Source organism: Manacus candei, unplaced genomic scaffold (assembly GCF_025592945.1).
Source record: "Manacus candei isolate 608988 ecotype Guabito, Panama unplaced genomic scaffold, ASM2559294v1 h1tg000113l, whole genome shotgun sequence".
Classification (NCBI taxonomy): Eukaryota; Metazoa; Chordata; class Aves; order Passeriformes; family Pipridae; genus Manacus; species Manacus candei.
The window spans coordinates 499,279-570,925 of NW_026138161.1; the positions used below are offsets into that span (position 1 = coordinate 499,279).

The window sequence follows — 71,647 nt, forward strand, 5'->3', positions numbered from 1 at the left end:
CGAGAACGAGGAGGGAAAGGACGCGCTGGGGCGCGCGCGCGCGCGCGCTCCCGTCTCTCCTCATCCCCCCCCCCCCCCCCCACCTTCCCTCTTCCCTCCCCTGCGGCGCGCGCGCCTGCGCAGAGGGGCGGAGGCGGCGGCGGCAGCGGCGGCGCAGCGCGAGAGCGTCCGTGTGTCCGTCCGTGTGTCCGTCCGTCCGTCCGTCCGCGGCCGGCGCTCCGCGGGGGCGCTGCGCGGGTGGGCGCGGGGGCAGCTCGGGCCGGGGGGGGACGGGGGACCCGAGGACGGAGGGGGGGGGCCGGCGGCGGCGGCGGCGGTGGGGGCGAGATGAGCGCTGGGCTCCCCCTGGGCACAGAGCCGCCCTGTGAATGAGCTGAGGCGAGGCCGCCAGCCGGGTGCCCCCCTCCTCCTCCTCCTCCTCCTCCTTCTCCTCCTCCTCCTCCTTGTCCCCGTCCTTCACCGCCGGGAGCGGGAGCGCGGCCCTGCCCGCGGAGCCGGCGCAGACCCCGCGGCCGGGGCGGTGAGTGTTCGCTGCGCCGTGAGGGGGCGGCGGGGCCCGTAAACAACCGGGGGTGGCTGCGCGGGGGCGGGGGGGCGGCGTGAGGAGCCCGGCGCCATCCCCGGCGGCACAGCCGGGATGGAATCGGAATGGGAACGGGGATGGGGGGGCGATCCCGCTGGGATAACGCCGCTGCCGGGACCCCCCCGAGCAGCCCCTGCATTGCAGCGCCTACTGAGGGGCTGAGGGCGGGGGTGTCCCCGCAGCCCCCCCCGGGCACCGGGAGAGGAGGGCGAGCAGCGTGGGCTGGGCCTGGCTCAGGTAGAAAACCAGCAGCTTTCCCTTTCTCCCTGCCCCCCCTTCTTCCCTCGCCCGGAGTTCATTAAATAAAAGGCTATAAACAGCCTGCTCTCTCCCATCGCCACCCAAACGCTCGGGGCACGGCACTGGGGAAGGAGATTAAAAAAAAAAAAAAAAACCACCACGCATCTATTTATAAAGCACCCCACCCTGGCGAGGGTCGGAGCATCAAGCGCTCCCCGAATAGTGACACAGTGATGCAGCGGGGCGGCTTCCCCTCGCCAACGCCTTTCGGGCGTTTTAAAGTTCGGGAGAGATTTCGGTGCCTTTGAAAACAATGTCGTTGAGCAAAGGTTGCGCTGTGACGGTCTGTGATCTGTCACGGCCTGCGTGGTAAAAGTCCGTGGAACCGAGCGCTCCCCCCACCCCCCCGCATGAGAAAGTTGTGCTGGGTTAATTGGGCTTGCGTGTGAAATGCCAGAGGTTCTGAGCATACGTCTGAAGCTTTTTGTTACATTAGATTGTGTGCTAGTGGCTGTGATACAGCTTTAAGACCGGCTGGAGGTTAATAGTTTTTCACGGGAATTGATTTTGCAGGCGTCTGTTCGATACGTATTTGTATTTATTTAGTACGATTAAAATATTTCAGCGTTGCCCATGTGGATGGCAAAATTTTCGTTGTGGCAAAACTAATGTTTAAGTCTACAGTAATACTTGGGAAGAACTAGATTTTTTTTTAGAGCTGTACCTTCTGTCAAATGAGAAAGTGCTGTTCATTGAGGGCCTGTCTAGTAACCTTAAGGTTTAAGGTCCTGTATGTCATCCAAAGGAATTTTTTGGTTTGTTTTTTTTTTAAGCAGAAGGTGATTTTAGACCACCGAGAGCAGTAGCTAGAAGGAAGGTAGGTGATACATTTTCCTTAGACTGGGATGTTTAGCATCAGAGTAAACAGAATGAATTTATAAAGTAGGAGTTCTAAGTCTTGTGATTCTAGGAAATGACTTCCCAAATGTGAGCCCGTGTAGCACTTTGCTGAGCTGTTCCAGTGGTTAGGTGACTGAAGCAGGATTTGTGAAGCACCAGTGCAATTAAGGCTGGTTGGCTGCTGTTACTCAGGACCCTGTGTGAGTTGCCAAATGACCAAGAATTGTGCAATTTCTGCCCGCATTTCTTCTGTGATACCTTCCCTTCTGTTACTATTCATAGTTTTTTTTATGAATGACATCAGAGACACAGGATGGGGGAAGAAACATGGCTCAGGGAAGTTTTACACTTTACCTGTCCAATCACAGTATCAATCACAAGGAAGGTGTTGAAGGACAGCAGTTTTGGTAGGTGTTACCAGCATTTTTCCCTGGGGTAGGGACAGCTGCTCCTAAAGTTTTCTCTTCCAGGCATTTCTGGGTCTACCTTTTGTGTATCAGATGGGCTAAGAGTAAGAAGACTTGCTGATGCATCATGCCAGTTATTAATGTTTTTCTCATAGAGATCTCTGATAAAAGCCTCAGGTAAATGTGGGGAGAGCTGCTCTGTCCTCTCTAACTGTTTGGCACAGCCGTGTTTTTGTCGTATAAAGGCAAGGCCTAGCTCTGGTTTACAGGTTTATTCCTCTGGTTGGTGGTTGTCTGGCAAATCTCTCCCCTTGAGGTACAGTAGAAAACTATTCCTGTGTTCCAAGTATTTCCTAAACTGTCTATAGGTAAGCTTAAGTTACTTTTGTTGAAACAGAGGAGGAGAGATGGAAATGCCAAATGACTGGTGAAGTTTGCAGGTCTAAACAAGCACAACTCAGGGCAATTTGAATTAAAGCAGAATACTAAATTTTTTTTTTTCTATAAAATCGAGCTAGTTGCTTCTTATCTGGAGTGCAGCTTATGTGGTGGAGTTGAGTCATTCTTGCTGAGACAGCATTTTGAGTACTGTCGTTAAAATGCTTAGAAATTTAACTCTGTCACAGTATAATTTGCAAACTTATGTAACTGGTATGTTTTTGAATGCAGCTGTCAATAAGAGATCTTATTGCACTTTTCCTTTTTAGTGAAACTATGGAACGCAAAGCAGCTTCTTTCACAAGATGACCTAAATATAAGAGTCATTTAAGAACAGCATATTTCTTACAAAAATATTGACGTTGCTATTGACTTAATTTTTAAGTGTTCAGGTCTGTTCTGATGTAAAAAATACTTACATAATTGGCTAAGCAGAACTGCATTGCAATCAAGTGATGGAATGATGCAGGTTGTGTTATTAAATAAGCAAGTTTTGGAATGGAAAGTACTGTAAAATAATTGCATTCGTTTTGTCTCTGCAAACCAGAGGCGTTTTTAAGACTTGACTGGTAGCAGTGTTTGAAGTCAAGACAGTAGTGGCTCATCATAGGTAAACCTGAGCCAAACAGCATTTATTCTTGCTACTGCATGTGACCTTTCATGATTTTTGCTCCTCTTTTCTCATAAATCATACTTGACTTTTACTTTAAAAAAAAATCGACTTATTATCTTTTTCTGAATGATGCAACTTGTAGTCTCATTTGGTTTTTTGAAAATTAAGCTCCTTTTGGATACTACTTTGTTGCTGAATTCTCCCTGATCTCTGTAGTTTTAGTCACATGATCCAAGTTTCAGTTTAAAACACTAGGATAAGAAATAAACCTCTGTAAAATTTCACATGCTTAACTCTAGTGCTCTTCATTGAATGAATGGCAAAGTACCAAGTATGTGTGTACAATTTGTAATCCCTGAAAAAATGCCGGTGTTCCTAGGATATTTAGAAGGTCCAGGGAATGCAGGTAAATTTACATTTTATGGCATTTTAGATACATTCCATTAGCCAGAGGCTAAAAAATAACGTTTAAGGAGAATTCATGACGTGATGTGGGTCACAGTGGAGGTGACATTATCTACTTGTAGCTTCGTAATGTCGCTGTCTGTGAAGGAACAATTCAGCATTTATTAAGATTTAATATTGCCAGAGTAAATCATTTGACTCTTAAGACGAGGAAGAATGTTTAGACCAAGAAAATTGTAATCAGGGCAGGAGGAGAAAGCAAATGTGATACCTTGGGAGTGAGCAGGCTGATTTTTGTTCCTGAGTAGAGGTAGTAACCACTGAGCATTACCTGGTGTTAAACCACAAATTCAAGTTACAGATTTCTGTCAAGTCTCTATCGTATTTATTTGTCTATTTCTGTTTGTGTTTAAACACATACACTGGTAAAATTCACTGATGGATATTTCAGCTTGCTGCTGGAGTCTACAAAAGTGTGTTTACAAATATGTGAAACAGTCACTCAGATTTTTTTTAACAGCTCTTCTCAAAAAGTGTTTCGATGTGACTAAAACAGCAGAATAAAAACTTCCTTCATGGGCACATCCAGTGAAGTACACTTCTACTGTTTAGAGTGTAAACTTTGTATCAGGATATATGTATCTATATCAAAGGAGCATTTAAGAGTGATACAAAGGAAAAAGCCAAACTGGGTAACCATGTTTCAGTATTGAAATGTGGAGAAAAGCAGTTTACACGTAGGGGAAAAAGTACATTATCCTCTTTGTTGCTAAACAGATTAGTTCTCAGTTCAGGTAAGACTATTTTAGTGGGTAAAAAGCTCTCTAAAGTCTTCGAAGATAATAGTTTACAAACCCAACAAACTCAAATGTAACATGGCTTGTGTTTTGATAGCTGCAGTTTAAATCAAAGCATTTCAGTGTGCTTGTGCTGATACTCCACATGCAACTGAATTATGTGGGACTACTCAGATGTCTGATGTTGCTCTCATGCTTAAATGCCTTGCTGGACTGTGACCTAGAGGATGAAATGTGTTCTCATGTTTGGGCCTCAGCTGTAACTTGAAGGGTTTTCTGTCTCTGTGTGTGCAGTTCATTTTAACTGCCAGCTGTACTTGTGCTCTGCAATTTCAATGGTGGCCTGTATTCCTGACCATGTATCAGAGCAATTTGTCCATAATGTTCTGTGGTATTTTTTACTTAGAAATTTTTTACTCTAAAATGGCAATGGCCACGAGAAATGTAAACTGTGCCCACGCCCTTTGTGTTTGGAGATGAGCTCAAGGAATTCTCAGCTGTTAAGTAAAACCCAGTCTTTGAAAGGGGTGCAGGATGTGGAAAACTGTGGGCAGGTAAGCACTTAGCATTAAATTGTAGGAAAATTTAGTGAAGAAAGAATCAGTTTCTGTCAGTCAGTAATTTTCTGGTTTCCCCAGTCAATTCTAGTGAGTATTTGGACAGACCCTTCTTAAGAATATTGTACTGCTTCTCTCTGAAGCTGCAGAGTGAGACCTGTGAGCTTGGGCAGTCTGGAAATTAGCATTGCTTATATTTTGAAGAACAAGTGAATTGACAATGACCTCATTCAGTGATCAGAGTGTTAAGAGCTGTGATGAACTGAGCAGAGCACCTTTACTGCCTTGTTCATCAGGGGCAAATCATCTCTGCACTGACAGAAGTGAACTTGGTAATCACTGTTCCCCTCAGAGGAAAACCTGTCCTAAAAGGTTCTGTCTGCATAAAAGGCTAAAACAATAGGGGTTTTTTGTTTTATCTTGGTATGTCATTTTTATATTTTTATGCAGTCTTGGGGAGAAAATCTACTTTATTGCAGCAGTCATCCTCTAACTTTGTTCTTTAATGAACAAAGGAATGCTGGGGACGTGAGGGCAAAAGAGCTTTATAAATCAAAGCTCTGTATATGTACAAATGAACAAATTCCAGCTTTTCCTAAGCTTTGAGGATTTGACTTCCAGGTCTTAATGTGCTCCTGGCATAGTTTTGATGTCATTTCCTTGCAAGCAGAGCCAGGTTACAGCTGTACACTTTGCAACATTTCCTATTTTATTGCCATTTTATTCCCTTGTGTAGTCATCAGGTTTTAAGTCTCTCCTGTAGCTGCTTTTCCTGTAGCCTCACCAGAACGGTGTTAATATTGCTGAGATCAGAACCCCACTAATATTTTCGTGTAAAGTGAAAGCACTGGGAAATTGATTGTGTATTATTTCATAATATTGAGTGCTTGACTAAACAGGAAATTTTGGGGCCTTCACACAAACATCATCTTCCAATCATTGGGCACATACTTACTGGTGGTATTTTCTCTAAATAGTTTATTTTATTCCCAGGCACTATGTGTATAAACTTTGGTTTTTTTCACTTGGGTCTCATTCTTCCATATTGATAAATAAATGGCTCATCAGACAAATCACAAACAGGTGGTTGAAGTTAGGAAGATCTGAAGTTTGAAAGCTTTAAATAATTATTTTTTAAAGGGAACAGTGACCTTGGTGAGAAACTGGAGGCACAGGGAGGAAAAATTAAAGAGCAGGTTGTGGGATGAGTCCATGTGTTCAGTTTTCTTGAAGTATATGGGACTGTATTAACTTAATTTTCAAAACATTTGTGGTGAGGTTATCAGTGAATCAGTATGGCAGGAGGATGGAGGGGGTTTATAAGAATCTGTACACATTACTACAGACAACAATACCGGCTGTAAAAAACGTGGCAGTTTCCTGAACTGAAAGTGACTGTGAGTAATTTTTGTTTCCATATTTCAGGAATAGCTCAGTTAATGCAATTGCTGTGTTGTTGTTTTTTAAATTGTAGTTATTCAAGCCTCCCTTTGTTTTTTGCGTCTCAGCGAATAATCCCATTGGGACCTTTTTCCATGGAGCATCCTTTTCCTGGTTATTTTAACACTTCAGCTAAAACACAAATTGGCAGCAGCTTGACTTCAGTCACATTGGAACCTCCTGAGCAGTTCTGGCTATTCCAATAAGCCATCCTGGTCTTGAGGCTTTTCAACAAATATCTTCACTTTCCTCTTTTGGGATAGTGGCAGGACAGGCTCTGACTCCAATTCTGTCTTGATTTTTCTAAATAGGTTTAGCTGAACTTGATAAAAAAAGGAAATGCTTTTTGGTTGGTTGGGTTTGTTTTTTTCTTTCTGACACAGAAATAGTAGTGGAATGATGTGATTCTTCCACTAAATAAAGCATTCCTCTATGAATCTTAAACTTTTTTTTTTTTAAATGGCAGGAATTTTGTGATTGGTAGTACAGTGAACAAAGATGCTGAGACTGTAAATGAGAGATCAAAAAAAGAAATTTAAAGAATAGGAGTGTTTTAGCTATTGTTTGAAGCTTTTGGTATGGTCAGGTCTGTTAAATTCTTGGACTTTAGGTGGCTTGTACTCAAGTAAGAATTTTCAATTAGGCCTACAGTGTCCAGGAGTGGGGTAATGATCTGTCATGATGAGAGATGACAGTGGCAGAGCACTCGTGGTATTACAAATACTGGAAAAAATTGTAAATCAGCTTTCATGACTTACTGTAGCTCCATTCTTCTGGGTTGCCTTTTTCTGTTTCCTTTTCACCCGTGTTTTCTTTGTGGTGAAACTGTTGCTGTGCGTGGTTCTGTTGGAATGCCTGCGTAGCCCTGACATGAGCAGTTTGGTTGGAACCCTTAAAATTTATTTCTTTGCCTTACTCTTTCAAAAAATTTGGATCTTACTGCATCTCATTGATATATAAAATGAAGCAAGGCCTTTCTTTCTCCTGACTTCTGTCTACAGAGACTGCAGCTTCCTTGGATCTTCCAGTTCTTTTTTGCAGTTGCTTCAATGGGGCTTTGAATTTTGGCTGGAGTCTACAGGAGTGTCTGTCCTATTAACAAAGTGGCTGTCTAGGCTTACTGTCTAAAATGGGTGTCTTTTGTTTATCTTCCTACACTTTTAAGTAAGAAATCTTGGGAAAATGAAGTATAACCAGAAAGGTGCTGAACTAACCACCAGCATGGGCATGTTTTTTGCTTATTAATGCTTTCAAGCAAGGACCTTGGTGTTTTCATTCTCATACTGTTCAGACAGCAGCATATGAATTTATGCAGAGTTACCTCATTGATTTTCATAGTACTTGTTCGTGCTATTTTGGTTGTCTACATAGTTTTTCATGGTGATTGGGCTGCTCATACTCTGGTACTGCTGCTTAGAGTGTTTTTTTTCTTTATGCTTTCCCACTTGTAATTTATAGTATGAATATTTAGAAAGAAGGAAAAATACTCCCTTAATCGTGTTCTGAGGGTGCCAGTCATGTTAGGATCCTGATGAGTGACTGCTGCTTGTGGATGCAGGTTGTAACTCCTCTCAGAATCAATGTAGTGATTTTCTGTTTTCATTCCCAGCAGTGGTCTCAGTGATTCTGGAAAGAAATTATTTTCTTCAGTAACTGACCATATTGCAAAATTAACTCCATAAAGAAATCTTGAAAATACATCACTGTCTTCCAAATTTCTACAGGAACAATTTGTTATAGGCGAATTATCTTTTTCAATGTCCAGGGCTTCCTTTTTCAGAAATCAGATTACGCATCTCTCCACTGGAGAGAGTTTGAACCTCAGCCAAAACACATTCATATTGAGAAGCTTCTGGTTTAACCTTGGAACAGGTTTAGTTGTATACAGGAAGGGTAGGTAGGAGCAGAAAATGATGTTTTAAGAAGAAGCTGAAACATGTTGTTGGAGGGAGGGTGTTAACTCAGGAATGGTTACCTTCTGTGTTCCAGAAGGCTTTAATAATCCTCTCCTAAATCCTACCTGCCCTGCCATACACACCACGTGGGCTAAAATATTTTGCTGCTTAGTACAGGGAGGCATTTGGAAAGGCTGTCAGCTCCTAGGAAGGAGAAGGGATTTTGAGCAGAAGAGAAGTTATGTTTAAAAAAAAAAAAAAAAGAACTTGCAAAACAACCCAGCTTGGTGAAATGGCAGTGCCTTGGACCAGCTATTAAATGGTCAGAGCTCGGAGGTGTTTGTAGCAGAGGTGCAGGGATTTAGTGTTTTCTGCTGTGCTGGGAAGTTGTAATTGCAGTCACTGTTGCATTTTAATTACCAGGAGAGAGGGAGGGTAAGTTGAGAAAGTTTGGAGCAGTTCATACTTTCCCTCATACATGCAAAGTCATTAACTTGCTTACTCTGGGTTGGTTTTTTTTTTCCTGCCCTGTCTTTCACTTGCATCCATGTGTAGATGTTCTTGCGTGTCCAAAGGCCTGTCTCTGAGAGTTTTGATATTTCTCTTTACTTTCTTTAAACTAATGTTTCCAGCTGTCTGCCTTTTCCTGTTCCCTTTGTCTGCCACATGCCACAGCTCCTACATCTCTCCTAAACCAAGAAATTGTTGATGTTATTAGAAGCATGGGTAGTTTCTTATGTTCTTCCCTTTGCAGTTGTCTTACTGCAGTGTAACACAGGCTACAGTTGAATCCCTAAGAAGCAAATGTTCTGGTGAGGAAATTCTGTGTTAGTCCATGTTTACTCAAATAGCCCTGCTTCTGTATTTAATTTTTTTTTTACATCTTTTTCACAGAAAATTCACGTCTCCTAGTTGACCATTTATTCCTGTATTTGAAAGTACACATTCAGAAACATCAGCTGTAATTTTTTAGTATTTTACTGATGTTTTGAGCTGTAAGTGCCAGAACTCAGTCATATAGCCTCCAATAGTTTTTAAATAGTTTCATTGGCAAGAAGCTTTTTCATGACTTCATTCAGCCCATGACTGTGGTGTAATTATGTCTCCTCATCTGCGTGTTCTGCTTTATTTTAGTCATTCTTCCGATCCCTGGGATGATCTCTGACATGTTGTTTGTTAAAATTAATTGATTTGGGGCATCCAGTACATTCTGTCAGTTTTTCATTCAACAGGCTCTAACTCCTGAAAATGTTTCCACGTTTGCACAATTCCATGCTGTCTGGCTACTGCATCCAGCCTGCTTTAGGCAGAGGGGAAAATTCTGTGGATCAGGCTGGAGTTGAAGTTGAACAAATGCCCTTTTTCTATTCAGTAGCAGTCTGTATAATTTGGTGACTTGCTCTGTGTCCTGCAGTTCAAGTAAAGGTTGTAATCTTTCTTTATGGTGCTCATTACAACACACGGGTTGTAATGTCACTGAGAGAATTGTTCCAGGAAATTGGAGTATGGGGGTATTTCTCAGCTTAGTTAGAACAAGTGCCTGTGACTTCAGTGTGGTTCATATAAGCAGCTTATCCTAGTGGAGGGAATACAAGTTGCACATTGTTTTAAGAGGATTATTAATTTACATATTGTTGAAGTACAAGTTTCAGATGGGGGTGGTTAGTTTTCTTGGACGAAACGATCAAATCCTTGTCCAAATTCCTTGGAAAAATAAATTGTATTTTTATAGAGGTATGTGGAGTTACATTAACTGTCCTTTGTGAACAATGTAGGACTTACCTTCACTTGAACCTTCAAGCAAATCAATAAGCAAATACCAAAACAGTAAAATTTATTTTCCAGTGTATCAGAATGGGCATTATGGTTGTGCTGCCTGGATAGCACAATTTGAGGAACAAATGAAGGGGCAAAGAGATTTCATGCATTCCAGTGATGTATCTGTGGTTGTCCCTGGTTGTCCATGGTCTGGTATACTAATTACTCTCCTTTTCTTTGCCACTCTGTTCTCCAGTTGTGTCTATTTTCAAGGAGTTTTAGCTACTGACTCTTTGGCATGCTCCATTCATTATTTCAATTTTGTTTCTAATGCTGCAGTCCTTTGAATTTTGGCACTCTTGTGCTTTATCCAAGGTCTTGTTACTTGTGTTGATTTTTATAGACCCTGTACAGTATTCTTGCTTTTCCTGCAGTCTGCAAACTGCAGCTTGAGTTCTCCGTGCACTTGTTGTAGATGCTGTCCTTCAGTTTGACCTCCACAAAATCAGGGTTTCAGAACTCAGGGTTTAAATGCACTCACAGATGCATCTCCTGCATATTTGTTTCTGTTCACAGGGGTCTGTTTTCACTTCTAACTTTGCTCAGAAGCCTCTCTGTTCTTCAGAGCCAAAATCCAGAAACTTTGACTGCAGAAAGCTCTTCTTTTTTTAGGACATAAAACTAATGCAAGTCCCTGATATGAAGATGGTAAACAAAAAAATCATGTTAGATTAAAATTGAAGTTTGCTTGGCTAATTGTTGTGGCATTTGCTGTGCTAGATGTGTTAGTTGCCATTTCTGAAGAAAATGTTGCACCTCTGATCTTTTTATGAGGCACCACCCTTATAGTACTGTTCAGAATGGTCCTTCTCTAAGAAAATAAAAGTGGATGGTGTATCTTTGCCACTAAACTTTATGATTAAAGTGCATTTTCTCTTGCTTTGCCGTTAATAGGAGCAGGAAGAATGTCTTCTCCTTTAGCACATGCGATTTATTCAAGCATCCCAGAAGTTGAGGCTTCCAGAGTAGAGGACTGGTTCTATCTCCTGCTGCGAGACCAGTTTTCTAACATGATTGTAGAAATGTGTGGCTGGGTTAAGAAGGGAAAGGGTAGTAAAATTATTTGGAGAATGAAGGTCATAAAATGAGGACTCCTCTTAAGAAAGATGACTAAAGAAATAAAAGGAGTGGCTAAGTTAGGCCATGTTCAGGATCTGTTCCTTTATTGCACATGGTGCATGCAGTGTGTTCTGGGTCTGACGTCTCTCTAGTGTTTTTACATAACAAAGTCATGCTGTAACTTGGGCACTTGCACTGCTATAGGTTAATCAGATTTGCATACAGAGTTAAATGCTTAACCAAAGGTGTCATTCCAACTTAATCACTGTAGTGCACAAAGCACCTCATCAAAGAATGAAAAACTGTACTGGTAATTTAGGTAGACACTGGTGTGTGAAAGATATTTCCATAGATAAGGACTCAAAAACAAGTCTAAAAAGTATTTTTAGTAGGAAGGAGGCATGGCTTTCTTACATCAGTCTTTGTGTGTGTGTCTGTCCCTTCTTTTAAAACTAAGATTATTTTTTTTCCTAACCAAGACACTCTAAATTCTTCAGGTTTTAACCACACTTAAGGGTGTGGGGAGAGAAGTAGCAGGTGGCTTCCAACTCCTAAGAATTCAGAGATTGGTCGTATTTGACTCAATTTTTTCTGAATGAGAATTGAAATTCTAGGAAAAACCTAAAAGCCTGGCATGTTCATTCTATCCACAAGTAAATGATGCTTTCTCTTTGGATACAGTGAGGATTTTGAAAACTTGGCCTCCTTTCCTGCAGGTTTAGAACTGAAGTTCTGGTGGAAGTATGATTGGCTGGAGTGTTGCAGGGCTGACAAGTGCACTCTGTTGTTGCAGTTTCTGCAGGTGATGACTTCATGCCATGGGCTGGGGATAATTTCCAAAGGGGTTGTTGCATGACCACATTGTGGTTTTACTTCTGCCTGCTTGTATTTGCATCCATGGTGGGAACTCACACCCTTGAAGGATCCTGGGTCAACATCTCACCTGCAAGGCTTAATTTAGAAGAGCCTCAGCTTTCAGGTTACCTTCTGGGGAGGGATGAGGCAACGTGGTTTTTAAATGGAGAGTGGATTTGTTAACTTTGGAAGTGTTCTGCCAGTTCTGTAGGAGTTGTTAAAACTTCATGTGGCCTGTCTGTGTGTATTTTTATTGGGGTTTACGTGATAAACTACTAAATAGGACAGACTGCTTACAAAGCACAACTCTGGATCTTGTGTACTTAGTAAGGTGAGAGATCAGAAGGAACACTGCCAGTTTTTACGTCCAAATTTTGACAGTGCTTGTGGTCAGTTTAACTGTATCCTGTTCTTAATCTTTTCTGTTTTGTTTCAAACACACCAATAATGTCAAATACTTCACGAAAATGTGGTATTTGCCAGGGCAGTTTCTGCTTTTTGAGCTCTAAAGATGAAATAATTGAATATCTTCATTCTGTTTTATGATCTCTTTGACAGTAAAAAAGTGTGAGGTGTTAAACTCTGCTGCTGTCGTGGAACGAATAAAAAGTAGTATTCTGCAAAATAATTCCCCATGTGATGTGTAGCAGCATTCTGTAATTATTTTGATCACTCTGACTTCAGTAGAGTTGCATGTGAAGATAAAAAAGTCTAAGTCATATTTTTTTCCTAGCAACTGCAGTAATGTGAACCTCTCCTGCATGTGCTGGGACACAAGACACGCTCAGTACACACTCTGTTTTGTTGGTTAGTTACAGTTTGCTTGGGCATCAATATCTCGTGTTTGCTTGAGAAGAGACAGAACTTGAGAGCAGGGTTTGGGGTGAGAGGAAGCAGAGGTGTATTGCTGCTGCTGCCATCTCCATACCGCTGAAGTATGTGTTTTGTTTTTGTTAACAAAGCATGTGAGCCAGAGAGTGTATAACCAGTCCCTGTGCCTCACATTTGAATCACTGTTGTGGTGAGATCAAATATAAACATTTCTTGACTGTTTGTTCTAACACAGATGTTTTAGAAAGGTTGATAGTGGCTGGAAAAAAGCTATGTGGAAAGCTTTGTTGGATGTATGGTATCACTTATAGCTGGTGCTGTATTGCATTAGAAAGTGATGTTATCAAAAAGTGATGTGGTCACTTAGAAAACTGGTCAAATATATTCCACATGCAAGTTAAACATTTCTAAAGCCCCTGGTGTACTGATTTTTCTGCTAGTGCAGCTGCTTAGTTGGGCCTCAGGTAAAATGTGCTTCAGAATCTCTTCTCACAGTTAATTTTTGCCCACTGTCTTCAAGTAGAAAAGCTCATAATCCTGTCCATTACCTTGCATTGTATAACAGTGATTTGCAGAGTCTTTGATGCTTCCCAGGGCACAATTTGCAAGTATGTAAAATGTGTGACCTATTTTGTATGGTTTTTTAATAATGAATGCACAAATAACCCGATGTGGATTAGAAGGGTGGGTTGGATGGTTAGGGTGTGAAAGCCATGAAGATAAACCAGTCAGTTGACGCTGCCTGCAAATATAACTCTTATTCTCTTAAGCACAAATATTTGCTGCATCACATCCCAATGAGGAGGTGGAGGAGGAGAGGGTGTGCAGTGTATTGGTCTGGCTTGAATCTTGATTCACACATGAATTTACAATACATGCGATTTTATTTCCAAACAGATTTCCTCAGACTTGTTAGGGGCAGTTGTCTTTCAGTGAAGCATGAATACATTAAGGTTTTAAGTAAATCTGCAGCACAGACATCTGAGAAGCTTGCTGTGTAATTTAACTGAAAATCTAAGGATGAGCTTTCACAAGATGGCTGAGCCAAACTAATGGCTTGCTGCTGCCTAAAGGGACAGCTGCTCTGTTCCTTCCCAGCCCTGCTCCTAGATTATCCAGTGTTGCTTTTTCCTTTACACAGACTCTGGCATCATCTTGGTTACTGAGATCATTTATCTGTTTTGAAAAAAACCAACCAAACAAACAAACCAAACCCCCCTGAATCTGCCCCCCTAAAAGAAAAGCTAATCAGTTTGCTTTCACTTCCCCATCACTATGAGGAAAGCAGAGTTCGAGCAGGAATTTGTGGCCAGCAGGTAGGGATCTAGGGAATGCCACTGTTCTGGAAACATTGAACTCTTTCATGGCTCAGTAATCGCAGGGAACAGCTATTCAGATGTGTGCCAGTGAACAAGTCCTCTTTGAAACTGATTTCATACATACTTATATTAGAGGCTTTTGTCAGAACCATGAATGATAGTGGAATATAAATTTTTCAAGTAAAACAGCTGAAAATACAAAAATAGGAAAAGTGCATTTCAGCTAGTAGTAGTGCCTTTGTTTAAATTAGATGAAAGCAATGCAGATTTGACTCGAGACACAGAAAAATCTTAGCTTTGTAGCTCTGGTGTTTTGTCATCTTAACATTATTTGTGCCATTATTTAACAGCTTCCAGTAGGATTTTCAAACAAGGAAATATCTTAATAATCCTTTTCTTTTTTTTTTTTTTTTTTTTTCCCCTTCCTTGCAGAACTGAAGGAAGGTCATCATGGGAGCATTTTTAGACAAGCCAAAGATGGAGAAGCATAATGCCCAGGGGCAAGGGAACGGGCTCCGTTACGGCCTGAGCAGCATGCAGGGCTGGCGCGTGGAGATGGAGGACGCACACACGGCCGTGATCGGTTTGCCAAACGGACTTGATGGATGGTCGTTTTTTGCTGTGTATGATGGGCACGCTGGATCACAGGTTGCCAAGTACTGCTGTGAGCATTTATTAGATCACATCACGAGCAACCAGGATTTTAAAGGGCCAGATGGGCCACCATCTGTGGAAAGTGTAAAGAGCGGCATCAGAACAGGTTTTCTGCAAATTGATGAACACATGAGAGTCATCTCGGAGAAGAAACATGGCGCAGACAGAAGTGGGTCAACAGCTGTGGGTGTCATGATTTCCCCCCAACACACATACTTCATCAACTGTGGAGACTCGAGAGGGTTGCTTTGTCGAAACAGGAAGGTTCACTTCTTCACACAGGATCACAAACCGAGCAATCCGCTGGAGAAGGAGCGCATACAGAATGCAGGTGGCTCCGTAATGATTCAGCGTGTGAACGGCTCCCTTGCTGTTTCAAGGGCACTTGGGGACTTTGATTACAAATGTGTCCATGGGAAAGGTCCTACAGAACAGCTGGTCTCACCTGAGCCTGAAGTCTATGAAATCGAGAGATCAGAAGAAGACGATCAGTTCATCATCCTGGCGTGCGATGGTATCTGGGATGTTATGGGAAATGAAGAGCTGTGTGACTTTGTAAGATCCAGACTTGAAGTCACTGATGACCTTGAGAAAGTTTGCAATGAGATAGTTGACACCTGCTTGTACAAGGTAGCCAGACTTGAGAGAAGCTGAGTTTACTGTGATTTGACTGTTAGAAGTTTATGAACAAGTTAAGAATAAGTTTTGATTCCAGTCTATAAGTGTCCAATGGTTTATGTTAACACGACTTTGACAGTAATGACCGTGTCTCCCACAGAAATTGTGATAGAGGGGGAATGAACACACAACAGAAACAATATGTCTTTCTGGTGGTTTTGGTTAATTAGAGTTTATAATCATGTACAGATACATTGTGATTGATGGAAAACTAGGAGCTGATGGGTATTTATGGGCAAGACAGTAACTGCCCTTTTCTGTTTTATAACATACTTTACAAAACCGTAGCTCTTAAGTCTTAATCGGGCTAGAGATCATTTTTTCCACTCCTAATCTTCCCCTCCTTTCTTGGACATATAGTAGTAATATTACTGATATAATTACACCAAGATAAATGCAGAATGAATGAACCTTGACTTCATATTTTGCAGTTTAAAATTCCTGCTTAACTATGAAGGCCTGTCTTCCTATGTTAGTGTTTATTTTGGTTTAATTACTGTATTTCTTATTCAGTGTTGTGTGATACAGCTCTGAAAGCAGCTCAAGTAGAAGCTGGGACCTTTTGGTTTAACAAATCTGTGTAATTTTGTCAGCAATAACTTTTACTTTGTATTTATAAGTTGCAGGGTGATGCAGTTACAGAAGAGGTTCCAAGCACTGAGTTTCATAGCTTGATACTTAATTTCCAAAGGAGCTAGAAGTCATAATGTAAAAAACCAACATTTTTGATTCTAAAGAGACAAGACAGCATCTCTGTTTTTGCCACATGGCTAACAGGGTCATTGTTTCCTGTTTGGAAGAATGTAATTGCTTTCCAACACTTTGGCAGATTGATAATGTTTATGTTTTTGTTTGCAATTTTTGTTTGGTAGTCCTGAAAACAAATTCCAGGAAAGGAACAGTGGCTTGTGGATGCTGTAAGCTTTGCAGGAGCCAGCTGTCAGCACCTTCCCATGCACCCAGATACTGTTGTTCTGAACACTGGCTTGTTCTTGATCTTGCTGACATCAGTGGATTTAGTTATCATTAAAAGTTAGGCATATGGATGCATGTTTTGTAGACCAGAGCACAGGGGTATTGAAAGTAAACTGAACAATTACTTTGCATAAGCAGAATGTGGTTGTATTTTAACACATTCAAGTATTGGGGTTCTGTTTAGTTGGGTTTTAAATGTTTCCATTTCAAAGGATGTTTTTGTAGAGGCCTGGGCACCTCCCAGTTGGTCTTCAAACAAATTCTCTCACTTGTAACTTTCCTTGTTTGAAAAGAAAAGGGCTGGGGGGGAACCTAATAGCTGTGATTTTAGGGAAGCACTGTCCGAATTCAGGCTTTCCTGCCTACTGCTTTTAAGCAGTAATGGTTCTGTTCACCCATCTGATATTCAGCTGTTTTCCCCAAACAATTGGATAGTATTTGAAACAGGATGGAACACAACTTTGTGATTACACATCACTCATGACTAATGTCAGTTTTTAGACCGTGGGCTGTCTGTAACTGGCTCCATGTAGTCTTCAGACCACAAAAGAGGAAAGACCAAAGTGACTTAACAGCTGTACCGAATGAACGGGCGTGGAATTCTGTAAGGGGAAATTAATGCAAAGGATAATATTCATCCACAGTAGTAAATGTTGGATTCTAATACTGTTGGATCCTAATACCTTATGACTTGTGAATTTCTGTGTGTCAAATGCTTTGATGTGTATTTAGCCTGGTGTGTGTGTATACATTTCTCAAATCGTTTTTTCTTTTCCACCAGGGAAGTCGAGACAACATGAGTGTGATATTGATCTGTTTTCCGAATGCACCAAAGGTATCGCCAGAGGCGGTGAAAAGAGAGGCAGAGTTGGACAAGTACCTGGAAAGCAGAGTAGAAGGTGGATCATTTAAAAAAAAATAAGTAACTTTGTTTCTAAACAGATCCCTGGCCCCCTTCCCCTTCCAACAGCTAAACCCTTAACACATACAGGCTTCTTAATAGACCTTCAAGTGCCATTGGCCATCCTGTGTACCTCTGAAAAAGGCACTCATATATGTCCTGAAAAAACTCTGCTGTGAAAGTGCAGCGGCCTATAACCCAGAAAACTATTCAGGATGGCAGAGAATGCATTCGTGCCCAGAATTCTTCCTGAGTCTGTTGACAGCACTAACTTCAGACCAGTGAATCCTGATTCCTGTTACATGGAGTTAAATGAAATAATCAAAATATCTTGCAAAGTGTCTATGAAGATGGTAATTTGAGTGCCATTTTTCCATATAATTAAATACAAATCAGTTAGCTGTAATATTCTATTACCAGTTATAGTAGCATTACAACTTGATTACTGTAATCTTTAAGCTAATATATTTACTTATTTGAAAGCTGATCTTTAAGCATTCATGACAAACAAGCTGGGAACTCATCTTACTCTGATAGTAACCTCAAAATTTTTCCTTTAATTTGTATTTCTGGAGTTCTATAAACTGAAACTGCAAGCCTTGGGCTTTTTGGATCACATAAAAATGATACTTGAAATCAATTCGATTTAAAGAATTTCTGGTTCAAACTGCATTTATAGTGCCTTTTGGTATTTAAAACCAACCACAGCTTGGAGTTTGTTTCTGAAACATAAGACATGCTGTATGCATTATTTGCATAGGTTAAGTCTATTTTTGAAGTGGACTCCTCTAGACCTATATGTTACAAGTCTAGTTTTGTGTGTGTACTCCCAAGAATCCTTAATAGCACACCGGGCACAATAGGCAGACTTCTTCACAACTATGGTAGCAGTGATTAGTAAGTTAGAGGAGTATATTATGCACTTTTTCCCTCCTTAACTTGCGTGAAGACAACACAGTGCAGCTTCAGAAATCTCACAGAGAGCTTGCCTACATGGGAATTGTGGGTTCAGACAAATTAATGTGCAATTTTAAAGCACTTACAACCTGTGTAGGTGCTCCTTCAGAAAGTACCACGCTTTTCAAAGGCCTCATTCACAAGGTCTTGGCAAACTGCATCTGTTCTGCCCCTGAACAAATGTCCAGGCAGACATTTCTGTGCTTTAATCTTAACACTTGCCTGAGAGGAGAGGTTGGTGCCCAGGGAGCGATGGTGTGAATCTCCCTGGCAGCGCAGCAGAGATACGAGTGCGCGGTCACGCTGCGTGAGGGAAGTGTCAGATGGCTTCGTGCCTTGCAAAGCAGGGAGCAGGTTTGCACCAGGCATTTGGAGAGCTTGCTGTGTGTGTGTGTGCCCACCCACAGATTTGGTGGAGAACAAGTGTGCTGTACGTTCACACATTAATTTACAGCATGGTAACAGTCCTAATTTGGGCAAGTGTTGCCTTCTTATCTTAGATATTTTGTCTGAGTTCAGACAAACCCATGACCTAGAATATGGAAATATGTTCAAGTCAAGGCTGCATCTTCATTGTACCCCAGGAGTATTACAATGAGGAAAGCTGGCATTTTTGTACAGCTGCTTCATTTTACAAAGGAAGAACCTAAACACTGGACTTGCATGTGGTTGTGGTACATACAATGAGTTTGGCTGCTGGTACTTTGCAGTTATACAAATAGAAAATTTCAGGAATGAGCAAAGTGTGATAATTGCATAGAGGCAGAAGGATTCTGTATGTAGTTATAAAGCACTTTAATACTAATTTAATGGAATGATGTCTGAACACCTTGAGGAAATATATTGTACTTGCCCTCAAGGATTTTGCTTCTTTTTGAGAGTTCTTCTCAATCTTTTGCCTATAGTTGCACAAAGATATTATTTAAAGTAATAAATATGTAGTAAACACTACTCACCCCAGCAGCAATTTGTATCAGCTGTGTGCAGAGTTTGGCCTTTTACTTACTCATGAGAGAAGTTGAAAGGCTGAACTAAAGCAGAACTTCAAGAACAGGAATTGATTAATTTGGTTACATTTAACTTAATTCCTGTGCAGTTGAGTTGTTTCTGAAGTAAATGGATAATGCCTTATTGAGTAGTAAGGTAGGACTGCTACAGCATCTGAAACTTTATACACTACAGTGAATAATCTTGCTCTTACCTTAGGATACTATAAGAGTAGCAGTGCTTAACTTTAAAAGCCTAATTTTTGGCTGAAACAACTAGAACATATAAGGAGTACTTTTAGAATGATCTTACTAATCTGTAACATCAATTTAAAGTTAAAATGAATTAAAATGGAAAGTTGGTCAAAATGCATATTATGTATTTTTATGCACTTCAGTACTCAGTGAAGTCCAACAAGTAATGGGAGTCGATGCTTACTAGTGTGCATCTTTTTTCTGGTTGTATTTCTATTCCCTCAGCCCAGAATATATCCTTATACTGTTAAAAAGTAGTGCAAATTTTAAGACTGAATGGGACTTAGTACTGATGGTCATCTTGAATAAGGAGAGACGACTCAGATTTAGAAAACATAGGAAGTTTTCTACTCACCATGTCACTTAGCACTCTCCTTCGACTACTTCTGATGTGTTTGTGGTCCAGATTCATAGCTACAATAAATAATGGAAGAAGCAGCAAGTGTGGAGAAGCATCCTTGTGCCATTACTTGCAATAAATCAATGTTACCCCTAAAATATCATGTGAACTTCATGGTAGAAGTAACCAGTCATTCCAAAATGTGTTGCTATTATTTGCACTAATATGTGTTATTGATGTGTTGACTCTAAAAAGAAACTTGTCTAAGCTTTTTTTTTCTGTTCTCATTTTTTTTTTTTACATAAAACCATTCCGTAATAAATAATCCTTACAATATTTATACCTATAGAGAGATAAATAATTTTAAGCTAGCTGTTACATGTTCCTTTCCTTATTTTCACAAAAACAAAGCTCTGACTTTTTCTTAAACTTTGTGTGGAATTCCCATTTTTGAATCCTTTATTTTAGGGTTTTAAGTACATTTTTTCCAGTACTTGATGCCATGAAAATGTGTAGAAGGTTTAAAAGTAAATTAAAGATTGGGGGGAGGGTTGAAGGTGTATTGAAACAAGATAATTCCAATAAATTAAACACAGCTAGCAGACCGACTCCATTTGTTGTGTCTTCAGTGTTCATTCAGTCTGTATCTATAGTTTTATCAAAGTATAAATGTATTCATTTAGTGGAGACTGTATGTTAAATGTACTGCAGTTACAGGTTGTGAAACTGTGTAGCATAGGTCAACTATAAATTCCTTATTTTTGTACAGCAGAACTTTAGCACTAGCACAATGTAGCATATACTAGATGTTCAAAATTGCACAATAAAGGAACTTGGCAAACCAAATCTGAGATCTTGGCTTCTTATTCAGATTTAAGAGTCTTAGATTATTTATTTACTAAACATTAGATGGTAAAATGAATTTTGGCTGTAGATTTTGAGGAAATGGCAAATTTTTGAGGGGTCTCTGGTGTGCGGTGTCATGTATTTGAAATGTAGGTTTTGAAGTAAACAGCTTAAAGCTTTGTGCTGCAGAGTCTGATGCTGGCTGAGGACTAGACAGTGTTTCCACTATACCTTGCAAATAATTTACACAGCCTGACTGCAAAATAGAGCCGATGCTTTTTATAAACACACACAGCCCCGAAAAACTATAACACGAACAAAAAGTAGTTCACAACTGTTGGTTTTAATTTTATTTTTTTTTTTAACTAAAAGGAACTGGATACATGTTGGTTTTAAAGGATTTCAGTGTGCTTTATCTCACAGATTATAAAATGGAAACTTGGTATGTTCTTCTGGAATTATTTAGGGCAAAAACTGAATGCTAGACTATTTTTCAGAAACGGTTCTGATGAATTCCAACTACTTTCAAACTGTGTAAATGCTCTATTACATGAAAAATAGTGTGCCTGTACATATGTGCATGTATAGATGTGCACATATGTACAAATTATTGTATGCATGTTGCAATATTCACTTGAAGATCAACAGCACCAGATCTTAATAGTTCATGTATTTTGCAATTTCTGAGAGCTCCTGTTTACAGAGAAACCGAGGAGATGCATTTCTTGCTTGTTCTTTAAGTTTCCTAAAATCCCTGTTTAAAGAGCGGCTCTTCAGGGGTGGGGTGGTCTGAAATCTCTTCAATTCAAATAAAATTGTGTGCTTATGGCTTGAGGAAAAAAAAAAATAAAGCAAACGCCAAAAAAAAAATAAATCCAACCAGGCCTAAGAATAAAGTTAAAGAATTAATTTCTTGGCAAACGAGACTGTGGCTATAATACAGATTCTCTTCACCCAGAAGCTGGAGTGGATCAGCTTTTAAGTATCTGCTCAATATTTAAATATCCCCTGAGTCGAGGATGGAACTGTCAATTGGATGTGGTGTCCCTGGCTATTAATTTGTGTGTAATAATTCTTAAAATTTGCATATTCCTGTGATGCAGTGAGATACAAGTATTGGCTGATACACATACAGCCACAGGGGTTATTTTTAATATGTCTGACGTTTTGTTTCTTGAAAATATTATGCTTTCTGTGATGGCAATAATATTTTATCTTCTGTTGCAGCCATAAAGCTGATGTTAATATCTGCCTCATGCCCTGGGCATTTCGTTGGGGAGATATTACGTCTTCTATCTAGTGTATAGCAGGAAAACCATTAAAGAATTTTTTTCCCCACTGTTACTAGGTAGCTGTGTATTTCCAAAACCAGTGTGCATGTTAACAGCAGTGTATCATTGTCAAATCTGTTACAGGCTCTTTTCCTTTCAGAACCAAAAGTAACAATTACCATGCTGAGTACGATCTGTCTTTTTTTTTTTTTTCTTTTTTTTTTTTTTTTAAATGTTAAGCTGCCTTTTTATAAAACTGAGTGTTTCAATCTTTTAAAGTTAAATTTGGACTGCACTTACAAAAAAAGTACTTCTGATTCCCAGAGATCATAAAGAAGCAGGGTGAAGGAGTGCCAGACTTAGTCCACGTGATGCGTACGTTAGCAACTGAGAGCATCCCAAACCTCCCGCCCGGGGGGGAGTTGGCAAGCAAGTGAGTTCACATCAGTGTACATGTGGTTTTTGATTTAAATCCCAACTTAACTGCAAGGCCACTCTTAAAAGTTGGGGGGGGGGGGAGAGGGGGAGAAGGGAGGGAAGAAGGGTACAGGACAAAAGGTGATGATCTGTTCTCTAATTTTTATTACTCAGTTGTTCTGAGTGAAAAGAACAGGCATAAGAACGGAGTTAACTATGAATCACTGCGAAAATTAAATGTCAAACTGTAGTTTTGGGAAGCAATGAGGGTTTTTTAAGGGTGGCCTGAGTTGTTATTTTTTTTAATTAACTGGGGTTTCGGGGGGGGAGGTTACATTTGAACGTGCAAAAATAATGCACTGAATTTAGTGATTACTTGGATATGTATTTCTGCACTTTGACAAGAAGTGATATGCATAAGATGTTTTGTTTGGCAGCTTTCTTTCCTTGTCTGTAGCTAAAGCCATGTTGTAATCACTTAAAAATTTGCTTTTGTTTTCTCTCTGCTTGTGACAAATCTGAAAACAAGATAGAAGTCTATAAAAAAAAAAAGTGGGAAGTTAAATTTACAGCTTTGTCTTTGAAGAGTTCAGTGATGATGCTCTGTGGCTTCTCAAATGTTCAGTTTTTAAGGAAGCAATGTCCTTAGCTCGTTTGCACCCCAAACCAAGTGCTTTTTGGTTCAAAAGATTGTTCATGAGCCTGTGCTGTGTTAAAATGAATTGGGCACATTTGGTACAGAGTATTTTTGACCTTTCAGAGTGTGATTTTTGTATTGTTACACCAAAAGGTGAAGACTTTAGGCATGTAATTGAATAAATGACAAATGAATAAATTGAATAATTATAAAATAACTGCAAAGATGGCTTCTACAAAACAAAATTGTTCTTCTATGAACTGTTTGACTTGGAAAAGAAGAGATTGCAATTTCATGTAAAATAGCATCTATTTGGGACATTTTGCTGTAGTCTTGAAGTATCAGTCAGTTACTCATGAAATACAGCATACAAATTGGTTTTTCTTCATCTCCTTTGGTTAGTGGTAGCATCATGGTTGTGAAGAAATGCTGAAGTGACAGACTTCTGTGGGATTTTGTGTCTTAGTGATGCTGGTTTGAGTAGGGACTGATAAAAATGTGAATTTAATTGGATGTTAGTGTAACTTAAAGCACTGTTGCCAATTTGGAAGGAGTATAATGCTTTTCAAGAAATCTGCCTTTATTTAGAATCAAAGATACCTATTTCTTGAGAGATAAGGGAAACTTTCCAGTTCATACATGCAACATACTTTGTCTGTAATTGCTTCATTTTGTTGCTTTAAATCCAGCCTCTTCTTCCTATAATCATTCACTGCATTCACTGTGATGTTTATTCATGGTAGTTCCTGACTTTTCAGTATTATGGGATGATTCCAAAGCCTGTCATCTGCTTTTTTTTCTTCTCATGTACTCCTTTGTGATTGCTCTGCATGCATTCATCAGCAGTTTAAAGGTGGTTCTTTGAAGTTTGTTTTGTATCACAGTTTCAGTCTCCTTCTACTTCGTCACACTTGATTTTGCAGAAGGGGATCTGGAAGAAAGTTGCTTTTAAAGTCCAGCCTATAATTCCTGTTTTTTACTCCCCTCTTTCCTTCCTGGTCTCCCTCCAAAGTTGTTTACTTATATACTGGGAAAGGCAAAGGCTTCCTCTTCCTTCAGCTTCACATTGGATTCTTTTTTTTTTTTTTTTTAATTTACTACCAATTTTCAAGAAAACTTTGTTACATAAATAAAAATCATGTTGCTCACTTACATGTGGATTGCAAATTTTCTATTAATATTTATCCATCCCTTTCTTATCAATTTTCTATCAGTATTAGAAAAACCAATCATCCCAGAGACGAAGGTTAATTTCAAGCTATCTTAAATATGCTAAGCATGTTTTCTTTTAAAAGGAGGAAACTGTCAAGATGATTGAAATAATTTTTAATTTGTTTTGCCAGACAAAATTTGCCTCAGTCTGAAGATAGAATACACAAAGCTGCTATTTGCAGTTTAATGTCTTTTCGGAGAAAAGTTGCTGGAGAGTATTGGACCTATCATTGTAGAAGAGTATTCTGTGAATTTACAGCCTTTTAAAGTTTACATTTTAAATTAAAACTGTACTTAGGGAATTTGACTTTAGAGAAAAAGAAAGACACAACCTTAAAATCTTGTGGGGTTTGTTTTTTTGCTCTAGACGGAGTGTGATTGAAGCCGTTTATAACAGACTGAACCCCTACAGGAATGATGATGCTGTAAGTATCCTTTCTCTTACATTACCTTTACCCCCACCCCAGTTATTTTAGCTGCTTTGGAAAGAAACATTGCTAGTTTTTATTAAAGACCTCTTCCCCAAGGAAGGAATAGCAGTGTTGTACTCTTGGGACTGTGTTCCGTGGTGGTTTTCTGCTGCCTTCTGCTGATCACAGTCTCAAAACTCCAGTGTGGTTGACTCATTTGTCCTCTGGAATGTCATTATTTCAGTCCTGCCTGGATTTCCAAATGCTGCCAAATGGTGGAAAGAGTCATGGGGGTTTTTCCCTTCTTTATGGGCAATGTTGTCCCCCAAATATCAAGAAGATAATGCCTCTACTTAAAGGTTAAACAGATGTGTAATTATCAGCTTTAAGAATATATTATTCACTAAGTGGACTGGGGGGGGAAACCCACAAACAGAAAACCTCTAGAATATGAACTGTGGTCCCAATTGCAGCTTGATCACCAGAAACAACGTTCTCTCACCAGAAGTGCTGTATGTCATGAAGTAGTTAAACTGATCCTTTTACCCATCAGCAAAAATTGCTTAAATGTGACATAAGTGAAATGCATCCAGACAATAAAGAGTTGGGCATTCATTTATTTGTCTGTCCTTGTTCTATTTTTAGCATAAAAATTCCTAAATAGTGGCTGAAAGAGAATGCTTTGCCTTGAAAATACATTCTGTACAATGTTGCTGTCCTACAAATGTACAGTACACAAACGTTGTGATGATGTTCGTGACTTGGATACCGAAATTTGCATATGGAATAGTTGGCAAGCAGCTCGTGCATTTTTACTCATACTGCTTTTATTCTTCATCCTGGCACATGAAACAGCCATTTTAGTCTTTCATATAATTGTTCTCCTTTGCTACTTCTGGTCTTGAAGGAAAAACTGGAGGTGGTACTTTTGCAAAGGGTAATTTCAGTTTGTGTTGTTTTTACTACACCTCCGTGCCAACTGTTCCCCTCTATGGTTTGTAATGGGTTCTGTGTGCGAGTTTGAGTGAAGGGTGCAGAACTTCAGTGCTAAGAAATTATCATGTGTGGCATTGCTAGAGACTTAATTAGCCTCTTTTCTCTCCAAGGAGCAGTAAGGCAGTGCTTTAAAGACAAGTAATATTTCTACCTCCTGCAGTCTTAGTAATGACGGGGAAGTGTAGCTGTGGAAGCACCAGGATACGCTGTTGTTAAAGCCCATGGTGGCCCTTAATTACTTAAGGAAAGGGGAGCAGGTAATGCTGAAACAACCAAACCAAAGGTGGCTGCACAGAAGCAGTTTGATGCCTGTGCTGCTGATTTAGCTGTTGATTTAGCTGTGGTCCCAGTTAGTTGTGGCTAACCTGTGTAACCCCCGAGGGGGCAGGGAGAGAAAGCTGAATATAGAGCACTCTGAGCAAGGGAAAAGGAAACAGACGTGCCACAAAGGCAACTGGATTAAAAACTACCTAGTAAAATTAAACATTGGTTAAACCAGGGATTGGTTAAACATTTTCCAGGACTCTGGTAGTTACACAAAATCCACTCTTGCCCATGGGACTAAATGGACCAAATTTTAGAGACACTGGAACAGGTTGCCCAGGGAGGTGGTGGGTGCCCCAGCCCTGGCAGTGTTCAAAGCCAGGTTGGATAAGGCCTTGAATAATCTGGTCTAGTGGGAGGTGTCCCTGTCTGTGGCAGGGTGGGTTGGGACTAGGTGATCTTTAAGGTCCATTCCAACCCCTTAACATTCTGTGATTCTCTGATGACACTCAGGTGGCCATATGGTTATGATTTGGAGCATGACATGTTTCTACTTCCCTTTTTTTTTTTGTTATATACATTTATTTTTTCCTCTTGTGGTTTTATTACTATCCAAAATTAGGGTTTTCTGCAGTTGTCCAAACTACACATCTGTAACCTTAAATTCTAAGTGCTGAAATAGCTCTCAGTTCTAGCAGGGCATCAGTTAAGTCTCTGTGTTCCTCTGCAGTGAGGGAGGGCTGAGAACACAAAAGATGACAATGGTGGTAACACATGAAATGAGGCACATCCTGCTCTTTTATCACACCTGTTTACTGAGTGTATCCATTTTGTATTACTTCTGACTACTCTGAAAATGCTTCTTAGTAATGTTCCTGCGATATTATTTTGAGACTTGATAAAACACTTGGTCAGATTTTTAAATGTCTTGGTTCTAATGTTTCATATATTTATTAAGAATATATGGGGTTTAGATACTTCTTAAATGATACTTCTGAAAGGGGAGAGAAAACAAGACTCATGAAATGATTTAAGTCTCCACCCTTTTCAGTCTGGATTATCCAGAAACTCCTGCAACAATGGGCACTCCAGACTTTAAAGGGTTCCTTCTTTTTTCTTTAAGGATTCTGCCTCAACTGATGATATGTGGTAAAACTGCTCATCTAGCTGTGGAGTTCACGTTTCATCCTGCAAATGAAAGTGCAGCCCAACCTCAGTGACCCTTCTTAACATCCATCCTCAACCTTAATTAAAGAAGGGAATATGATGTGTTGGTGAGAGTGACTACAGCAGTACGACACCTAGCCCAGGAACTGATCATTTTTGTAAAACAGACTTCTGTAAACGTGATTTCAAACCATAATTCATGTTGTAAATCAGACTCCAGCAATTTATGTTGTATGATTTTGTTTTTGTAAAGTGCAATTGTCTTTGTACAAAATGCTCATATTTAATTATGAACCGCTTTAAATCACTATAAAGGTTAGAAGAAATGTTTTGGCTTGTGTGATGCAACAATATATATCCCTTTTAAATTCATGTTGTGGTTTTGGATTGCAAGGAGCAGCAGCCTAGCCAGCTAGGTGCTCAGGAGGTGCACAAAACTGTAAAGATAACTTTTTGGTTTATATGAAAGCTGAACTCGTGGGCAACTTACCAGAAATTACAGTGTGTGAATTTTGCTTGGCAATGGAAAGATGACTTAAAAGTAGTGCACATTCTTCAACAAATGGATATCATTTTCTTGGATGCACTCCTGCTCTCACGTTGGAGTTGAAGGGATTTGCGATTTTGAGTTCAGTGGGAGTTAAATCATGCCCTGTTAACAGTATCCTCTTCCTACAAATCTTGGGATCAGAATGCCTTGATTCTTTGCACCTCTTTTCCCATTAACCCTCACCTGAAACTGCTGATCACTGAGCACGAACAGGCAGCTTTCTACGTCCAGTAGGAGTCTGCAGCATTTTTACAATCCTGATTGGCTGGGTCTGCTGCTGTTCCAAGTAAAATGCTCTGAATTCCATTTTATCAATAAAGCTTGATTTAACAAACAAGACCTTTACCCATAAATGTGTAATTCCTTTTTTCCTGCCTTTGAAAATGTCAGTGCCATTGTAAATGATATTTTACTTGTGGAAGAATATTTTTATTAATTGGTAGCCCATTTTTAAAATGGGAAGGATTTTGATTATTGCCCAAGACATAGCCATATGCTAGAGGATGATGTGGGATTAATCCGTTACCCTATTTTTTACAAGTGTGGGTTTTTTCAGGCTTTTTGGTGGTGTTTTTTGTTGTTTTTTTTTTTCTCCTCCCTACTGAAGATGTGCATTGGTTTGAATTTGCCTACTGTTTGATAAAAATACATGTGTCAAAGCCTGACAATCTTTAACATTTTATGGTGTGTGTTTTTAATTGACCCACTTACTTAGAATGAGAGACTAGTGGTTAAACAGTACTTGTGATTTGAGGTATAGCATGTTGACAATATTTAACTGTTCGTTGTTTAAAATTCTAATTTAAAATTTTATAAGATAATAAACTAATTTGATTTAAGCTTAGCTTTCTCCCATTGAGCATACGAAAATTAAGTTTTCAAGTCAGTCATGTTTGCAAAACTGCTGTTTTGTGCACCTTGTATTGTCTTTTTGGTTGAGAATATTGTATTTAATATGTAGTTTACTCATTTAGTAGGCAGATTCCCCAAAAGGAAAATCAGTAAAACAAGTAGATTGTAACATTTACTGCAGTTAGACAGAATCAAAACTTGGTGTATAATTACTTTTTGATAGGAAAACGTAGTACAATGCATTTTGCTATATTTGTCTTTCCCTAACTTTGACATATACATATTTGTATATATAGCCTTAAAACTAATGCAGAGTTAGGGAACACTGAACAGTGAAAAAAGTAACTTATAGTGTCTTGGAACTAAGTATAGTATATACCAGCAAACTTTTCTTTTATCCCTCTTGTCTATGTGGGGTGCTTAAACGTAACTTCATTGTATTCAGTTTGTAATCTGTTCAAGCATGAATGAAGAAAACATAAGCACTATTTGTATTTATAAATTTATAGCAATTTTTGCTTAAAGAACCAGTTCCTTACCTACCTATGAATAAATGCTTAAAATGTCTAATTTTGTTGTAGAGTGCACAACTATAATAATGTTAAGTTATAGCTTCACAGGCACCTAATTAACAAGCATATTTAATAATACATGGCGTATTAGTGCGAAAAGCTAAACTTAATTTAGGACTAGGCAGAGAAAGTTCTGTCCTTTTTCATAGAGACTAAAGTTTAGTTTTGGAAACTGCAAAACCTTGAACTGGACTGTGGAACCTTTGAGTTTTAAACTTGTACGAATCGGAAGCAAAACTGTGGTGTGAAAAGCCATACTTACTTCAAACCATAATCACTTAAACTGTCTCAGTGACAAAGGAGATATCTGAAGCCTCTTCTGGCGAGGTCTCCTGAAGGTTAGAGAGGTGATAATTTTGCTGTTGCTACAGGCCATGTGAGTAGGTTTGAGGGTAGTGGAAGAAAGCCCGTTTCAGGCCTTTCTCTCTCCCGCCTACATTCAGCTTTTTGGTGAGGTCAGAGCACTGAATTATTATGTATGCATAAACACTGCCATTTTAGATAACAGATTTTGATTACAGAATATACCAGTTGAGTATATAAAGCATCCTAGAGAAGAGGCAATCTGTACTTTTCACTGCTCTGAAAAGAAAAAAAAAAAAAGGCACTTTTGCACCTTTGTGCATCTCCTTCTTGCACCAGAAACTTTTTTTTAAATGCTAAAAACATTAGCACCTCAGGGGCAAGGCAGCAATTTTTATTTTGAAGTATTGTGTGCTATTTATTTCCCTCTTGGAAAAAGATTCCTGTGTGATGGAAATGAAAATTGTGTGATGTTAAAAGATGTATTTTTAAATACATGTTCAAATAGGATGGTCCCAATTTGCTTGTTTTTAAAAGGAAATGACATTTGTAAAGCTACTTTGCTTCGTATGCCATGCAACTTTGTTTTCCTTCTACATTTGACAGCTTCACTGGCTTCAGTTTCTGTGAGTTTTGTTGTAGTCAGATTAAATGTTTCGCTGATCGTTCTGGGAGAATACCTGTACTGCTTTATAGACAACTGTTTCAAATAATTCTCACTAATTCAGCATTGAAATATGTTCAAGACAGAGGCTTCTAAAATGTCTTTTAAACGAATGTTGGATGAACTGAATGCCATGGCATTGATCAGGGTCCTAGATTTGCAAGGCTTTGTAAATCCCTTTTATCAATAGAGCCCCTGGTGGGGCAGAAATCAGCAGGTCCCATCGAGTTATAGAGCCAGAGCCTTTCAGCTGGGCTTGCTCTCACCTGGCCCAGGAGCAGCACCACCAAGACCTTGAGGCACAGCCATCAGAGCAAAAATCAGAATTGGAGAGAGAAATTCCATCTGCCTGTCATTGAGCTGCACTAATCCTTGGCTGTGTCGTACTAGCAAGGTGCCTGCTGAATACTGAGCAATAGATGAGCAATGGTAGCAGTTACCTTGAGAGGTCATGCAGGTGCCAAAGCTGATCTTTTTAACATTTCCTTGTAATAAACTGACTTCAATGTCCATTACTTTATTTATTGCAAAGCTGGTGCTGTCTCAACTCAATATAGGTCTGAGCTATTTTGCTCAGTTCAAGAATCGGAAACTTAACAAAATTAGGGAACAGTTTTCCCTTTACTTGATTCCCTGATGAGAATCCCATCTTACTTTGATACACTGGGATAGGACAGACTTCCTGTTGCATTCCATTTTTAGTAATTTATGAACGAAGGATATGGTTTCCTGATAAAGTTACTTCAAGACTAAACGTTGCTCCAGGTTTGTCCCTACTGCCTTTTTTTGTGCCAGTACTTGCCCTTATGTGGGCACGGAGTTAGGACAAAGAGAAGCCCTGTCCTCTTCAGCTGGGTAAGCTGATAATCCAGCTGTGGGGTGCTGGTGCTAGGGCAAGATGGAGGGTGGGGAGGCAGGACTGGGAGCAAGGAATGTTTGCACCACCCGTCCTGCCGCCATGTGGGAAACCACACCCAGATAAATGATGGGCTGTGTAGGGAGTATCGAAGCCTTTGCAGGTCTTTCCCCGCTCTGTACTTATGAGAGACATTTTGCTTTGGTAAACGTTCTTTTTCTTAAAACTGGAATCATCAAACTTTGGTCTTAACGTCCTGTGTGCGCGTTCCGTGCTGACAAACCTCGTGTTTGTGTTCTCTAGGGGTGTGTGGCTCTGTCCTGTGGGAGAGACAGCACGGCTGCCACAATTAGGTTAATGATATGGTTGTTACAGGTTACCTTATTTCAGTGTACATCAGGATTTCATCATGCTGAGATAGATGTTCACCTTCATCTCTACCTGCACCTTCTTGAATTGCTCTTATGCACAAATGATTTGGTGTATTTGAATTTCTTGATATTTAAACTTGGCCGTGTCTGAAAGGGGCAAACCTTTAGGAAAAGAGTGCCCTTTTCCTCATCCCTCGGCAAAGGCAGTATTTAATACAAACCTGATGTACCTTGCATAGGTTCAGAAACGGCAGAACTTTAGAGCTGCAGAGCTGTACCTGACATTCTTCTGTAGAAAATGAATTGTTACTCTGTGCCAAGCTTCACAAGACATGAAAATGATGTCTCCTAGATAACGAGTGTGGCTCCCTGTTCCTACCACTACCCGTGTCTGAGGTGATCATTCCTGAGCCTTTGTAGACGAGCTCAGGGTGTAAACTCTCTGTTTGGCTGGACAGGGTTTTTACCTCTTGAAGTGGTAAAAAGAGGCTCCAGACATGGATTTCTAGGATTCTGTAGTGCATAAAATGAATGTGATTCCTGCCATAAACTGTAAAAAAAGGAGCAAAATTTAGAAGTACCACTCTGAGGCTAAATAATTTTGACTGACCTGTCTGAATTACTGATCAGAGAATCTAATCTTCTGGTGAGCTCTTTCTGTGGAGTGTTTGCACAGTCTGCAGGTCTCTGCAGACCCAGGTGTGCCCATCTGAAACACTGTAGCCTTATTTTGCTTAATAACATTGCTTTATAAATGAGGTAGCAGTCACCTGGGCCGTGGCAATTGTTCACAGGAGTTCAGGAAGCTGTAGGAAAACTTGAAGCTCGTCTTTATTCTTATGGACCACTAAAAGCATTCAAGTAGAAAAAAAAAAAACAGACATGCTGAAAGTTGAGTTCACGTTGTCTCCCCCTGAAAACTTGTTTTCAGAAAAATGACAAATACTTCTACTATTTGCTTAATAAGTGAAAAAAGTGTCCTGAGCTTTAATCTCCTGATTGTTTCAGTTGTTGACCTATAATGACTTAGGCTTTATGTATATTCATTGCTTTATCTGTGTTTTTATTTGATGTTCCTTTTGAGTTGCAGTAAACCAGATCTTTTTTTTCCCCCCTTCTTTGCTTCCAAGCTAAGGCAACAGGAGTGATAATGATGTCCTAGGAAAGGGTTTTGGGAGAGGCTTGCTTTAAGTGCAATGACCACAAACTTTTGCAATGACAAAAGTTGAGAAAGTGAGCTTAAGTTTAAAAATGCCTTTTACAGAATTAAGGAAATCATTCTATTCTGATATTGTCAGAACTTCAGTGGAGGTGGGATGACAGGTCAGATTTCTAGAGTATGTATTGGTTTATATCTAGTGACATTTTTACACTTAACTTGTACTGACTCCTGCCCAAATGCTTTTTAAAATATCACTAGGCATGTGCTTTGTTTTTTTTCTTCCCCCCCTCCCCCAAAATAGGAAGAATAAAACCAATGGTCCTTACTGCTGTGTAAGCAGCCACTTATTTGCAGGGGTGGGTGCTGTGTCAGGTAGTGCCATTTTCCTTCAGGAACACAACATCTGCACTTGTCAGTGTGCTCAAGAACATTGAGCCACAGCTGAAATCCCTTTTTGCCTCCATGGGCTGTTGGCTCTGAAGAGCTGGCGGGAGCGTGGGGGTTTTACAGCCAGAGTGGGCAGGACTCTCCATGTGTATTGTGAGGAGGCCTCCAGAGTTGAGGGAGATGCCACTGTTGTATAGTTTTAGAAATAACTTTAAGAAAAAATGAGGAAACACGTTGGGTCATAAAACATCATGTATTTCTATCAATTCCTATAGACTAAGGTCCAGAGTTTAGTTTCACCTGTGTAAGTGAATTCCACCCATTCTGAGCAGTGCAAATACTGGGCAGCCGATTTCATTGCTTGGGGATTTCAGATTGGAGGCACAATGTTTCTGTTCACACTAAAATTAGACTAAAACAGTCTTGGGAAAATCAGGCACGAACTTAAATTTACATTCTGCTGACATTGATGAAGCTTTGCTCACAACATATAAAGTTTGCACATGTGTTGTTGGAGCCTTAAGTGCCCCACTTCTCTTGGAATGAAAAACAAATGTAATCTTTATCCAGTTTAGGTTTTGAAAAAGCTTTTTGGAGCCAAAGGGAAGAAGGTGGTAATGTTAAAGCAAAATGTTAGATTATTTGGAGGTAATTTCATTAAGTCTTTAAGCATCTAAGATTTTTTTTTCCTTTTAAAACCTCAGAAGGGCACAGTTTAGGAGGTTTGATGAAATGCTTTTAGCTGTAAATAAATAAAAGGATGAAACCCAAAATGGGTTACCTAGGATAGAAGAACAATGAGGCCCTAAAAATGTAGGAATAAATGTGCTGAATTTGCATAGCATTATTTCCATGTCCAGTGGTGGACCTACTGAAAGGTTGGAACTGGATGATCTTTAAGGTCCCTTCCAACCCAGACCATTCTATGAATCATTCTATGAAAGGATCTTTATCAGTGTTGACAGGGGAACCTTTTATCATTGCTGAGTGATGCCAGACTGACAAGTCTGCTGCAGTTTGAAATTTCCAGCCTCTTAAATTGGGAAGTGGGCATTACATACCAGATCCCCAGTACATGAGATGCTGCAGTACCTGTTACCCCACATTCTGTGGGTTAATGCCCTGCAGCCCTTGGGTGCTGGGAGTTGGGATTTCCCAGCCTGTTATTGCTGATGGTGTGATTTGCAGTGACCTTGGGTACCAAGAGTTAAGGTGTATTTAAGAACCGGATCTAACTCTTTGGTGCCAGGAATCTAGTTTTTGGAGTAAGTGCTGAATTATGCAAATGTTCTTGGCCAATGGCGCCGGGTAGTTCAGTGCTCAGAAAACTAAATTACTAGTGATGAAGAGTTAGTATGAGAAAAAAGCCAAGGTTCTCCTAAGCCAGCTGGATGTCTGAAAAGCATGACATTTGAGTTCCAGGACCTTCTTATTTTATAAATCTTTATAAGCAGAGATTTTGGTTTCTAGCATCTGTCTTGTTTCTAAGACCACGTACAAACATGCTGAATTAGAGAGTTTTCACCTGTCTTCTCACAGAATTGACTCCACATCGTATCATAAAGAGTCTCGTTTGTAGTGACATGCTGTGCCTGTCTTTTTAGAAAATTCATGACCTCTTTATATCTATTTTGTGGAAAGTGTAACTTTTTTCATTGATGACCTGTATAAATGTGTGTTACGAATGGAGAGATTTAAGCTTGAAAAGCATGTTTGCAGATTACACAGCTTCATTATGGAATTTATAAATTTAACAGAGTAATATACAAGAGCATAACTATTTTCCTTAAGTAGAATGTATAACAATATATAATAAATTATTCTCCACGTAGTTCACCCACTATTTACAGTTTTACACAATTCAAACTGTGTGTTTACAGAAAGTTCAATAAATGTATATTTTGTACTATGTACAGATTCCTGGTCCCAAAGAAAATGTGTGAACTTAGTTTCTAACTTAACTTTTGAGATTGTACTTTTTTTTTTTTTCCTTTTCTTTATTTTTTTTGGTTTGGAATCAGTTGAACAAACTGCGTTTCGCCTGTCGATGGTGGAGGATTGCATTGGAGTAAACGGGAATTGGAAATATTTCTAATCTACAAAAGTGATTCCACTAAATAAAACAGGCAATTACATCGTGTGTGTGTATTTGAGTGCAATGCTACAAACCACTCCCACATTTATTGTCCCCGATTTACAAACTTACCAGGCCTCCTCCTATTTTCTGGCTCAAGGGAGTTAGATTTAGACAGAATATCGAGGGCCTATTTTGATCACTCTTAGTCACAATAATAAAACTCCCCATTTTCACCTGGTTTTTCCCTTACATGTTGAAATTCTAACATAAAGCAGTCTGTGCTTGGCTTCAGCCCTGGCGTTCCCCACCTGGTCTGGGGTTTTCAAGAGAACTAGGGATTGATTAGGATGCCCAACTTCTGGAAAACCACGTCACACAGGAGCAAAATACATTTGTAACTTCTGCCCCCATTCAGATTCAGCACTATAAAATATAAGCTAGACCTTTGTAATGTAATTTCTAAGAATTTAAGGATTCTAAAGGCTAAAATAAATATTTACACTGGTTTTAGCCTTTGTGATTTGGAGAGAAGATGAGCCTTTATGAGCCAATGAGGCTCACAATTGTCTTCCACGGAAATCTTCATAGACAGCAGAGAACTGAAAGGATTCTGGCATGGACTAAATAAATTAAACCTGGGCAGGCGCCAGGAGGGGATTCTGTCACCTGTGATCTGGAGCAAACTTGTCTTTTAAAAGGTCTTAAAGATTCAGGCCTATCCCTATCAGGATTAAAAATCAGAACTACTGAATTGTCTAGCAAAATAAAGGAATATTTTCTGTGGATTTAAAAACTGGAATTACTATGATAAGACTGACTATTAGCCTTGGTTCACATTAATGGAGCAAACATGGGAGACAAAGTATATCTATCCCTTTCTAGCTCAGCATTTATAAAAAGAATATTTTATCCCATCCCACTGCAAATTTACATTTTAATGTTTTTTTCCCCCAAAGCCAAAGAATAATACACCTCTGAATTGCATCGCTGATTCATTAAATAATTTTTTAATCTTGACGTGATAATAAATTTGAATGTCACCAGAGCAGTTTAGATAGAAATATTAAGCTAACTGCAGGTGTTCATTGTGGCTGAATTTAATCAGCCTGCATTTATGTGAGTTATTTTAAAAGAAGCAGAACCCTGAAGCCCAGTTAAATCATTTAACTCATTTCAGTTTTAGTTTTCAACAATTTTTAAGAATATAAGAGATTATTCTAATATGTTCTGAGGGAACAAAGGTGAATTTGGCAGAGTAACAAGAAGAATTGTTTACAGTTACTGAAGGTTTGACTCAATGGTCTTAGAGGTCTTTTCCAACTTTAAACGTTCTGTGATAGAAATAACTACAGACAAATATCCCTGCAAATACACATACACAGGAGAGGCTCTGGGAGTTGAGTGAACTTGGTGCTTGGCTCTCATTTGTGAGTTTGCAGGACTGGGAGTTCATCAATATAACAAGAATTCATATATTGATGAAGTTAATTTGCACTCACCAATTTTAGTGCAGGCTTTCCGATGTTTTTACTGGAAGTGGGAGAGCTTAAAATTACCTGCAGTCTTTCAAAGGTCCTACTTAGCAGCCACAGCTGTGGGAGAGATTTATTTTCTTTTCCCAATTAGCAACTTTTTCTGGGGTGCATGCTCTACTTTAAGAAGATATTTGCTAGAGGTTTTTAATCCTATTAAACAGGACTGAAAACTTTGTGACCTGCCACTTAGACTTGTGTGGAATTAAGGGTTTGCTGAGCAGACATTTGAAACAGGGAGTTTATTTGTACAGTAGAGCAGATACAAAGTAAACACAATTAGCTCTATGAGTTTTCTTACCTTTACCTCTACTCCTTAGTAGTAGAAGTGTTTGTGACACTGTCCAGTGCCCTGCTGAGTGTCTTTAGGAAGTATCATCTTGCTGAAGCTGCATCATGGCTCTTCCCCTTCACTCTGAAATAGGAGGTCAGAGTTTGCTGCTGGCTCATGAACACCAAATATAACTCGGTAAGAACAGTCACCTTCCTCTGAAATTTCAGCCCTGTCCCATAAACTATCAGAAGGTAACAAAATAATTCAGGGTCCATTACAGGCATGCAATAGAAAATAATTTTAAAAGGCTTTTAAGGAAACAAAAGATATTCTGGTCTGTTTTTAAAATAACCTGTGGAGTCCCTAGACTAGGATCTGGACAGGAGGATTAGGATATTTGGGCAAACCTGTCCTCTTGGTTTTTTTCCCCCTTCGTTTCCTGCTTATCCAGATTATCTTTTCCAAAGTGCAAGAAATCTTTTGAAGTATTTCTTTAGAAAAGTATTTTATTTTTGTGGTGCTCACACCTGTCATGGATACAGTAGTAGTCTTGTTACCTGAAGAATGTGAAGTGACACCATCGACTTAAATCAGTCTTAATCCTGATAATGTTTTACTTCCTACTATAAGTATCCTGAAGTGCACACCCCAGAGTGCTTTGGGATCTTTTTATTTGCTGTTGTTGCAATGTTTTGTGTCTTTGGGGGACTTTAATGCTCACCTTCAGCTGTCTTAGTAGACTATATACAACTGGAATAGGAAAGTAAGTGAAGTCACCCCCCAGCTGGTTGTTGCTGACTCCCAGTAATGAACTGGAGACTGGTGGGATGTCAGGAATCACTTTCAGGGAGGAAAAAAAAAAAAAAAGAAAGCAGAAGGCTGATTTAGAAGGCTTTTAGTGAAAATATCAATGAAATGTCCAGCATGAATTGAAATAATGTAAATATTTTATTACAGAAGTATATTAACTTTATGCTTTTACACTTTTAAAGCTTACAGGAGTTTCAGTATGAAAACCTTACTGTTCTGTTAGGAAACATTGATAGGTGCCTGCCTAACAGGCTGAACCTTGCCCTGTTTCAGACATTAGGCTGAGGGTCTCAGTACCTGCACTTGAAAACCTGAGCGTGGGCATGAGTTCAGTGCTAGAACAAACCTGCTCCAGGCCACAGCCCAGCTTTCATTATCTAATAGCTAAGACAAACCTTTCATATTAAAATCTGATAAGGGGCTGTACTCACCTTATCATCTGGTTTCTAGGTAAACTACAACCTTTAGCCCAATTCTATATTTCCTATACACAGAGTCTTGTCCTGTGCCTCGCTCTTGCTTTACAAGCAGTGAAGCACATTCCTTTTGCCACCTCTCCCACACACTCAATCCCTTTGATTTTTCTTCCTTATCCATCTCTTTTGGGCCTGAAGCTGCCAGAGTGTTCTGTAGAAGTCTGAAAATCCTCTGAGTATTGGGAATTGGTTTATTCCCTCTTGCATCTTCTATGTTTATTAGGAATATTATGCACTTTACGCTGCCCTACCTGGGTACAACTTCCTTCCAGGGAGTTGCAGAGAGTGATAAGGCCTCCCCTGAGCCTCTTTTTCTCCAGGCTAAACCCTCTAACGGGGTTTGAGTCTCTTGTGTGCACTGCTAAAAAGCTGAACACTTCCTACAGGCAACCAGTTCACGCTGTGGTGTGAACACCTTGGCTCAGCTTTTCTGGCCGTGCACACACAGACGTTTTGTCCCATTTCCACTTGGTAGATCCCACGTTGGCAGAGCCCTGCAGCATATGCTGAACATCCAGTCCCAGCTGAAGCCAGGGAGCTTCTTGCGTGCTTCAAAGTAAGCCCGTTCATATGTTTTTGTGGCAGGGAACTCGCAATTCATTTCCTCTGCTGTTGCTATGGGGTTTCTTTTTCTGAAAGAAGAAAGAGAAACAACAGAAGGCACAGTTGTACAGTCTGCGTTAGCTGAGGCAAAGAAAATTAATGGAGCTACTTCTGACCCTTTTTTGATTTTTTTTTTTTCTTTTTTTAATTTCAGTGTTGCTTGACTTCAAAAGTTTTTTGCACCATTTCCTGGAAAATGTGCTTAGTCTAGTGAATTGGTGCTGGTGTATCATGTTCTCAGTGTGTGAAGAGTGTGTGTTTTTAAGTGATGTAATCCCTGTGCTCCCATTTACAAGTTTTGTGGAAGCAGTGGTCTCCAACTGGATTCCCAATTCACTGAATCATAGACTTATTTATGTTGGAAAAGACTTCTAAGATTATCGAGTCCAACCATTCCCTCAGCACTGCCAATCCCACCACTAACCCATGTCCCTGAGAGCCACATCTACACTTCTTTTAAATACCCCCCGAGTTAGTGACTCCACCACTTCCCTGGGCAGCCTGTGCCAGTGCTTGACAACCCTTTCCATGAAAAAAATTTCCCTAATATCCAATCTAAACATCTCCTGGTGCAACCTGAGGCCATTTCCTCTTGATCTGTCACTTGTTACTGGGAGAAGAGCCTGACCCCCACCTGGCTCCACCCTCCTCTCAGGGAGTTGTAGAGAGCAAGAAGATCCCACCAGAGCCTCCTTTTCTCCAGGCTGAGCCTTCCCAGCTCCCTCAGCTGCTCCTCATCAGACCTGTGCTCCAGACCCTTCCACACCTCCATTCCTTTCTCTGCACACGCTCCAGCCCCTCAATGTCTTTCTTGGAGTGGGGGCCCCAAAACTGACCGCAGGATTCCAGGTGTGGCCTCACCAGTGCCCAGCACAGGGGGATGGTCCCCACTGGCTACACTATTACTGATACAATCCCTTCATCTTTATTAGCTTAAAAATGTTTTTATATGGTCAGCATTACCTTCTGTGCTTTAAGCACTGATGGAATGAGCAGACTCAATGCATGTCACTGCACCAGAAGTTCTCCCAAGAAAGCAGCTGTCAGAAGCAGAGTCTCTCCCCAGTAGTAACACAGTGAGACTCATGTTCCTGTGTCTGTTGGGAGCATCATGAGTATGTGTTGCCACCTCTTTGCTACTCAAATCACACCCAATTGTTCTCTCCTGTGCCTGAATGCTCTACTCCCTGGGACCAAACCCCCATCATTCTTGTGGGTTGGTTACAGCCTTCCCTGTCTGAGCAGAACAGCTGTAACTGCACAGGAGTTAAAAATCCTTAAGTGCAAAAAGGAGATGCTGGCAATTGAATATACCAGCTAAAATTCACCCCCTTTCACCAGTCCCAGCTCTCCTGTACTTGTAGCTAGAGAAAACCTTAAGACAAAGGCATGGGGCAGCCCAAGCCTTCAGGCCAGCTGTCTCTTTTGACATATATTTCATTAGGCAGTTGTAGTTCCTGAATTACACACGTTCTTTGTCTATTACATCCTGACCCCTGGCACAGCTGGTGATGTTTTTCCAAAGGGGAGGAGGAAAACTGGGGTTCGTCTGTTTTGATCTCATGGAAGTCAAATCTTCACGTAAAGGAAGCCAACCTTTTCCTTCCCTGCTCTGAAGAGGAGCAGCTGGGAGGGGCTGTTTCCATCGGTCCCCTTTTCCTTGCCACCATGAGCATCTTGGGCCGGGAATCCTTGTGTCTTTGAGCTCAGAGAATATGTGGCTGTTTTCCTTTGCTGTGCTGATACAGGGTCATTGACTCCATTCAGCTGAAGGCCTTCTGTAATCGATTTTCAAAACAGTCTGAGGTCGTTGCATACTGTGCCCTCCGGCATCCCAAGGATTTGTGTATTGTGTGCTTTGACCTGATTCTTTTTCCCCTCTCTCCCGGCATCCTGAGGTAGATCTGCCATGCTTTGTTGTCCCTGGCAAGCTTCTGGGGGGGGGGTGGGGTGGTAGTGATTTGATTTGATTTTTTAATTAACGCCTAGAAATCTACATGAAGCATCAGTTTTGGCTTCCCACAGCCCAACCTTTGGTGTCATTGCCCTGAAGTACAAGCCCTGATGGGGCCTTTGCATGATGTTTGGACCTGTTCTGGCAGCACATTCACAAAAAATATTTGTAAAGCCACAAGACCAGACCTTGGGTCTCTAAGATGTAGAGAAAATATAAATTTTGAGTCATTTTCTCTAGTTCATTGCAAGATACAGAGATACAGGCATTTCTTTGTGTAGATCCTTGGCCTCAGCCAATTAACTGAGCCTTCAGGAGAGCTTTCTTCTTCATTGCACTCAGATCAGAATGTTTTGTTTTAATTTGATACCTGCATGAGTTAAAATGTGCATACAGACCTGCCCATGCATGTGGCTGGTGCTGCACAGTCAGACAAACAGCAGATACTGACCCAGTACTTCTCATGGCAGAAGTTTGGAAACAAAAGATGTTCACACAACTCTAGTGTAGCAAAAATTTGCAGTGAAAAGAACCTTAGAACAGCAAAAGATAAGTATTATTTCTCTAGATTAAATGTTAATTAGCTAGATTAATATTTGTACATATTGCATACTTATGGTTAATATTTGATCAAAGTATGAAAATAGGATAACTGCTTTTTTTAAATATAGTTTGGCAAACCAGCTTAGCGCTGTATAAATGTCAAATATGCTCTGTGTTTAAATAAGAGTCGCTGCTGTCAAAAACAGACATAAAAAGTCTCAAGACATTAGCCAAGCAAATCCATGCCTACGTTCCAGTCTCATTTAGGAGCACAATCTCTAATTGCAAAAGTGCTTTTGAAAAACTGTATTAGGAATTTTCTCCACCAGCAAATCAGCAATTTTCTTTGCAGAAGCGAACAATGGGGAAGTGACCTAAATACACACAATTATGCAGGAAATTTTGCTTTGGGGCACAAAATGGAATTGTAGGCTGGGTACAAAAGTTAATTTGAATTTCAGACCAAGTCCCAACTGTTGCAGCAGGGAGAGTCAAAGGAAACTATATTTGAGGGATTTTTCCAGCCAGCTGTGAACACTGGATTTTCCTGCAGTAATCTCCTGTTTGTAAACGAGACTTGTAAATGCTTGTGAAACAGGCTCTAACTACTGAAGTTTTCTCACCCTCTTTCCTCCTGTGCTTCAAATAATTGTCTGCCTGTTCTCAGGGAGACGTCCTAGAATAGGATGGCCTCGTTCTCCTGGTTAGTGGTGAATGCTGGATCTGGGATGTTGCCACCAAGTCTGGCTGCAGCAGAGCTGAGCAGTGGAAAATCTGGCCAGCATGAAGAGGAGGTCCAGACATCTCAGCAGTAGAAAACTGGACAAAAATTTCGGGGTCAAAATGCTGCACTTGCCTTCTCTTTCTCTTTGCAGATAGGGTATGGTTTCCAGAACAAAAAGCAGCAAAGAGAGAAACAAGTTAATGAAAACCAAAACAGTCCCATGTAATGAATGGGAAGAGGCCAGAACTGTCTGTTCATCTCAACTGATTATAATGCAGAATGATGAAAAAAATAGCAGAGGAAATGAAACAGAAAATTAATAAACAATCCAAAGCTTGTGGTCTCCTATTTATCTACGGGCAAAATCTGGATTCTCTGACCAAAAACTTGCATTTGCAGTGTGCTCCAAAAATCAGGATGTTGCAGTATGGTAAACCTACACCTGTGATCTGCAATGCTTCTTACTGAGCAAATTCCTTCACCAAGAGATGTCAAAGAGTTTCCACAGGGATGATGTTTCTAATTTTGCTCTTGGGCAATAAAAATCCTCCTTTGGGAGAGCCAGGCAGTGCAAGACAGTGGGGTGGGACAAGCAGACATTGTCACTGTTGTCATGTCTGGGATCCAGGTGAGCCCAAAAACTCCAAGAATGCTGCAGTGCAGCCTCTTACCCATTTTTGTGCTCCTCTTTTCAGCAGCTGAGGAAAACCTCTAAGGGTAGTTGTGGGGTGGCCTGGGCAAACCATGGAGAAACAGGCAAAAGCCTGGTCAGGGCTTCATATGGAATAGGATCCTCATCCCACTGCTGAGTCCATTTCCTACAGTTGCCTGGGATTAAGTCCAATTTAGAGAAAGGCAGGTTTTATTACTGTTTTATGCCCTTCCTTTCCAATTTAGAATACCTTGTCCATGGGAGAAATACCCACAGCATCAAACAGCAAGGCTGGGACTTGTTTCAAGTGTCCAAGAAGAGATGTGTCCCTCAAGAAAATTATTTTCCAGTGTTCCAGGTTTTGACTCACCCACACCAATCTCAGTGAGTGCACAGATGGTTCTGGGCATGGCTACATGTCCTGGGAGCTCTACAAGTATCTGGAGGTTTATAGGAAGAAGGAAAGTGGAGGAGACAGGCAGGAGGGACAGATCTTCCTTTGCCCCAGAGGGAAGCCAAATCGGGAAGACTCTCATATTGGGATCTGCACCTTGGCACTGTGCATGTGCTCATGCCTTAATTTCTTTAGGAATAGTTATTCTTGGCTCCATGTATGTCTTACAGTTCATACAGATGGAGAATATAAAAAAAAAAGGGTGATGTAATGTCTCTGTTAAAAACATCTGCCCACTTTCTCCCCCAGCCCGCGGGTCAGAGGAAGCCATGAAAAAAAGGACATTCCTCCTGCCTCTGTCTGATTTCTGCCTTGATAGGGCTGGGACCAATGTTGCTTCAATTAATTTATTTTCTTTTATAGCACATGTTTCAGAGCACTTCAAAAGCTGGATTCCCTAATCTTTGGTAGATCAGCATGAGTCAGAAGCATCTGCAGGAAGAGCGGGAAGGTGCCTGAGCAGCGTATTCCAGAGCAAGCAGTGGGCACGCTGGTGCCAGAGGGAGCTCTGGCACTGGTAAGTCTGGCAGCAGCAGGAGGGGCTTTAACAGAGGGTTGTGCTGAGCTCGGCAAAGCTGTCACCAGCAGCGGTGCTGCTCTCCCAGTCTGCTGTGAGCTGCTGCTTTAGGGATGCTCAGAGAAAGCAACTTCAGTATTGCTGCCCTCCCCTGAATTGTAGATTCATGGAATCATTGGATGGTTTGAGTTGGAAGGACCTTCAAGCTCATCCAGTTCCAACCCCCTGCCATAGGCAAGGACACCTTCCACTAGATGAGATTGCTCCAAGACCCGTCCAACCTGGCCTTGAACCCTTCCAGGGATGGGACATTCACAGCTCCTCTGGGCAACTTGTTCCAGTGCCTCACCACCCTCACAGTAGAAAATTTCTTCCAAAATCTAATCTAAACCTACTCTCTTTCAAGCTTAAGGCCACTGGGATTTTTGTTGGGATTTTTCTGGGAGGGAAAGAAAGGAGACACCTCTGATTTAGACAGATGCAAAGGGATTGTGCTTGCAAGTAGCCTTGCATGCAGTGGCTTGGGCAGGTTCAGTGGGGCCCTGAGCAACCTGCTCTGGTGGAAGGTGTCCCTGCCCACAGCAGTGGGGTTGGAGATGGTTGGTCCCTTCCAACCCAAACCATTCTGATCCGATGTGTGCTATGTTGCCAGGGTTAAGGGGGGAGCACTCAGACTCCCTTCATCCCTGATTCATCCGTGCCTGGACTTGCTACACCAAACCAAACCAAAGGACAGGAGCTGCAAACCTAAATCATCATCATTCTCACCTTCCCCTCATTATTGTTGTTGCTGTTCATCTGTTTTACAGCAGAGCCCAGGGGCACCATGGACCAGCCCTGGCTGGGGAGAGATCCTGGCCACGAAGGGACAGGTCCTGCCCTGTGTGGGTGCAACAGGCAAGTTCCAGGAGCTTCAGCGAAACAAAGAGGAGCGTCATGGGTGCCATGAGACCTGTATTTTCACAGCATTTCTGTCACTGCACCTGATCCCAAACGCTGCCTTCAGCAAAGTCTGGGGCAGTTCCAAGCCCAAAGGGCCAGACCACACAGTGTGAGTCAACCAGAGATGGGGCAGCCTCCTGTTAGTGGCTGGGAAGGGAGGGGTGAGCTCTGCCTGAGCTGAACACCCTCCATCAGCACCGAATACCCTACCGGCTAAAATATTTCATTAATGTAAACTTAAAATAGGGCTGGCAGTGTTTACCCAAAGTAGCAGCACGAAGCAGCATCATTGCAGGCAGCTGTGGGCTGCTGCAGGTGTAGCTGTGTGCCTGCACCGCTGCCACACTCGGGGGTTTTACCTACCCCGAGCCTGCTGTCACTCACCAGAGACCCCGCAGTCAGCTCTGCACGGTCACCTGGGGTTAGAGGCAGGGAGCACTAATGCCCTTTGTTTCCCCCAGTAAATTCTATTTCCCTTCCCATTGTGCAGAGCCCGCTTGTCAGTGTAACCTTACACCCGGGGCGGGAGGCTTGGACAAAGGAACTTCGGTGGAGGCTGGCAAATTACAGTCCTTTACTTGTGAATGGGGACCTCACCAGAGATGGGCTGAAGGAAAGCACCTGGTGTCAATAATTACACTTGAAATGGGGGAAAAGGGCTGAAGGCAAGAGAAAGACCAGGTGATTGTCGTGGATGGCAAAGGAAGGGCTTTTCATGCGGGAGGAACAAATGCCCTGCTCAGGAGTCTGCTGGTGATGGAATGAATAATCTTTTCTCTTTTCCTGCTCATTCTTTCCTTGACTTTCGGGGGGTTTTGTTCATCCTCTGCTATCTCCCCCTTTTGTTCTCATTCCCAGAGCAACACCTGGAGGCAGGGACTGCCTCAGGAAAGGAACCCTAGGGTGGCTTATTGCAACTGAGATTGAGTTTCAAATAACCTGTCTTAGTTTTTTCCAAGACCCCATTGATTTGCAGGCTACCTTTTAAAGGACTGAAGTAGGAATTTGCTTTACCAGCCATCCAAGCCAGATTTCTTCGACCTGCAGCAACTCTGTGGCACTAAACTAATGCTGTAAGTGATGGTGGTGATCCTTGACTTACCAGAGATGTGTAATGCAGCTGAGTTTACCATGGTCAAAGCTCTCTTTTGGCAATTCTCTGTGCTTTCTGACACTGCAGGGATGAAACCAGCCCTTATGGGTGAAATTTGAAATAGAGAAACATCTTTTATTGTGAGAGTAACACTGTGCTCTTCTGAGGAGGAAAAGAGGATGAGATTTCCAGGGGTCTGTGCATAAACACTGGGGCCTGGTAATGTGTGCACAGACGAGCAAATGTTCATCCCAGTTCCATCCCTTGTCCCCACACAGGTGGGAAGAAACACAGAATCATGGAATAGTTTGGGTTGGAAGGCACAGGGGCCCTGGCACAGGTTGCCCAGAGAAGCTCTGGCTGCCCCATCTCTGGAAGTGTCCAAGGCCAAGTTGGACAGGGCTTGGAGCAACCTGGGATAGTGGAAGGTGTCCCTGCCCATGGCAGGGGGTTGGTACTGCTCTTAGGTTGGTCCCTTAGGTCCCTTTCAACCCAAACCATTCTGTGATTCTGTCAGCCAGTTCCAACTACCCTGCCATGGGCAGGGACACCTTCCATGGGACCACATGGCTCAGAGCGGTCCATCCAACCTGACCTTGAACATTTCCAGGGATGGGAGTTCCACAACTTCTCTGGGCAGCCAGTGCCAGGGCCTCACCACCCTCACAGTCAGGAATTTCTTCCCAATATCTGATCTAACCCTGCCCTTGTCAGTTTGAAGCCATGTCCCCTTGTGCTCTCCGTCCATGCCCTTTTAAACAGTCCCTCTCCAGATCTCTTGGAGTGCCTTCAGGTACTGGAAAGGGCTCTTAGGTCTCTGAGGAATTCTCTCTTCTCTAGACTAAGAGACCCAAACTCTCTCAGCCTGTCTCCATGGCAGAGGTGCTCCAGCCCTTGGATCACCTTTGTGGCCTCCTTTAGAATCCCACTCCTTGTGGGACCTGTCCTGCAATGAGCTACCCTCTTCTTTCCAAATGTTGTTTTCAGTCACACCAATTCAATTATATAGAAACAAAAACTATTGATTCTTGGACAACACTCCTACATCTCCAGAAAAAGTCATGAAGAGTTATTAGGACACTTCCTTGCTACTTCTAAGCACAATAATACAGGGAAAGACACCCTGAGGCAAAATGCACAAAGCTTTGTTGGCTTCCCAGTGGTGGAGTAGTGAAAGGGCTGGTAAACAAGACTCCTTGCTTGGGCTTGGGGAAATCTGCTGTGTGTTGCTGTTTTCCAGGTGAATTTTTTGACCCTGAAATGAACATGATAGAACAGGCATTGTGAAGATAAGACTAATGATGGGAGGTAACTCAGCCCTTTAGGAAGGATTATTTATAACCCCTTAAACCAGAGAAATGTAAACTCTGAAATAAAACTCTTAATTTCTATCTTGCCTTGTTTTCTTCGTGTGCCTCGTTTACCACACTTTATTATAAGCCACCAGAATAACAATAGTCAGTGCACGTTTTCCCGCTGCATGATTTTTTTTTTATTCATCCTTTTATCTATTATAGTTCCTAGCTCTCCCTTCCCCTCTCCCCCAGTAATCACCATAACTCAAGGGGAGAGAGTCAGGATTCTGGCAAAACCTGTTTCTGACTAAACAAGTGAAATCCTGCCCTCACTGACACCGGCAGCACGTTCATTTGGGCCGGAGCTTCACCAAATACAGAGTTGCAGCTCTATTTTCGTCGATTGCTTTGGGGCGGGCGCCAGTGAAGAGAAGAATTCGGAGGAAAAGGACTCAGTGAAGGGGAACCTGTTGCCCCAGAGCGGCTGTAGGAGCACACACAGGCTGAGATCGGAGCCGGCACCAGGAGAGCTGCTAAACGTGAGCGGATCAGCTGCTTCGCCACCCGTGGCTGCCCCATCCACCCTGACACGTCCACCTTTGCAAAGCAGACTTAAAAAAAAAAAAAAAAAAAAAAAAAAAAAGAGTGGTTTCGAAAAGAAAAATAATCCCCCTTTGAAAGCATTTGGTGGCTTTTCTTGTTTTTTTTTTAAAAAAAAGCCTGGGAGAGCGGAGGGGCTGGGGAGAACCTGGGCGTTTCCACGCCCCCGATGTTATTTATCTCCTGTCATGCTCTGTTTCTTCGTGTGGCCATTACGAGTGACTAAATGCGGCGACACAGCGCCGAGCAGGGCTCTCCCTGGGGCTGGGGATCTCATGTCAGGAGGGTAGGATCCAATTCGCCTTCAGATGGATACATTAAATCTTTTTACTCCGTGCCTTGTCAGGAGCGGCCGATCTGCCTGCTCTGAGCCACCCGGAGAGCGCCCCAGCCCGCAGCAGCAGTTTTGTGTGCTCGGTGATACAGAATAGATTGTCGCTAAACCTTTCAGGCGTTGTTGTCAAGGTCAATAATACTGATCTGTTTTAGCGCAACAGGGGGGGTAAAAAGGGAAATTCTGTCAAGATATGACCTTTAAAAGACCTCGTCTTTGGGGAAGCGAAACAGCACAAAAGGTTGGGAAGGATGTTATTTTGTTACCTTTGGGCTTATCTCAACTGGGAGTAATTACAGATGTTAGGAAGAGAAGAGCTCGAGAAATTACCTGGTTAGCAGGGAGATGATCCAACCATTAAGGCAACCAGTGCACAAATTTGGTGAGTTCGCATAATGATGCTTAAAATTCATTTTTCCAACTGTCATTTTTAGCAATATTCATAGAATCATAGACTCGTTAAAGGTGGAAAAAACCCTTTAAAATCATTGAGCTCAGCTGTTAACCCAGCACCACCATTTTCACCACTAGACCAAGTCCCCAAGTGCCACATCAACATGTCTTTTGAACACTTCCAGGAGTGGTGATTCCACCACTGCCCTGATTAGCTTGTTCCAATTCTGACCACCCTTCCAGTGAAGAAATTGTTCCTAATACCTAATCTAGTTGGTGCAACTTAAGGTCTTTTCCTCTCGACCTGTCACTTGTCACCTTTCCCTCGGTGGGTTACAGAGGTGGCACATCCAGCTGCCCTCGTCCTTCCCTCACGCCCTTCTTACCCTGGGCTTCTGTTCTGCAGGTTTCAAACCAACCACTTGGTCTTCACAGCAAGGACTGTGCTGGTCCCTGCACGACCCCTGTGTCTCAAAGGGGGTCTTTGCACACTGTGGTGACCTGAAGCATTTGGTGGGGTCATGCATGTTAGACAAAGTCTTCAGCAGAGGCAGTGACAGGGATCCTGCCAGGCTCACTGTGGGTGCTGAAAGCAGTGCAACTGTTTTAATCTCAGCCTCAACTCTTGCTGGGCAAGCTCCTGGTACTGGTAGAGACACGAGAACACGAGAACCCTTCTGTCCCTGAAATTGGGCATTAGGGTAAAAAAGTTTCTCCAGTTTTCTGCTAAGTGTAAGCAGACTTCATTGTGCTGTTTTGTGACTTGAACTGATGGTCTTAGATCTATTCTATGCAAGCAGGATGATGATCCTTGTGGCTCCCTTCCAATTCAGTATATTCTATGATTCTGTGATTCTATGAAGTATGGATCAGAACATTACAACTTTTCTTCAGGTGCAGAATTGTCTCATCACTTCTTGTCCTCCCTTTATCAGAATGGTAACTGGGGATGGGTGACATGTCTTCACCAATGACTCTCTGCCAAGTGACTTAACTCACACATATCACATCATCCAACACCTACAAACATTATCAACAAAAAAAGATCTGATAAGCAAAATCACCAGGCTGGTTGGCCTTACCTGGGAAGAGCTATAGGTGAAAGAGGAACAGGCGTGTGGAACAAGCAGTTTTTCCAGCCAGCATAAATAAGTCGTTGCCTACTTTGCTTCAGGGAGCTAATTTTTCATGTGCCACCAACACTGGCTTTTTCGCTTGACTTGATCTGTACTGTGGCATATGCAGCAAGCCGTTCCCTTCCTCTCTGTTACGGTTATTTTAGGCCAGTAGAAATACATCCCAGGAAATCTGGAGGGAGGAGAGTCTAAAGGTCCTTCGTGCGCTGTCTTAAAAAGCTGGTTTTACATGGTGTGCTCAGAGCTGCCGTCCTGTAGCCTGCAAGGAAAATCCCACCTGTTCTGGGATCTAGTGTCTGCCTCAATAGCAGTCCATCCCGCTTGCCTTGGCCATTCTTTTCCAGGTCTCATCCTCAGCAGCAGCAGTGGCAATCCCAGGTCTCTTGTCTCTAGTGACTACACAGGGGATTAAGGCAGCAGTTCCCAGAGGTTTGTCTATAACAAGTTTCCCAAAGAGGTAACACATAATAACTTTAAACTGGCTTTAAATGTGAGCAGTGTTAGGGCTTCAGAAGTGCTGGCAGGATCCATTTAGCAAGGGATGGAAGTTCCTTTCATCATCCCAGAGCAGAGTTACTGAGAGCATCTGTATCTGCATGACATCTGCACAGAAAACAAGGAAGTTTTGTCCAAACAGTTCCTCTTGTTCTGGCTGTCCTGAGGCCCCCATCAGATCTAATGTTAGATGGGGGGATGACTGAGCATGTGACTCCCTTGGAGTGTGAAAGTTTAACCGTGTAAAAAGGGAAGTTTAACCATTATTTTACCTGGAAGTCATCACTTTCCTGACAGTTCTAGCAGAGATCAGGGATGGCAACTGTTTGATTCCTGCTCAGATGGGAGCACCTTTGGGAGACCAAAGAAAGTGGGATCTTTCCTGTTGTATGAGGAGTGAAGTCTTACTTTGAAGGAGTTCTCTGGAGTGGAGAATTCCACTTCCCCATCTTTTGGATAAATGTGAGATACTGGGTGTGTAGGAATCTGTCTATTGAGGAATTTGTCATTTTGCACTTTGCTGGGCAGTACAGCATGACTGGGGGCTTTCAGCAACACACTGGATCGGAGATCCCTGTACCAGCCTGAATCTCAGGCTGAAATGAATTTCCATTCTAAGTCCTTTGCTCTTGGTCACATAAACATCTCTGAGAGAAGCTGAATTCAAACTCATCGCTACTGATGCTCTTCAGCTCTTCAATTTGGCCTTATCCCAGCAGCAAAATCCCTGGCCCAGGATTGTCCCATGCAATGTTCAGTTCCAGGCTGTCATGTGAACTTCCTCTCCCTTACCTTTTGGAGCAGGGCAATGACAGCATTCAATTGGAAAGTATTTCTTGGGTCACTGGGCTAAACTTTCCACTACAGGGACCCAAATCCAGTAATCCCTTTGACAGACAAAGGCATACACAAGAAGTGCAATGGCTATTAGTGTTTGTTGCATTATCTCCCAGAGTATAAATGGACAGACATATAAATGGATGACTCATTCAGAGTAGTGAATAAGCACAAGATAGCAGTATTTCTATAGCTTGGGAAAGTCCAGACGATGTGTGTGCTGTCTGGTGTCAGCTGACATGAAAAACAGTGGGTTTAGCTAAAATACACCTGCACAGAAACATGGCTTTTCATAAAACAGGCAAACACAGGCCTAACAGAAATATTCCAACAACCCCGTGCATCATACTTTCAAAAGAGACATCATATGTACAATTACATGATAAAGTTTAACAGAATCTGTGAGCTCTGCCAGTGTCCTGAACCATGAAAGCTGCAGATATTTATAAATGTCAGCAAGATTTCCAGTGAAACCGTAACATTGGTATTTACTTCAGGACTTCATTACTATTTATTAATGTATAAGATCATAGATTTGAAAGTATAAATAGATGGAGGAATTTTCTGTGGACAGCAAAAGCATGATTTGGAATATATGCATCTGGGAGGCAAGTGGAATATCTGGTGCATAGGAAACATTAAACAAAGGCTTTTTCTTGGAAATCTTTTTATACGCTCTAGTTCAGTTTACATTTCCACCATCACAACCAGGGCCCGAGCACAGGCAAGGAGGCATTACATAACTTTTGTTTATATTTCCATTATTTTAGTTGATGTTTTTAGAACAGCTTGATAAATTAATCGTGACTCATGGTCCAATTCACAAAACCTCGGCGGCCAGTTTGCACTCCTGCGTTTACAGAACCTAAAACATGATGCACTTAAACTTGGGACACTTGGCAAATTGTCTCTGTTGAACCTAATCACTGTAACACCCGCTCACAGGGTGCTGTGAACCAGGAGCTCAGTGGCAAGAGAGGAATTACCTTGGGTTTATGCAAGATGAAAGATTTGCCTTGTCAGGGGAACTACTGGCTGACTGCTGCCTCCCTCCTCCTCCACACATGCATATGAGAACCCAGGGTGACCGTCGTGTCATTGAGAGAATTACACTTCGGATTTGGTCACGCATGAATACGTTTGGTTGTGTTATTGTGTTTTTATTTTACCAGTGAGATACCTTCTGCGTATTTCCTTAAATCAAAAGAAAAATTCCAGTAGGATTGATTTCAGATCCAAAATTATCCTTGCCTCTTTTTCCTCTGCTACTCTTTACCCACATGTTCCTAAAGGGATGCTCTCTTACTTTCCTGGAATCTCTGACTTAGCCACTAGTACAGATCAGTCCTTCAGATGATCTGTCCCCAGCAGTAAATAAGGTTCAGCTTCAAAAAGTGCAAAAGAACTTGTCATTTTTCTCTCCAGGTTTCCAGCTGCTTTAGCTCCTTCAGATTATCTCCCTGACCTCGCTGTCAATTCTCATGTATTCTCCATGGCCCTACGAGCGGTAGCAGCTCGTGACATTGCAGTGCAGTGTCACAGCTCTCCCTGGCTCCAAGGCTGTCCCCCCGCCCCCTTGCCAGATCCTGCCTGCCATCCTATCCCACACTGCTCTCTGCAGAAGGCTCCTGGGGCAGCGGAAAGCTGTGAGCAGCTGGGGACTGCCACACCATGGGCTCTTGTGTGGTCCTGCCCAGTTCTTGGCTGCATGGGGCATGCCAGACTGTTAACCCTCCTTTTCAGCTTCGTATCACATGGCATGGCATCCTATGATGGGTGGTGTAGACTTGTCATTATATTCACCTCTCAAAAGGGGCAAAAAAATTGCACAAAAAAATTTTGCCAAGGTCAGTAGGCTTCAGCAACTTGTTGATCAACACTGATCATCTCAAGGCAAGAGTTACCCATTTGTTGTCACCAGAGACAACCCTCAGCCATCAAATTAGAACCACAGAATAATAGAGTTTGGGCTGGAAAGGACCTTAAAGATCACTCAGTTCCAACCCCTGCCATGGGCAGGAACACCTTCCACTAGACCAGGTTGCTCCAAGCCCCGTCCAACCTGGCCTTGGACACTTCCAGGGATGGGGCAGCCACAGCTTCTCTGGTCAACCTGTGCCAGGGCCTCACCACTCTCACAGTCAAATAGTTTTTCCTAATTTCTAATCTTAACTTGCCCTCCTTTGATTTAAGGTCATTTTCCCTCATCCTATCACTATAAGCCCTTGTGAAAATTCCTTTTCCAGCCTTGTCCTGTCACCACATGCCCTTGTGACAATTCCTTGTCAACCCCCTTCCTGTCAGTACTGGAAGAATTCGTGTGCATCAACCAAATCCACACCTCCACTGGAGGATTTTAGGAAGTCTCTAGACCTACGCAGAAGATGTTGGACATATGTGCAGAAACACTCCACCACCATCAGCGCTTCTGAGCTCCCAGTGTGGTAAATGGAAAGAACCAGGTGAAATACAGTCAAATAATTAAGGAGCAGATGCACCCTTTGTAGTCAAACCAGTGTCTGAGGAAGAGGGAGACAATACAAGAGATGCTTTAAGAACAACACACAGGGGACAGAGTGGTTGAGGCACTGGAACAGGTTGCCCAGAGAAGCTGTCAATACCCCATTTCTGGAACTGTTAAAAACCAGGATTAGGTTCTGAGCAACCTGGTCTAGTGGAAGATGTCCCTGCCCATGGCAGGGAGGTTGGAACTAGATGGTATTTAAGGTCCTTTCCAACCCAAACCATTCTATCATTCTATGGCACATAGCTCTGAGCCCCAGAACTTAACAGGACCCATAGGTAAAACAGGGAGGAATATTTAGCTGCAAAAAGTCTTGATCAAGATAAGTATCAAACAAATAAATGAATAATCACTGGTTCAACTGTTTCAGAAAGTTGTGAATCATATAGATGCAATTAAGCTGTTCCTAAAAGCCATTTTTCCATTAACAATATTAAACATTTTAATTTCTATGAGAATTTTTCATTTTAAGTTTCCTTAATTTTAAGGAAAATTGTGCCAAGGAACTTTGAAGAAAACAAAGGGTTGCATTTCAAGTTAAACCTAAGATTTAACCAGAACTACAAATGACATTTGCAGCTTAAGGAAACCATGACTCCTTTAACAAATGGAAGCTGCAATCTCAATGACTGGAGGGGATGGGAAGAGGATCAGGCCCTGGGGGTCTAATTCTCCTCTGAGCCAAGACCAGCAGCAGAGGGGCTGAGTAGGAGCAGCTCCATCAGCTCACCACAGGACAGGGGTCTACAGCACCCAGCCCATCCAGGGAGCACCTGGCGCATGGATGATGAAGCCAACCATGTTTAAGAAGGTGAAGGTGGTAGAGGGAGAGGTTTGGGGACAGGGGTGCAGCAGTAGAAGGAAGAATTGATACTCTAATCTGAATGTAGAAGGAGAGGCTGGATTGCAAACAAGATTTGAAGAACAAACCACTGCAGAGGTCAAGGGAGTAGTAGATTGTAATCATTTAATGTATTCATTATCATCCTATCCATCATCTGTTTTTATTATGACTCAGTTGGAACACTCACCAGGACCTTGAGCTGAGGCACAACACTGTATTTACAACATGGGTTGTGGTTCTCTGCAGTTATTGGTAGTAACTTTATTAATTTTTGTTTATTTTCATTATGAACAGATAATAAAGCATGTTTGTTGCTCTAACAGCTACAAACCCAAGTGTAGCTATTTCCTGAGGTCAGTTGTGTTTCTACAAGTGACAGGTGACTTTGTGCTGACCTTGGGCTTGGGACAAACATTTCCCTTCAAAAGATGCATCCAGGAGGTAAACGATGGGAATGCTGCTGCAAAGCTTGTTCACAGCTGTCAGGTTTCCACCAAGGGACAAAGTCTCTATATATCCTTTTTAAATTTTTAAGAATAAAATAAACGGGAAAATACTGTAATGTGGGCGTGATGGCTTGTCTGAAGTTGTATTGAGTGCAAATATCTTTAAATACAGAGTTGTAAATAGGGTCATGGCACACAATGGAGAGACTGTGGAGTGTTTAACATGCTACTTTATTCAAATCAGCAAGTCCCATTAGAGTACATTACTGTAATGTCTGCTGTCAGAGCCTTCCTTCCCTGCTTCGTTGGGCCACCCTGTGTCCCAGACACGCAGCTGCTGTTTGCATAAGGTATTAGAAACTCTCTCTCTCTTTCTCTCAGTGAAAGGTGCTATTGGCATCAATTATTTCCATTTCAGCTGTGCCGTGGTGAGAGCCAGCAAGTGCTCCCCGTGGTTCAATCCCTGACAGCTCTGCAGTCCAGAGCTCACGAGCTGAAATACCCCTCAGTTACCTCTTCCAGTTGTCGTTGCTGCAATCTCGAGCCACGGAAGATCAATTTTGTCTGTAGGTGTTGTGTCTAACCACAAGCAGAGGAAGTGCATCACTTGCTGAAGATGCTTTAGTGGCAGATTATAATCTAAAGCAAATTATGTCGCTTCGACACGTGGTGAGAACCAGGAGGTAAAATGGAGAAAAATCAAGCACGACCTTCACCTGTACTGAATATATCTGTGTTGCCAACCAAATGTAGACAGTTTTTATTTTTGTGATTAAGGTTTTGGGGTGGTTTTATCGATACTTTTTTTTTTTCGACAGAGCAACTGAAAGCATCTTGAAATGCCTGAATTTTGGGAAAAAGCCACATCCCTGTGTTGTCTTACAACACAGGGGCTCGGAAAGCTGGCTTTGGTTTTCTCTTTCACCCAGGAAACACGTGCTCTTGGACTGGACATGGGAACGGTGGAGAGATGGTGGTGTGCAAGGAAAGCAGAGAAAGGCACAACATTTTCCTCTGTGCCTTTGTGCTAGTGAGCAGATCTGTCTTCCACATCTTGCATTGGTGGCAGAGGGGGCTCAACTCATGCTGATAATCTGACCTCTCTTTTTCCCTGCTTTCAAAACCCTCTTTAGGAACTTCTTCCTTCATGGGAGATTTTAAGACTTACTTTCATGGGGCGTGTGTCTCTACACGTATTTCCTGTTGTTCCACAGATCATGGGTCTCTGAGCTGGAGTATGAGCATCACAGAGCAAGGACCTTGTAATCTCACAAGTCTGTAAAATACTATTTGAATTTGCATCAAATAACAGAAACAAAACCATTAATAATAACTTCTGATAAAATGGCCTTAAAAGGCACAATTTAGAATTAAAATCCCTGTCCAGAGACCATTGGAAGCCTGTGTATAGGACTTAAGGGCACCAGTTACAATATCTTAAATGACTCTGCAATAGAAACAGTTTTAAATGTTCAATAGAAACAGTTTTAAATGTTTGGATAGATGGAATAGAATTTATAGATTGTTTTATAACAACTTTTACCAGAAGGGTATTGCAACAAATAAAAATATCTTCCCACAAATGGACCTAAAGCAAATATAATCTGAGGTTTTCCCCAGTGTTGAACAAAGTGACATGATTGTGCTTGCTTAAGTAATAGTTTCTCAAAAGAAAATACTTATACTTGTATTTGAAGTGGTATCAGTATCAGATTTCACTGTCAAACTGATATCATTAAATGAGGCAGAAAAACATATTTTGTGAATAAAAATAATGAAAAAACACATCAAATTTACATCAGTTTCAAATAATCCGGAGCATTCTCAGCCATTGATATGTTGTCTCTTCCAAAGTGTGTGTGCTTTTCTACCATAGCTGCATCCTGAAAGATCTCAGGTTTAGGGAAACTCACTGTGAGTGCAAATCAGTGGAAATCAGTCATTTTGCACAGCTCTGTAGCAGGTGTGAACAGAGATTGATTTATCAATCCTATAGTCATCACTGCTCTTTCTGATATATGCTCCCTACGTAGTTGGCACATGTTGTATCCTATTAATTAAACTCCAGGAAATAAGAAAGTGAACCTGTTGGAGTGAGTCCAGGCTGGAGACATGAAGATCCTGAGAGGGCTGGAGCCCCTCTGCTGTGAGACAGGCTGAGAGAATTGGGATTGTTCAGCCTGGAGAAGGGAAGGGTCCAACGAGCCCTCAGAGCCCCTTCCAGTGCCTAAAGAGGCTCCAAGAGGTCTGGAGAGGGGCTTTGGAAAAGGGCCTGGAGTGACAAGATGAGGGGAAATGGCTTCAAACTGACAGAGGGGAGGCTTAGATTTGATATTAGGAAGAAGCTCTTGGCTGTGAGGGTGGTGAGGCCCTGGCACAGGCTGCCCAGACAAGCTGTGGCTGCCCCATCCCTGGAAGGGACTGAGTAACAGAGATTAGAGTAGGTTGGTTTTATATCACAAAATTTTGTTACTTATCTGTCTGTAATTCAGTGTTTGGCTTTTGAAGCTGAAATCTGTTTTGGCCCATTGTTATATGTAATGCTGCTACCAAAGCAAAGGCAAGCAGTGCAGACGGGTTCCCATCGATAGCGGCTCGCCCACAGCATCCCGAGTGAAACTGGCGTGGCTTCGTCGGAAGGGATTTCCAAAAGGATGGTTGCAAGCTTCAGAACTCAACACAAGAGGGCTCCAGCTCCTTTTGTCAAGAAAAAAAATCCCAGCTGGTGAAAAGAGCACAGCAAGGCTGAGAGGAGCAGTGCCGGAGCGCGGTGACAAAGAGCAGCACGGAACCGCTGGCAGAAGATGCCTTGTCTGTGCCTGGCTCGTCGCTCCGCGGGGGATGGGAGCAGAGACACCTGGAACAATCGCAGCGTGAGAGTGTGTCTGTAAGACTGAATGAAAGCGTGTGGTGTGTGAAAGCCTGAGGTTTTGTGCTCAAACACCGACAGATCAGGGAGAGGTCAAGAGAAGTTCGCCCTGGCTGCTCCAGCTCTTGCGACCTGCATCCTGACTCGGGCTCCGTCTCCTCTCCAGGCACCAGCCACGAAACAGGCAGCCCATGGTATGTGCTGCCGTCAGCCCTTGTCCACGGGCAGGACTCAGCTCAGGAAGGCACAGAATCCCTGTGTCAGCCTGGGGGTGCTGAATATGAGCAAGTGTGTGCCCAGGTGGCCAGGAAGGCCAATGGCACCTGGCCTGGATGAGGAATAGTGTGGCCAGTAAGACCAGGGCAGTGACTGTCCCCCTGTGCTGGGCATTGGTGAGGCCACACCTCAAATCCTGTGATCAGTTCTGGACCCCTCACTCCAAGAAAAACATTGAGTTACTGGAGCATGTGCAGAGAAGGGAAGGGAGCTGAGGGAGGGTCTGGAGCACAAATCTGATAAGGAGCAGCTGAGGGAGCTGGGGGGCTCATCCTGGAGAAAAGGAGGCTCTGGGGAAACGTTCTCCCTCTCCACAACTCCCTTAAAGGAGGTTGTAGCCAAGTGGGGGACAGTCTCTTCTCCCAGCAACAAGTGACAGATTAAGAGGAAATGGCCTCAAGTTGTGCCGGGGGAGTTTTACTTTGGATATTGGGGATTTCTTCACAGGAAAGGTTGTCAATCACTGAACCAGGCTGCCTGGAGAAGTAGTGGAGTCACCACCCCCACAGGGATTTAAAAGATGTGTAGATGTGGCACCTGGGGACACAGGTTAGTGATGGGCTGGCAGTGCTGGGGTGATGGTTGGACTTGATGATCTTAGAGGGTTTTTCCAGCCAAAAAAGTTCTACAGTTCTATGATTTTCTATTTGCTAGAGTGGACTTCAGAGGAAACAAGTAGGAAAGACATTGTCAGCCATCTCTGAAAATAGCCCACAACAGAAGGAAGGAAACGGATGTCAGTCGTTTCTGGAGCTCATCTCTCATTTCCCCATGGAAAATTTTATTCCACAATCACTACAAGGTAAATCTGCTTGCTGGGGGAGATGTTTAGAGCCTTCCATTGACTTTCTGTTTTATAAGGCATTTGAACTAAATATTTTGATTTATACTAGTAATTAAATTATTTCCCTTGTGGTGGGTTTCTAGCCTGTGTGTGCAGGACAAAGGACATCCCATGGAAGTACAGCATTCCAGACAGGCAACTCGGTGCACCCAGGGTGGGGGAAAAAAAGCATTTCTTTCTGTTGCTGCTGGCAGCTGGCAAGTACCAGCAAAAGGTTTGGTTGGGCTGAAAACTGTAGTGAGCTGGAATTAAATCATACAGCACTTTATTTACAGACCATGAGATTATGATCAGGCTGGATGCGAGGAGTGTTGATGATGATAATAAAAATAATAGATTAATACTTCTACTACTACTACTACTACTACAATACCTAATATTCAAAACTGAACTATTCAAAATTGAAGCACTGCATGAAGTATGGCCATGGTCTTCAAAAGGGCTCATAGCTGGACTCACGCTTACAGAGCATTTGCAACAACACAGATTTTAAAAACTTTCTGAATATTCTCAGCCTGAGTACTGAGAATACCTGAATACCCTACTTTCTGGATATTCTGAACTGGTAGCGTCAAGAAAACCCCATTTCCACTTGTATTTGAAGGAGTTCTCTAAGTTGTCTTATCACCCATCTCTGTTCAGTGGTTTGCCTCCTTGCAATCCCTATTCTGCACACCCTCAGCACCAGCACTTGTCCCTGGAAGGTGAATTCTCTGCCACCTTCTGCTGTCCCCACTGCAGGAATCATCTTCCTGCATTTAACAGAGAGGTTTTCAAACTTCTTCCTGCAGCTCTGACCCTTCAGTGTGCAGGCAGACACAGACAAGTGGTGGGAAGGGCTCTCGCTGAAGGAAGGGCATCTCACCCCAGATCATCCCCCCGATATGATTCAATGTACAAATGAGTGTTGGCACGAGGCAGTGTATATTCTTGGGATTTAAACGTGCTTTTTACAAGGAGGTAACTCTCATGTCTCTGGTGGGAGGGATTATGTGCACTTAGCAAGCTGCTGGTTATTATGACATGGACACGTACACATGAAGCTTGCATGGCTGAGTGTGTTATGTCATGGGCCATCTCCTCAACTGTGTAAGCAACTGCAGAGCCACTTCACCGTCAGGCCCATTAGCACTTCATTCCTTAAGAGCTTAATCTTGCAATCCCTCCTACTGCTAGTAGCCCTTACTCATGTGAGTAAGCAGATCTTCCACTTCAGCCCTCGTAGCCTGTAAGCTGCTCCCTGTTCCTAGAAAATCCTCAGTGCCAGGAGGCTTTCCAGCCTTGGTGTTGTTGCTGTCATGTTCTTTGCAATTATAATATTTATTCTCTAAAAGCTGCCTCATTCACTCTGACCTGGCTCTTCAGTGAAGGTGGTGGCACAGAGCCTGCTGGCTTTGATCCCCGGACTCAGGGGCCTTATATAAGGAGCTGCATCCTTAAAGTGCTGAGCATCATTGTCAGGTCCAGGCAGAGGCTAAAGCATGGGCCAAAAGGGGAATCACACACACTGGCTCCACTGCCACTATGAAAATCACTCCCATGCCAAATTCCTGGCAATGTCCAGGCTTAGCTCTGGTTGTCAATAATTTGCAAGATTTCATAGCATAAGATGTGAACCTTCCCAATTTAGTGGTTCTGTGCAGCTCCAACCCCTTCAGTAACACCTCTGCACAAACCACGTTACAACCCTCTGAAAATGCAGATTCCTGATGAAATTCAGCTTTAAAACATGCAGGTGTGGCAACACCTGTTTTTACTCAGTCAACACATTACTGCAATTAACTTACTGTATGGGGAGGAATGTGCATGAGAACTCGAGGCATGGCTGTGAGCAGCAAGTATCTCTTTTCTTCCTGGCGTCAGAATTAGGGGACAAAAAAGTTCCATGGGTGGTCCACAGGGAAGGGAGAAATCTTTCCTTTTCCTTTTCTTTTCCCTCCTCCACAAACAAGAAGTAAAGAATACGCGACTTTCAGCCGGCAGAATGTCCCTATCACTTTTAATTGCACCTTTCAGCAAATTTACAAACTGCTCCTTTGCCATTTATTTGCCAGGGGCTGAAGCATGAAAGGTGGTTATGCAAAGTGTGCTCTGGGAGGTTGGTGATATCCAGCCCTGGGGCTTGTTTGATTACATTCTTACCCTGCCTAAGAGGGATGTTTTAGCCCTGGAATAAAAATAAAACCAGGAAGTCAAAGGAGATTTTGTTTTCTTGATTCTTAGGGAAAGCAGCTGCCCACATTTGGTTGGATTTGAAGTGAATTGCGTGTTTTGTGTCACATGTAATACACGGTCACAGGTTCACAGATCTTGGTGTTTAACTGATGCCGTACCATCCGCATGCCGTGTCTCCAGGAAGGTATCAGCAGTGTTTGACAGATCTCACCAGTTTAATTCCCAGTGGCAATCCCTTTAGCTGTCCCCTGGAGCAGGATCCCCATTGGAACACGCTGCTGTACCTACCTGGTGACTGTGGGAAGACTTCTCTGCGCTCTGGTGTTTCAGAGTGTTCCCATGAACAGTGAATGTCTGTGTCCAAGCCCAGGCAGATTTTCGTTGCACGTGAGGAGAGGAGCAGCTGGCTCAGTGGTCAACCAGCAGTGCTTTATGGTTGGCACAGATGTGGATTGTGAACAGAGATGGAGTTCCAGGAAGCTGGCTCATCCTTGGCTTTGCTACAGGCTCCCTTTGGGGTTTTGCCCGTGGCACACGGATACCTTTGCTGTCTCTGAGCACCAGGTACCCTGGGCTTTCCCTGGGGCATTTTGTCTAGTCACTTCTTCTTCAGAGTTAGATGTGGGCAGATGGGATAGGTACCTGCTTCCCCTTCTTGACCTACTTTGATGTTCACCCCATCACAGAGGGAACTTGGCTCCATCTCCGAATTCTGCAGCAGAAGCAGATCCAGAGCCCCACGGCTTGTCCTGTGCTGGGGACAGTGTAACACCCTGGAGAGCCACCATGCTTGCCTTGCTCACAGCCCTCAGAGGAAGAAACGCTGCTCAGAGCTGGCACAGACATAATATTTAAACCTGTAAAACATTTTACCCTGTGAAAAACCCACATTTAACCCTGTAAACCCTCACAGTTTAGGATGGGGTTTGGACCTTCAAGAGTCCCTTCCAACCCAAACCATTGTATCATTCCATGAAATCCAGCCCTATGGGAGTGGAACCTGTTCATAGGGGTAGCTCAGGTCTGAAGGTTTTCTACATGTGGAAGGAAGTTGCCATTAACTTTTTAACACTTTTGAAGGGGAATTTGCTGTTTGCTGGAGTGTTGGATTAGCAACACCCTCAGGACTTGCACGCCCAGTCTGAATGTGACCTGGACTACACCTAAAAAAGTTACTTAAGAAAATAGAAAAAGGCTGACAGGTTAAAATGACTTTTTTCACTACCACATCTGTGCTCAGCTCAGACAAACTCAAGGAGTGCTCTGATAATCTACAGTCCTTTTGGAAAATAACTACTACCCTTACCTGAGACACAGCTGCTTAAAAATCCTTCCCTGTCTTCTTTCTACATTCCTCCAATGCTGCAAAATGCAGCTTCCCCAGCCAGATTTTTGTATATGCTGAAATTCCTTTTTAAAAATGGTAATTTTACAATATTTATAAATATATGCTTATATTTTATACATAGCTACTTTCTAGTAGAGTTGTATTTTCAACACATTTCTTTTCCATTTCGTCTGTCCTGGATGTGTGCTCAAATGTGTGCCATTTCATCCCGAGGATTTTTACACTGTGGGCAAAGAAGACTCAAAAGAATAAGGTTTTTCAGGCAAAATATCCAGGGGACAATATCTGCTTTCATAAAGCTCTTAAAATGCTGTTTGCCATTTCCTAATCTTATTCCCGGTTGGTTTGGTTTTTTTTATGCTGCTGGAGACTAACTTCTGGTGGCAAAGTCCGTGTACAGAAAAAAGTGAATATTTTAACCAATAGCCTGAAATCACACATTCTTTCATTGAAAACAGTTAATTAGGAATTGAGCTCCGAAGTTAATTTCACCAAGGTCATTCCCTGTTCTATTGGGTCCAGTGACCCTGTCTTAAGTAATCACGGCATTAACATACAAGGTTATAGCTTTCTTTTCAGTTGATGACATAATCTCTTTAATTGGTGTCAGGAGGCCTGCTTATGAAAGGGCCATGGAAAACACCTATAGACTATAATTTTACTTTCCCCATTCACAGAGCAAATGAAACAAGCCCTAAGAATGTACTAGAGGCTCATTACATCTCCCAGCCTGTCAACACAAAGCCCCTCCGTTTCAGCCAAGGCATTAGGAATGATCAATTCTGTTTACTTCTAACTTCAGCCCGTGAACTATTAACCTTTTCAGCAAAACTGGTGAATAGTAAATGTCAAATAATCCTCTCTGAGAAAGTTAAGAGGGTAGATAATGCATTTTAATTGATTAAAACTCGCATGAACAAAAGTTTAAAATATCAACAGGAGAATCCCTCGCGATTCCTATTTTTGGTGGGACGTGATCCAACTATTCCGGGCTGACCCCGGTGTCTGCTTTAATTTTAGCTTTTCTGAGAGAAAACTTTCCCAAAAGCTATACCTGAAAATTAACATTCTGCTTAGAAGAAATTCTGCTTTTAGGAGAGAAGGTCCCCTTCATAGCTCGTGTGCAGGGACTAGCCAGGGCTAAGCCAGGGCAGGATTTAGACCACTTGTTATTGTTGGTAAATTTAAACAAATATCCCTGCAAACCATACTTACAAAGCTCCAGAAACGGGTGTAAATATTTTTTTTTAATGTTCTTTTTATTAAATAGTACTGGGAGTTACTTCTTGGCTTTTTTTTTTTTCTTTTCTTTCAGGAGTTTTTACTCCTGCATATTCTATGATCGAACCGACTCCTTCACAGAGTATTTTCTTTGTCAGTCCTAAGAAATCTGTTGGCACTCTTTGAGTGACAGAGGGTCTTAAATTCTATAGTAACCAACACTACACTGTTTCTGGAGAAAACAAGATGTGTTTCACCCACACAACAATTATTCACATCTTCTCCTTCCCCCCCCCCCATTGCATTCCTCTAAACCTTCTATTATTTCTGGGTTTTAGCATCTCTTTGGGGGAGTTCACATAACTCTCTTTACTACTGCTGCACATTACCTCCTGATCATTCCCAGCTTCTGAAGCTGTCCCTTAAGTTCGTATTTGAAATCATCTTCAAAATTTTTGTACAATTTTTATTTTCCGATTTAAAATAATTTTTGGTTTTGTTTAAGAAGGGGAGGAAAAATTGTAAATTACTTTATTGTTTTCAAACAAACAAACCTTTTTAGGGGGGAAACCTTTAAAAATAAAAGTCTGGTTTTTTCTAGGTTGTGGGTGCACAACACACTCATGTCAACCCTTCCCAATCTTTTAATTTTCACAAAATCACAGAATATTCTGAGTTGGAAGGGACCCACAAGGATCATCAAGTCCAAGTCTTAAGTGAATGGCCCATAATTTTATCAGACTGTGTTTTATTCTTGTTATATTATGGCTTACACTAACCCTCCTGATCTTCAGAGCCATAGCTACTAAAATAAAAGAAATAAAGAACACAGCTTGTTATTTGTTACAAAACAAAACAATGCAAAAGACTGGCAAAAGTGTTGGTATGGAAGAGAAATTGTTAAACACATTTCAGAGAATAAACTCATCATTATCCATTTCTTATTAGCAAAGCTTTATTCCACTATTATCCTTATTCTGTGAGGTGTTCCCAAAGGAAAACCCACACTGTTTGCCACTGGCTCTGCCATACTGAGCACAAAAATGCACCCCAAAATCTGGGTGTAAGTTACCAGCTGAGATATGTCCACTGACAAGTTTTTCCCCCAACTTTCTGTGGCTCAGAGCAGCCTGGTATGACAAGCCCTGGCCTGTCATAGTCCCTGAGTGATGTTGTTCTGTGAGCATCATATTAGAAATCATACAATCACCTTTCCCATCTTCTCTTATTTGGGGCCCCAAGGTGTTTTTTCAGTGTTTCATGTAGCTTTTTGGGAGAGAAAACCCTCTGCTGCATTTCCTTGTGCACAGGCACATGTCTGTTTTTTTAACACTGTGGAGCATAAGATGGGGACAAATTTTTAGCAGGACCTGTCATGATAGAACAAGAGGTGATGGTTTTAACCAGAAAGAGGATCATCTGAAATTAAATATAAGGAAGAGGTTTTTGCAATGAGGGTAGTAAAACATTGGCACACGTTGCCCGGAAAAGCTGTGGCTGCCCCACTCCTGGAAGTGTTCAAGGCCAGGTTGGATGTAGCTTTGAGCAGCCTGGTCTAGTGGAAGGTGTCCCTGCCTATGGCAGGGAGGTTGGAACAAGATGGCCTGTAAAGGCCCCTTCCAACCCAAACCATTCTGTGATTCTATGAGAAGGTGGTTCTGACATCCAGGAAGGAAAGTGCTGTTCCCCCTGCACCACCAGTGCTTTAGTCAGTGAAGTGATGGGTCTTCTGTCAGTGCAGCCTGCTTTGCTATCCAGGGCAGCTGGGTTTTCCTGATGTTCCCTATATGTGCTGTGTTCTGGGACTCACTGGGATCAGACCCCTCTCCTCTGCAGTCTCAGTGTTGGATGTAAGGATGTGACCCACACCAACATGCCTCATTAGTCTTTCTCCACAAGGAACTCCAGATAATTTCGGCCATTACCTCTGGTTTACCTGGAGCTGCACAGTTGCAAAGTTAACTGGTTGATGCCGATGGAAAAGCTTGTCATGAGTTATTGGCATTATCTGCACTTGTGGAGCTGCCAGGATGCTGATCCTTCACTGCTCTACAAACGGGGCAAACAAACCACTTCCATCCCAAAGAGTTGACCGTGTCACCTGGGCTCAAACTCCTTTTCATAGGGCTTCTTTCCTTCTTCTGAGTTTGCTGTGGGCTTTTGCCTGAGCTGGGTGGGGCTGTAGTTTCTCTGCATTACCTTCTCTCCTTCTACTACCTTGTGGACTTGAGACCAAACAATAAGTCTTAGGAAGACAGTCAGCACTCCTGGTCAGCAGCCTCAGCCCTCCCCATGGTGGCAGCAGTGACTCTGTGAGAAGCACTCACCCAAACTTCTGACACGGACCACAGTGTGAGAATTTAGGTCTTTTAACATTCACCCCATTGTTTATTCTTCATATTTAGATAATCATTATGTCAGAGCACAGTGCTGACTTCAGGGCAGAGGTAGGGATGTGTGTGTCTGGGGGTGCACTCTGGGGATCAGAATAGGTTTAGACTAGATACCAGGAAGAAAGTCTTGCCTGTGAGGGTGGTGAGGCATTGGACAGAGTTGCCCAGAGAAGCTGTGGATGCCCCATTCCAGGGATTGTTCCAGGCTGGGTTGGATGGGGCCTGGAGCAATCTGATCTAGTGGGTGACATCCCTGCCCATTGTAGGGAGGTTGGAACAAGGTGATCTTTAAAGTCTCTTCCAACCCAGACCATTCTGTGATCCTGTGATACTTGAGCTTGCTTATAACTTATTGCATGGATTTGGTAATAAAACAACTCCTTTTCTCAGACAACAGTACTTCTTAGTTAGCCAAATAATTATAAAATATTTTCCGCCCTCCACACCCCAACCTCCCTTCAGGAGAAGGCAGCTTCCCTCCAACACAGAAACACTCCGGGATTTTCTTATTTGTCTTGCCTTTTTTTCAAACTTGTTTAAGTCTTCAGGAGCCCGTCTTGCCCATTTAGCCACAAAATGCATGTGCGTGCATGCATGCGCGTGTGTGCTCCCAGTGAAAAGAAGGGAAAAAACCCACAGGTTTGAGTTTGTACAATGTTTGCCCCTTTTCCCAGCAGGGATGGGTTTTGAGAGCCAGGAGACAAAAAGCGTGGCCTCAACAAGCTGAATTTAAAAAAGAACATCATTTTCGTTATGTAGTCAATCTCAATTACAAGCAAATGTTTTCTCTGTTGAGACTTTTCTCCTTTCAGAGCATTATGCAAGGCTCTTTTGTGGGTTGAGAGAAAGGATCAGTGGTCAATAGGGAGCAGAGTGTTGTGTACAGTGGATTTTTGTATCCTTTAGTCTGCTACATAATGCGTTTTGTCAGGAGAACAGCCCAACATCCTGAGCAGATTTGCTGAATTAAAGAGCACAGCAGGGATAGGAAACTTGTTGCTAGGTGACTGACAACTGCTGCATGTCACTATCTCTGCGCCGGAGGTTACTCTTCCCTTTTCTTCCACCACTCAGTCTTGCCTTTTAATCTGCATCTATAATTAACTCCCTTAATACCGTGCAACCATTTCTCTCCCTTTTGCTTCACATAGTTCTCTCGCTGTTATTTAACCTCGGATGGAGAGGATAAAACTATTTGATTTTTTGTGCTCCGCTTGGTGGGGAGAAGTTGGGAGGTTTGGGCGGCACAATGTCTCCTGTCGGCGCTGGGATGAGATGGCCCTTAAAAGGCATTTCAGAAGATATGTGCTCTTTGTTCAACTTAATGCTCAGTGAAACATTTCTGTGTTTACCATCCTCTCTAAAGCCTGTTTGTTTCAATTCAACTTAATTGAAACGCGATTGCTTTTAACTGTTTAGGTTTGGTGACCTTCCAAGCTCTTTCGCTTGTGCATTTTGCAAAATAGATTTTCTTTATATGAGGCTCTTTCTTCAGTGACTGGAAATCCAGGGCTGCATCTGGCCTAGATTTGTAGTGGCAGAAGTCAACCAAACAGCAGTGTTTACCCTGCTTATTTTTGCTCCTATTTTTATCCTTATTTTTCAGTTGCTCATCAACCATTAGTCTTATTTGTGAAGCTCTGTGTTGTTCCGAGGAAGGATCTGTGTCTGAGAATTACATCCCTGGTTTACACTCTAGAAATACATTTATTTTAATTTTAGTTTTTATTCCAACAGCAAGTCCAAAATACAGGGTATTTGATGATTGTCCTAATTGCAGGAATGTGATTATTTTCTTGGGTTTTTATTTTAAAAAATTATGACAAGATGTGTGCCAAGGCTTATTCTGGGCACTCTTTAGAATAGCACTTTTTTTCCTTCATTTTATGTGCGTGTCTTTTTGGGGAAGCTGAATTCAGAAGTTCCAAGGAATTAAAACAACAAAAGCTCTTTTTTCTTCTGGCAGGTTGGTAATAAAGCTGCGATCATGGGAAGCGTGTACCTTAGACACTCTTTATGCTGAAAATTAGACAGCAATTTGAGAAGAATAGCCAAGCAGATGGGAGAAGTGCTCCTGGTGAAAATAGGTGGCAGTTGTTGCTTCTGGGGGACTGTCCCCTCCTTGCTCAGTAGAGCACTGGACTTGAGCAATTTAAAGGAAAGGGAAAAAAAATCCCTAAGACTGTTCAGTAGCTGTTTCTGCACAGAAACTCTTTCCTCACCAGTGCAAAAGGTATCACTGACACCAGGAGCTGTAAATTATATCAGTCTCTATCAGTTTCTGTGGAACAGGTCACTGAGGGCAGCCTCAGTCACTGGGAGCAGGTGGCTTAATGAGCACTACCCAATTAATGTCCATGAGGAAGACGGTTTTAAAAAGGGCATGGAGTGATAGGACAAGGGGGGATGGCTTTAAACTGACAGAGGGCAGGGTTAGATTGGATATAAGGAAGAAATTCTTGGCTGTGAGGGTGGTGAGGCCCTGGCACAGGTTGCCCAGGGAAGCTGTGGCTGCCCCATCCCTGGAAGCATTCAAGACCAGCTTGGATGGGGCTTGGAGCAACCTGGTCTAGTGGAAAGTTGCAGGGATAATCTGGCAGGGATCAGGTAGATCCAACCATCCATCTAGAGGATCCATTTAGATCATCTAGTTCCAGCCCTCCTGTTGGAACTAGATGATCTCTAAGGTCCCTTCCAACAAAATCATTCTATGGTTTTCTGATTAAGTGAGCTTTGACTTCAGCTCTGTAGTCTGGGAATGTGAGTGGAGTCCCTTTTGTCCATAATTGTGGTGGTGTTTCTTCTTCCAGTTAGCCAAGGGCAAAATCCCACCTGAGGAAACCCTGCTTCACAATAGAGGAGAGGAAAAGAAGGTAATGTGTGGAGGAGCAGCACAGGCAGTGATAGGGAGGACAAAGAGTGGGCAAGCAGTGAGAAGACATGAGCGTGGGGCTGTGTTGGCATCCAGGCCTTGAGATGCAGCAGGGGAGAACTGCAGGGGCTGATCAAGAAGTGCCAAACACCCATAAATGATCCACCTGTTCAAAGGAGGCTTTCCATCCCAAACTGGGCATAAATCTAGTCACACTCTTATTTGCTTCTTGAAGCCCGAAAAATGAGATAAAGACCTTATCCCTCAGGCTTGGTGTGAGGTCCAGTGTGCTGGGGCAGGAGTACAAATCTGGGGCTGCAGGATCTGAAAGGTTGGCTCTCAGCTGCAGTGTGTGGTGGTAACAGGGTTTTGTTACAGTGCTGTTCAGTGTGTCCCAATGTCTTCACACAGTGGTGTGTCACCCACATTGGTGCTGACACATTTTGCAGGGAATTTTTGCCAAATAGAAGCAAACACCAATCCTTTCGTGTTGTGTTGGGGGTCAAGTCCTGCTCCCTTTACTCAGCTAAAGAGTCTCTTTGAAGCCACCTGGAGAAGGAGAGTCGGACTCGTGCTGCTGCTTGGAGGCCTGGCTATGAATTCAAGTGGTTGCATTAGTCTGAGTTGAAATCTTCACAGTCATTGTTTGATATTGAAAAATTGGTAGTTAAATTACAGTCTGTCAGTGACAGGGTCACGGCACCACCACAGCATCGGGCTGGTGCTCTGAGCACAAAAGCAAGTTCTTGCCTTTCTCTCCCCAGCTCCAAAAGTGATGGACACACAGGTGTTATGGCAAAGTAGATGAAAGTGGGATGTTCCTGTGAAGTAAATAAAAGGCTGTAATTTTCTTGAGTGCAAGCTCTAACACCAGAGAAAGCAACAGCAGCATCACACAACCCATTCACGTTTGCCTTTACCAACTCCTGCAGGAGTGCATTACTGCAGGAAAACAGGCTCTCCAGTCTGGAGAGGTAATATAGACAACCTCCATTCTCATCTGAAGCCTTTCCCCCCTCACATCCTTGGCTTCCAATCTTCCTCTTAGCTTTCTTAGTTTTTAATGCACTCCTTGTTACAGACGCAGCCATCACCAGAATCTGTCTCTGCAAAGCTGAGCCCTTTGCAGGCACCAATCCCTTGGCATGAGAGGGAGAAGAGAAAATGAAAGGAGATAGTGGGAGAGCAGGAAACATCATGGACAGGAGGAGGAGACAACAACCAAATGCCTTTGTCCCTCATCTGACACTGACCAGCCTCTGGACATAAAGTTTGTCCCACATGGGGTTGTTGTCCCAAGCATTACACATAAAACTGTGATAAAATCTATGACCCTGCTGGCTGTACCTGTGTTGCCATTGCAGGAGCAGTGCATTGTAGGGGGCAGAAAGATCATGAGAGAGATGGAAGACATCTCTCAAGGCCAAGTCTAGTGTCTAGTGCCTGGAGAAACTTTCAGGCTTCTTCAGGAAGATTCTTGCCATGCCATGCCGTGCCTGTGAAGTGCAAGGACATCATGAAGAGTAGTAGGACAGACTATGCCATTTACTACTTCAAGGTGACACCTGCTTCCTGCTCTCCTCCCCAGGGAAGATGAGATTCAGTTCCCTTCTGTGGTGAAGGGAATAAATTCCCTATTCATATCCCACCTCTCTCTTTTCCCTCCGTGCCATACAGTGGCTCTTCTGCTGGGTTATATATTTATGCAGTACTGGAGACAGATCATTTTTCCTTGCTATGGATTTGTTTTCTTACCCAGAAAAACATGCAAAATACCCCCATACCACGTCTGAGATAAAAAAGTTGGGAACTGTGTGGGGAACACGACTGAGCATCAGTCATCACACCTGCTCTGCACAAAAATGCAGGTGTCAGCAAAGGATTCAAATACACTCCCAGGAACTCCTTTGCTAGGGAACACAAAGGAAATATTACTTATAAAAGAGGATGTTACCCACACACCATTGGAAAAGGCAGGAATCCTCAGGGTAGAGGGAAAAGTGTGGAGTTGTAGATCTGGAACAAGCAGCCCCTCAGCATGGGAAGTCTACTCAGGGCTGTCCACTCAGTTGCTCTTCCTCAGTGCAGTTTTTTCACAGTTAAGAGAATAAATCTAGACTTAGACATGTAAATTGGAGAGTACAATATCTACTTCGTATCCCAAACTATCCTTGACCCAGTAAAAGAAGCAGCAGCTCTGCAACTCAAGGATTCTCTCCTGACTCGTCTTGATCTCACTTATTAATAAATTTATGGACTCTGAGATGACTCGGCCAGACTGTATTCTTGTCTAAATTTAGCAGTCAATTTGGTTTATTGCTTCAGGGCTGCACTGAGGAAGAATCAACAAAAAAGCATCCCTTCCTTTTTCTTTTTTTTTTATCACTGGAGTTAAAAGTGCATTTGTGTGAAAATGGGTCTGAGCTTGGAAATAACAGCAATTAATTATTTATTAAGCACACACTGGGGATAGGTTTTCAAAAAAAAACCCCACCACATCACACCTCTTTTCCTCAGAGTCACTTGTTTCTCCTTTGTCTCTTCATTGTCTGTGTTTTGGACTGGGTTTGCAAACAACATTCCCTGGACCCAAACGATGCTACTGGAGATGGTGGGAAGGAAGTGCATGACCCAAGGGAAAGAAATGCTCCTGGTGATGCTGTAGCTTCTTCGGGGCAGGTTTCTGTCATTTCAGAAGCCTATAAAGCATCTCACATATTTCAATCTGGTCTGCTGAGAGCTAAAATTAAATCCTGCAGTGAAATCAATAGGACCAAGTAAAACATATCTGGAGCCATCTGCTGCCTAGTTAGAGCACAAAGAGAGACAGTTTCCCAAATTACTCTTTCAATGGAAAATGAGTAGCAGGTTTTATAACAGAATTTCATCTTGCAGGAAACCAATCAGAAACGCTTTTGTATCCGAACTTAGTCACTGGCTGCATCTCTCATAATCTCTTACTGAGGCTCCAGCTCTGGGAACTGTGAAAGAGTCTGCTGTTTTGTTTTGTTGAAGGAAAAAAACCCAGTGGGAATTAGGTGAAGATCTACTCTCTTTGCCCCATTTCTCAGTCATGTGAGGAGTTGTTGGTTCGGTGTCTTATTTTAACTCATTTTCAAGGCTGATGTCGGAGTGATTAAAGCCCTCACTGCATCTTCTCTGCAATCTCTTTTTGAGCAACCAGGTTGCTCAAAGTCCTATCCAGCCTGGCCCTGAACACTTCCAGGGATGGAGCACCCACAGCTTCTCTGGGC

The 71,647-nt window shown here is 42.2% G+C and overlaps 1 protein-coding gene across 4 annotated transcripts; it reads left to right on the forward strand.

Annotated features, from left to right (window-relative positions):
- The first annotated feature begins 275 nt into the window (after positions 1-275).
- Positions 276-34,980, forward strand: PPM1A (protein phosphatase, Mg2+/Mn2+ dependent 1A). Of its 4 annotated transcripts, none has more exons than XM_051769923.1 (6): positions 276-520; positions 14,590-15,441; positions 17,246-17,363; positions 22,345-22,453; positions 24,654-24,711; positions 27,008-34,980. In XM_051769923.1, exons 2-6 carry the CDS (start codon positions 14,608-14,610, stop codon positions 27,053-27,055), a joined length of 1,167 nt encoding a protein of 388 aa, XP_051625883.1. In that variant the 5' UTR covers positions 276-520; positions 14,590-14,607; the 3' UTR covers positions 27,056-34,980. The 4 variants fall into 4 exon arrangements, with proteins under 4 accessions (XP_051625883.1, XP_051625882.1, XP_051625884.1 ...); XM_051769924.1 differs by having other exon boundaries at positions 277-520; positions 27,080-34,980; XM_051769922.1 differs by lacking the exon at positions 27,008-34,980 and having other exon boundaries at positions 24,654-24,777.
- Positions 34,981-71,647: the final 36,667 nt, after the last annotated feature.

Excerpts from the sequence above, each read along its gene's own strand:
- PPM1A (XM_051769922.1), top strand. The coding sequence starts at position 14,608 with ATGGGAGCATTTTTAGACAAGCCAAAGATGGAGAAGCATAATGCCCAG. Across the intron at positions 17,364-22,344 it reads CCTGGAAAGCAGAGTAGAAG|AGATCATAAAGAAGCAGGGT; the intron begins GTGGATCATTTA and ends TCTGATTCCCAG. Across the intron at positions 22,454-24,653 it reads GGGGGGGAGTTGGCAAGCAA|ACGGAGTGTGATTGAAGCCG; the intron begins GTGAGTTCACAT and ends TTTTTGCTCTAG.